Source organism: Macrotis lagotis, chromosome 5 (assembly GCF_037893015.1).
Source record: "Macrotis lagotis isolate mMagLag1 chromosome 5, bilby.v1.9.chrom.fasta, whole genome shotgun sequence".
Lineage (NCBI taxonomy): Eukaryota > Metazoa > Chordata > Mammalia > Peramelemorphia > Peramelidae > Macrotis > Macrotis lagotis.
Window position 1 is genome coordinate 233,195,487 of NC_133662.1, and position 72,089 is coordinate 233,267,575.

Sequence of the window (72,089 nt, forward strand, 5' to 3'; positions counted from 1 at the left end):
TCTTTGAGCCAAAGAAAGGGGTAGTCACTGGTTGGTTACAGAGGAATATTAGATTTGGATCCAGGAAGGCCTGGATTCAAATGATGCCTCCGGTTCTTACTCTACTCTAAGTAAGTTAATCTCTCCTTATTTGTCAAATGATGAGGTTGAGTTCTATGATTTGATGAAGTCCCTTTTAGCTCTAAATTTATGATCTTTAAGATTCTTTGAGGTGAATTATTTTCCTCTCCATCTCTTTATCACTTGTATCAGTTCTACTCCTTAGAAAGAGAACTAAACTTGAGGTTAGGAAATCTGGGTCAAATCTTGGCTGTGGAAATAAGGAAATTGTGCTAGAAATTCTCTACAATCCTTTTCAGATCTAAATTAATGATCTATGATCCTATAGACTAAATGAACCCAGATATGCCCTTTCTATTTCCCCCTTTTATTAATTTTAATATGTAGCTTGAGATGCCTCATATAAGATTCTGTAAGCTACCTCAGGCTTAAGAAATGCTTGAGTCAGTATCTATTCTAAACCATATCTTACTAGTACCAGTAGATGTTTCTATTTCCCCCAGACCCAGAGAATTCTCTTATCCCAGAGAATACAATATTTTAGGGGGAAAAGACATTTATTTAAACAACATAGCAAAATAACTAAAGAGGAACAAATTTGCATTTACATACATACCTTACTCTTCCCCCCAAAAAGTTCCCACTCTATAGGTCAGAGAAAATATTTATGAGAGATGGCGCACATATAGTCTTTACAGTAGAAATCACATCTAGACAGGAAACAGTTATGGAACAAGGGCGTCTCATTCATCTAAGTCTAGAGTTTAGTTAAATCCCTCCTATTAAATTGGTTATAGATTGAATTCTCTTTCTTTCCTTCCTTTCTTCCTCCCTCCCTCCCTCCCTCTCTCCCTCCCTCCTTTCCTTTCCCTTCCTTCCTTTCCTTCCTTCCTTCCTTCCTTCCTTCCTTCCTTCCTTCCTTCCTTCCTTCCTTCCTTCCTTCCTTCCTTCCTTCCTTCCTTCCTTCCTTCCCTTTCCTCTTTTTCTTCTCCTATCATGACCCGAGTTCTGTCTGTTATTTAATTTTTGGAACTTGGACCTGTATTTTAATTGATCTAAGGAAATATTTGATAAAGAATTTCCCTCTATCAATGTAGATAAGTACCTGCTCTGCAATTTATAGTCTTAGAAAGTTGTCTAGAGTGAAGAAATCAAAACTATGTATAGCCACATTGAAAAAATGCTCAAAATCACTATTGATTAGAGAATTACAAATTAAAACAATTCTGAGGTACCACTTCATACATATCAGATTGACTAAAATGACAGAAAAGAAAAATGATAAATGTTGGAGGGGATGTGAGAAAGTTGGTATATTCATGCACTATAGTTGGAATTGTGAACTGATCCAACCATTATTTGGAATTACACCCAAAGTTACAATTGTGTAAACTGTGCTAGGAATGTGTATACATACATTCTAAAGAGATCATGAAAAAAAGAAAAGGCCCCACATGCACAAAAATATTTATAGCAGTTCTTTTTGTGGTAGAAATTGAGGGAATACCCACTGAGTGGGGTATTCCTGAACAAATTGTGAATAATGAGCAGGATCATTTTAGAAAAACCTAGAAAGACTTAAATAAACTGATGTTAAGTAAAATGAGCAGAATCAGGAGATCAGTGTACATAGTAACAACAATGCTGTACATCAATCTACTGTGAATGACTTTGCTATTCTCAGCAATACAATACTCCAAGGCAATTTCAAAGAATTCATGTTGAAAAATACTATTCATTTTCAGAGAAAGAATTGAGAGAGTCTGGAGAGGACTTCCTGCCAAGATGGTAAAGAGAAGTCAGGCACTGTGCTAAGGTCTCCTGGCTTTCCCTCAGAACTAATATGAAATGAGCCTCTTAATAGAATTCAAATTCACAAAATCCAGAGAACAATGGAGAGGGACATCTATCAACAAGGTCTGTCTCAGGGGAACATGGGTGAGCTGGGGACAGAGAGGAGAGAGCCAGCTGCAGGAGCCATGGGGTGAAATCTGAACTAACCTCAGGACAGCCGTGGGAGCTTTGTAATTGGGCAGGAGAGCTCCAGCAAAGTTGGAGGGAGAGTTCCAGTGCAGCGGGCAGGAATGCTCCAGCATGGCTAGACTCAATCTGGCCAGCTCTGCTGGCCTGGAGGACCAGGTCCATGGGTCATATTTCCAGCCGAGTCCCCATGTTTCCAGTTGAGTGCCCCTCCATCCTTGTGAGAGAAAGGGAGTCTTCCCAGAACAAACACAGTAACAACCTTCCCCCCCCCCCCACCAGGTGTGGGTAGCAGATCTCTCTCAGGACTGAGTGAATAATAAGACTATCTATGTGGCCCAGCCCACATTGTTCAAGTATAATTCAGACCTTGCTCCCCACCACCACCCCAGGCCTTGGGAGTGGGCAACAAATCAAGGTTACAGACACTCCAGAGAAAGCTTCTAGTGCCCCCTAGTGGCCAGCCCACTTGTAGTTACTAAACCCAGTCCACAAAGCCTGTATGGTTTTCAAGACCAAAGGTCTGTGAACCAGCCCCTCTCCCAACACAAGATCCTAGGAAATGAAGAAAGGCCATTGAAAGGGGGGGGGGGGGTCCATTGAAAACTACCTCGAAGACAAAGACTCTAACTCAGAGAGAGCTGGGACTTCTGAGGAGAATATGAATTGATCTCCAGCCCAGAAAGACTTCTTAGAAGAGATCAGGAAGGAGTTTAAAAGCCAATTGGAAAAATTGGGAAAAGAAACCCAAGAGAAAATTAACATCTCACAATAAGAAAATAATTCTCTCAAAACTACCATTGGGCAAATGGAAAACTCCTTCAAAAATGAAATTAACCAATTGGAAAAGGAGTTGCAAAAGGTAAATGGGGAAAATTCTTCTCTAAAAAAAAGAAAAAATGGGGTGGCTAGCTAGTGCAGTGGATAGAGCACTAGCCTTGGAACCAGGAGTACTTGAGTTCAAATCCAGCCTCAGACACTTAATAATTACCTAGCCGTGTGGCCTTGGGCAAGCCACTTAACTCCATTGCCTTGCAAAAACTAAAAAAAAAAAGAACAAAAAAGAATGGATCTGTTGTCACGAGACAACAAGAATCTATTAGAAAAAAATAAAAAAAAAATCGAAGAAAACATAAAATACCTCATTGGCAAAACTACTGACCAAGAGAATAAATCCAGAGAGACAATTTAAGAATCACTGGGCTTCCTGAACACATTGAGTATAAAAATAGCCTAGATTCAATATTTCAAGATCTTTTGAAAGAAAATTGCCATGATATCATGGAACCAGAGAGCAAAATAGTTATTGAAAGAATACATTGACTTCTGGCCAAGATGGTGGAGAGACTTCTAGCCAAGATGGTGGAGAGAAGACAGGCACAGTTCTAAAGTCTCCTGATCTCTTCCCCATCTATAACATGAAACAAACCTCTTAAAAGAAATCTGACCCACAAAACCCAGAAAGAAAAGCCAGGAGAAAGAACATCTACCTCAGGATTTGTCTCCTGCAGCAGCTTTGGCTGAATTAGGCCAGGTGAGTCTGGGCTCAGAGGGAGGATTGGCCCCGGATTAGCCAGATTAACAGCTGAATTGGAACCGGGAGTTTGAGGGCTGGAGAGCTGGACCTGCTGGATCAGTGGTGGGGCTGGACAAAAGGGACTTGGGTCCGTGGGGAAGAAGAGGCACTGGTGTTGGTGCTGTCCCCCTGGAGCTTGGGGACCAGGCAGGGAAGAGAGTTCTGGTGCAGGAGAGCTGCAGACACCATCCCTGGGCTCCTCGGGTCTGAGAAACTCTGAGTCCATGCCTCCATTGCACAGAGGCCTCTTCCCAAACAAATACAAAATACTTCTGCCTCAGGCCCAGGTGTGTGAGCAGAAGAACCAGCCCAACTGAGGAATGACCTCAGGCCAGGGTAAAGCCCACCATTGATTGAAGGCAAAAGAATTCAATAGCTCCAACTCCTCCCTTCAAGCAAAGGGAGAAGGCCTTTCAACCAAGGTCACAGACACTCCAGAGAAAGCAACCAGCACCTCCTACTGGCTATCCAGAGAAACTGCACTCAGTAAAGCCTTCAGGATCCCAAGCTCAGGTGAACCAGCCCTCTCCCCCAACTCAAGGTCTTAGCATAATGAAGAAGGGTCAGGGGAAAGGTGGATCCATAGAAAAATTCCTGGAAGGGAAAGACCCCCAACTCAGAGAGACCTGGAACCTCTGAGGAGAATACAATCTGGTCTCCAGCACAGAAAGACTTCCTTGAAGAAATAAGGAAGGAGCTTAAAAATTTGGGAGAGACAATTAATACCTTGCAACAAGAAAACAAAACCTTAGAAAGTACAATTGGACAAACACAAAAGGAGACTAAATCTCTCAGATCATCAATTGGACAATTAAAAAATGAGAATAAATCTCTCAGATCATCAATTGGACCAATACAAAATGAGAATAAATCTCTCAGATCATCAATTGGACCAATACAAAATGAGAATAATTCTCTCAGATCCTCAAATGAGCAAATGCAAAAAGAAATTAATTCTCTCAAAACCTCAATTGGTCAAATGGAAAGCTCTTTCAAAAGTAGAATTGACCAATTGGAAAAGGAGTTGTAAAACGTTAATGAAGAAAACTCCTCCCCCCAAAAAGAATGGAGTCTACAAAAACTAATGACTCCATGAGACAGCAAGAGTCAGTTAAACAAAATAGAAAAATAGAAAAAATAGAAGCAAATGTAAAATACCTCATCAACAAAACCACTGACCTCGAGAATAGATCGAGAAGGGGCAACCTGAAAATTATAGGACTTCCTGAAAACATTGAAGAGAAAAAAGGCCTGGACTTAATATTACATGATCTAGTGATGGAAAACTGCCCTGATATCATGGAATCGGAGGGCAAAGTAGTTATTGAAAGAGTACATCGAACCCCACCAGAAAAAGATCCTAAAATGAAAACACCAAGGAATGTTGTGGCCAAACTCCAGAACTATCAGATAAAAGAGAAAATCCTGCAAGCAGCCAGAAAAAAACAATTTAAATATCAAGGAGCCACAGTAAGGATCACATAGGACCTGGCTGCATCAACTTTAAGGGATTGAAGGGCCTGGAATGAGATATTTCAAAGAGCAAGGGAGCTTGGAATGCAGCCAAGAATCTACTTTCCTGCAAAGCTGAGCCTTCTCTTCCAGGGAAAAAGATGGACATTTAACGAAATGGAAGAATTCCAAAAATTTCTGATGAAAAGACCAGAGCTAAACAGAAAATTTGGACATCAAACAGAAGGTTCAAGAGACACATGAAAAGGTAAAAAGAAGGGGAGGGGGCGGTAAAAGGAAAAAAAATGCAATCCAGTAAGTTGAAACTGGCTATATCCCAGCATGGGGGGGGGGGGGAGATTCTCCTAAATCTTGAGAAATGTAACTCTAACAGAGAGAATACACATAGCCAGAAATGATGGACATTCATGACCTATCCATGAGACTACTATCTAATGAGATTTAACTGGCCTTGACCTCACTTGGGAGAAAGACTCTAATAACTCTCAGGAATTTTGACTCTATTTGATAGAATATACTAAACTAGAAGGGACAGACACTCAGGATTTTCTATGACTTAGAATGATCTAAAAAAACCACTACCTCTCTAAAAAGGGGACAGGAAAAGAGACGGGAGGAGGGAGGGGATTGAATGGGGTAAATCTCATTACACTAAGAGGTACAAAAAACCTATGGTAATAGTGGGGAAGAAGGGAGCAGAGGAGAAACACCTGAATCTTCTTCTCATCAGACTTGGCTTAAAGTCAACCTACACATACTCAGTTAACTTATAAAACATCTAACCTTTTAAGTATTAAAAGGGGAAAAGGGGAGGGGGGATGGAGAAAGGGAAGGGGAGTGGGGGAAATAAGGGGAAATAACAAAAGGAAGAGAAGGGAAAAGGGAAAAAGGGAAAGGGGGAAGAAAGGGGAAGGTGTGATATAGGAGGGCAAACACACTGAAGGGGGTGGTATTCAGAAACAAAAGACTGGGGAATATAGATAAAAGGGTGGGAAAGGGGGAAAAACACAAACAGAGGGAAGATAGCATGGAGGGCAATAAAGAATTAGTAATCATAACCTTGAATGTGAATGGGATGAACTCTTCCTTAAAACATAAGCAAATAGCAGAGTGGATTAAAAACCAGAATCCTACAATATGCTGCTTACAAGAAACTCATTTGAAGCAGAGAGATACATATAGAGTAAAGGTAAAAGGTTGGAGCAAAATATATTTTGCTTCAGCTGAAGTTAAAAAAACAGGGGTAGCAATCCTTATCTCAGACAAAGCAGCAGCAAAAATAGATAGCGTTAAAAGAGATAAGGAAGGAAACTTTATCCCCCTAAAAGGTACCATAAACAATAAAGTCATTTCAATATTGAATATATATGCACTCAGTGGGACAGCACCCAAATTCTTAGAGGAGAAGCTGAAAGAACTACATGAAGACATAGACAGCAAAACTCTACTAGTGGGAGACCTCAACCTCCCGCTCTCAGATCTAGATAAATCAAATCATAAAACAAACAAGAAAGAAATTAGGGAGGTAAATAGATTGTTAGAAAAATTAGATATGGTAGACTTATGGAGGAAACTGAATGGGGATAGAAAGGAATATACCTTTTTCTCTGCAGTACATGGAACTTATACAAAAATTGACCATGTACTAGGACATAAAAACCCAATGATCAACTGCAGAAAGGCAGAAATAGTGAATACATCTTTCTCAGATCACAATGCAATAAAAGTCATATGCAATACTGGGCCAAGGAGATATAGACCCAGAACAAATTGGAAACTGAATAACCTCATTATAAAAAATGAGTGGACCAAAAAACAAATTATAGCAAGAATTAACCATTTTATCCTAGATAATGATAATAATGAAACAACATACCAAAACCTATGGGATTCATTCAAAGTGTCTCTCAGGGGATATGTTATAGCTCTAAATGCTTATATGAATAAATTGGAGAAAGAGGAAATCAATGAACTAAACATGCAACTAAAAAAATTAGAGAAAGAACAAATCAAAAATCCCCAATTAAATACCAAATTAGAAATTCTAGAAATTAAAGGAGAAATTAATAAAATTGAAAGCAAAAAAAACTATTGAATTAATAAATAAAACCAAAAGTTGGTATTATGAAAAAACCAATAAAATTGATAAACCTCTGGTCAATTTGATTAAAAAAAAGAAAGAAGGAAACCAAATTGCTAGTATCATAAATGAAAAAGGTGAACTCACCACCACTGAGGAGGAAATTAAAGTAATAATTCAAAATTATTTTGCCCAACTCTATGCCAATAAATTTGATCATCTAAGTGAAATGGATGAATATTTACAAAAACATAAGTTGCCCAGGTTAAATGAAGAAGAGATCAAATACCTAAACAACCCTATCTCAGAAAAAGAAATTCAACAAGCCATTATTGAACTTCCTAAAAAAAATCTCCAGGGCCTGATGGATTCACAAGTGAATTCTACCAAACATTTAAGGAACAATTGGTTCCAATCCTATATAAACTCTTTGGAAAAATAGGGAAAGGTGGAAGTCTGCCTAACTCTTTCTATGAAACCAATATGGTACTGTTACCTAAACCAGGAAGAGTTAAAACAGAGAGAGAAAATTATAGACCTATTTCCCTGATGAATATAGATGCAAAAATCCTAAATAAAATCTTAGCAAAATGACTACAACAAGTCCTCACTAGGATAATACATTATGATCAAGTAGGATTTATTCCAGGATTGCAGGGTCAGGGTTGGTTCAATATTAGGAAAACTGTTAGTATACTCAATTATATCAACAACAAACCTATCAGAAATCATATGATCATATCAATAGATGCTGAAAAAGCTTTTGACAAAATACAGCATCTATTCCTATTAAAAACACTAGAGAGTGTAGGAATAAATGGACTGTTCCTTAAAATAATTAGCAGTATCTATCTGAAACGATCAACAAGCATTATATTCAATGGGGAGAGGCTAGAGGCATTCCCAATAAGATCAGGATTGAAACAAATGTGACCATTATCACCACTACTATTCACTATTGTATTAGAAATGTTAGCATCAGCAATTAGAGAAGAAAAAGAAATTGAAGGAATTAAAATTGGGAAGGCAGAGACAAAACTCTCACTCTTTTTAGATGACATGATGGTCTACCTAGAGAATCCCAAGAAATCATCCAAAAAACTACTGGAAACAATTAGTAATTTTAGCAGAGTTACAGGTTATAAAATAAATTGTCATAAATCCTCAACTTTTCCATACATGTCTAGCAAGATATAACAGGAAGAGCTAGAAAGGGAAATCCCATTCAAAGCTACCTCAGACAGTATAAAATACTTGGGAGTCTATTTGCCGAGACAGACTCAGAATCTTTTTGAAAATAATTATAAAACACTTCTCACACAAAATAAATCAGATTTAAATAACTGGGCAAATATCAACTGCTCATGGATAGGTAGAGCTAATATAATAAAAAGTGATAATTCTACCAAAACTAAACTATCTGTTTAGTGCCCTACCAATCAAAATTCCAAAAAAATTACTTTTTTTTTTAGGTTTTTGCAAGGCAAATGGGGTTAAGTGGCTTGCCCAAGACCACACAGCTAGGTAATTATTAAGTGTCTGAGACTGGATTTAAACCCAGGTACTCCTGACTCCAAGGCCGGTGCTTTATCCACTATGCCACCTAGCCGCCCCCAAAATTACTTTAATGAATTAGAAAAAATTGTAAGTAAATTCATATGGAGAAATAAAAAGTCAAGAATTGCCAGGAGCTTAATGAAAAAAAGTGCAAAAGAAGGTGGCTTAACCCCACCTGATCTACAATTATATTATAAAGCATCAGTCATCAAAACTGTTTGGCATTGGCTAAGAAATAGAGTGGTGGACCAGTGGAATAGACTAGGTGTAAAAGCAGGAGATGATTATAGTAATCTACTGTTTGATAAACCCAAAGAGTCCGGCCATTGGGATAAAAATTCCCTCTTTGATAAAAATTGCTGGGATAATTGGAAGTTAGTATGGAAGAAACTTAGATTAGACCAACACCTCATGCCCTTTACCAAGATAAGATCCAAATTGTTACAGGACATAGACATAAAAACAATACTATAAGCAAATTAGAAGATCAAGAACTAGTCTACCTGTCAGGTCTATGGAAAGGGGAACAGTTTATGACTAAGGAGAGTTGGAGAACATCACCAAAAACCAAATAGATGATTTTGATTACATTAAATTAAAAAGCTTTTGCACAGATAAAACCAATGTTACCAAGATCAAAAGAAAAGTAGTACATTGGGAAACAATCTTTACAACTAATGATTCTGACAAAGGACTCATTTCTAAAATATACAGAGAACTGAGTCATATTTTTAAAACAAAAAGCCATTCCCCAATTGACAAATGGTCAAAGGATATGCAAAGGCAATTTACAGATGAGGAGATCAAAGTAATCCATAGCCATATGAAAAAATGCTCTAAATCATTAATTATTAGAGAAATGCAAATTAAAGCTTCTCTGAGGTACCACCTCACACCTCTCAGATTGGCCAGTATGACCAGGAAGGATAATGATCATTGTTGCAAGGGATGTGGGAAATCTGGGACACTATTACACTGTTGGTGGAGCTGTGAACTTATCCAACCCTTCTGGAGAGCTATTTGGAACTATGCCCAAAGGGCAACAAAAATGTGCATACCCTTTGACTCAGCAATATCACTACAGGGTCTATGCCCTGAAGAGATGAGGAAAAAGGGTAAAAACATTACTTGTACAAAAATATTTATGGCAGCCCTGTTTGTGGTGGCAAAGAATTGGAAATCCAGTAAATGTCCTTCAATTGGGTAATGGCTTAGCAAACTGTGGTATATGTATGTCATGGAACGCTATTGTCCTATTAGAAACCAGGAGGGATGGGATTTCAGGGAAACGTTGAGGGATTTGCCTGAACTGATGCTGAGTGAGATGAGCAGAACCAGAAAAACACTGTACACCCTAACAACAACATGGGAGTGATGTTCAACCTTGAAGGACTTGCTCATTCTATCAGTGCAACAATCGGGAACAATTTTGGGCTGTCTGCAAAGGAGAGTACCATCTGTATCCAGATAAGGAGCTGTGGAGTTTGAACAAAGTACAAGGACTATTCCCTTTAATTTAGGAAAAAAATCAGATATCTTATTGTCTGATCTTGTTACCTCTTAGACTTCTCTTCTCTTTAAGGATATGATTTCTCTCTCATCACACCCAATTTGGATCAAGGTACAACATGGAAACAAAGTAAAGACTGAGAGAGCCCTTTCTGTGGGGGTGGGGGTGGGGGGAGGGAAGCAAGATTGGGGGAAAATTGTAAAACTCAAATAATATCTTTAATAAAAATAAATTTAAAAAAGAATACATTGATCCCCTCCTAAAAGGAATCTCCAAATGAAAACACCAAGGAATGTTATGGCCAAATTTCAGAACTATCAGATAAACAAGCAGCCAGAAAGAAACAATTTAGATACCAAGGAGCCACAGTAAAGATTACACAGCACCTGGCATCAGCATTAAAGGGCTGAAGAGCCTGGAAAACAATATTCTGAAGAGCAAGGGAGCTTGGAATGCAGCCAAGAATTCACTGTCCTGCAAAACTAAGCCTTCCCTTCTAGAAGAAAAGATGAACATTTAATGAAATATGAGACTTCCAACTTTTCCTGATGAAAAGATCAGAGGTAAATAGAAAATTTGGACTTCAAACAGAAGACTCAAGAGACACATGAAAAGGTAAAAAAGGGAAAAGAAAAAAATTTCTATACAATAAGATGAAACTGGCTGTGTCCCCACCTGGGAGAAAGATTCTCATAACTCTTGAGAATTGTAACTCTATTAGAGAGAATATGCTTAGCCAGAAGTAATGGAAACTCATGACTTGTCTGTAACTCAGAATGATTTAAAAATGATATTTCCTAAAAAGGAGGGGGCAGTAAAGAAACAGGAGGATGGAGGAGATTGGATGGAGTAAATCACATTACATGAAGAGATACAAAGGATCTATTGTAATAGAAGGGAAGAAGGGAGGAGGTGAAAACCACCTGAATCTTCTTTCTCTCATCAGATCTGGCTCAAAGATAGATTAACACACACACACACACACACACACACACACACACACACACACACACACACACTCCGTTAAGATATTTATTAACCTTTCAAATAATAAAAGGGTAAAGGGGGAGGGGTAGGAAAAGGGGAACTAACAGAAGGAAGGGAAGGAAGAAGGGGCAAAGGGAAAGGGGAAAGATAGGTGGGGGTGGATATAAGAGGACAAGTACACTGAAGGAGTTGGTATTCAGAAGTAAAATACTGGGGAATATGGATAAAATTTAAAAAGAGGAAAAATACAAACAGGGAAGATAACATGGGTGGCAATAAAGAGTTAGTAATTATAACTCTCCCAGAAAAGGCAAGTGAATAGCAGAGTGGATTAAAAACCAGAATCCTACAAAATGCTGCAGAGAGCAAAGATAAAAGGTTGTAACAGAATATATTTTGCTTCAACCAAAGTGAAAAATAGATTTCATTAAAAGAGATAAGGAAGGAAACTATATCCTCTTAAAAGGTACCATAGACAATAAAGTAATTTCAATACCAAATACATATGCACCAAGTGGTATAGTATCCAAATTCTTAGAGGAGAAGCTGAATGAGCTATGGGAAGACATAGACAGCAAAACTCTACTGTGGGAGATCTCAACCTCTCTATGGTTAGATAAATCTAATCATAAAATAAACAAAAAGGAAGTTAAGGAGGTAAATAGAATGTTAGAAAACCTAGACATGATAGACCTTTGGAGAAGAATGAATGGAGATAGAAAGGAATATACGTTTTTTTCTGCAGTACATGGCACTTACACAAAAATTGACTATGTAAGTAGGGCATAAAAACCTTATAATCAAACGCAAAAAAGGCAGAAATAGTGAATACTTCTTTCTCAGATCATAATTCAATAAAAATCACATGCAATAAAGGGCCATGGGGAGACAGACCTAAAACTAATTGGAAACTAAATAACCTCATTTTAAAGAATGAGTGAATCAAACAAATTATAGAGAGAATTAATTTCATCCTTGGTAATGACAATAACGAGACAACATACCAAAACTTATGGGATATAGCCAAGGCATTAGGGGATATATTATATCTTCAACTGCTTACACGAATAAAATAGAAAAAGAGGAAATCAATGAACTAAGCATGCAACTAAAAAATTAGAGAAAGAACAAATCAAAAACCTTCAATTAAATACCAAATTAGAAATTCTAAAAATTAAAGGAGAAATTAATAAAATTGAAAGCAAGAAAACTATTGAACTAATTAATAAAACCAAGAGTTGGCTTTATGAAAAACCAATAAAACTGATAAACCTGTGGTTAACTTGATTAACTTTGATTAAATTTACTGAAAAAAAAGAAAGAAGCAAGCAAAATTACTAGCATCATAAATCAAAAAGTGAACTCACCCCCAGTGAAAGGGAAATTAAAATAATAATTTGGAATTATTTTGCCCAACTGTATGCCACTAAATTTGATAATCTAAGTGAAATGGATGAATATTTACAAAAATATAACTTGCCCAGATTAAATGAAGAGGAAATTAAATACCTAAATTACCCTGTCTCAGAAAAAAGAAATTCAACAAGCTATCATTGAACTCCCTAAGGAAAAATGTCCAGGGCCTGATGGATTCAGAAGTGAATTCTAGCAAGCATTTAAGGAACAATTGGTTCCAATTCTATATAATCTCTTTGGAAAAATAGGTGATGATGGAACTCTGTCTAACTCCTTCTATGACACCAAGTACTGATACCTAAACCAAGAAGAGTCAAAACAGGAAGAAAATTATAGACCAATTTCCCTAATGAATATGGATGCAAAAATCTTAAATAAAATCTTAGCAATGTAATAGTTTGGAAGTTAATACCAGGATAATACACTATGACTAAGCAGGATTTATCCCAGGAATGCAGGGTGGTTCAATATTAGGAAATTTTCTAGTATAATTGACTATATCAATAACAAACCTAACAGAAATCATGTGGTTATATCAATAGATGCTGAAAAAGCCTTTGACAAAATACAATACTTATTCCTACTAAAAACACTAGAGAGTGTAGGAATAAATGGATTGTTCCTTATAATGATTAGTAGTATCTATCTGAAACCATCAATAAGCATTATATGTAATGGGGATAAGCTAGAGGCTTTCCCAATAAGCTCAGGGGTGAAACAAGGATGCCCATTATCACTACTACTATTCAATATCGTATTAGAAATGTTAGCTTCTTAAAAACATCACTTGTACAAAAATATTCATAGCAGCCCTGTTTGTGGTGGCAAAGAATTGGAAATCAAGTACATGTCCTTCAGTTGGGGAATGGCTTAGCAAATTGTGGTATATATATGTCATGGAACACTATTGTTCTATTAGAAACCATAGGGATGGGAATTCAGGGAAGCCTGGGGGGATCTGCATGAATTGATGCTGAGTGAAATGAGCAGAACCATTGAACCTACTGCCTTCTGTGGGGGCATGGGGGAGAGAAGGGAGGGTAGAGGAAAGACTGTAAAATTCAAAACCTTACAGAAAATGATGGGTAGAAACTACTATTGTATATAATTGGAAAACAAATAAAATATTAATTTAAAAAAGAACTGATAGAGTCTGAATGTAGGTCAAAGAATACTTTTTTCACACTTTATTGTATTCATTTTTTGTCTGTTTTCTTTCACAATATGACTAATATTGAACTATGTTCTGCATGTTTGCACAGTTATAGCCTATAACAAGTTGCAGAGGAGAGGAAGGGAGGAGAGAATTTGGAATTCAAAAATTTTAAAAAGCAAATTTTAAAAATTGTTTTTATGGAATTGGGGAAAATACATTATTATTAAGAATATTAGAAAAAAAAGAAAGTTGTTGGGGGGGGGTACTGATAGGATAAGTGATTTACCCTGGAGTCACAAGCTAGTATGTGTCAAAGGCTATACTTGAACCCAGAACTCCCTGCTTCTGATATTGACTCTCCATATGCTATATCACAGCTACCTCTATTAGATATTTCATTAATCTGCATATAATGGTCCCCTATACATTCAGATTAATTTCTTTTCTTTGATATTTATGAGTTCCTATCTCATAAGGTTGTAAATAATCCTATTGGTGAACTTTAAAAATTTTTAGAAATATAGGGGCAGTTAGGTGCTGCAGTACATAGAGTACTGATCCTAGAGTCAGGAAGACCTGAGTTCAAGTGTGAACTCAAATGCTTATTGTCTGTGTGACCCTGGGCAAGTCACTTAAGCTCAATTGCCTTAAAAAAAAGAGCTATAGAAATATGAGGTATTTGCAAAGTCCTGTGCAATGGGTGATGTGCAATAGGCAAATTAGGGGTCTTCTAGTTAAATGATCTTTTAATTTCATTTTCACCTTAGACCTTTAAAGATCTTTAAATTGAGCAGGGATGTCTTTTTTTTCCCTTTTATTAAAGATTTTATTTGAGTTTTATAATTTTTCCCCCAATCTTACTTCTCCCCCCCCCACCGCCATGGAAAGCAATCTGTCACTCTTAACTTTGTTTCCATGTTGTATATTGATCCAAATTGAGTGTGATGAGAGAGAAATCATATCCTTAAGGAAGAAACAAAAAGTATAAGAGATAGTAAGATCAGACAATAAGATATCAGTTTTTTTTTCTAAATTAAAGGGAATAGTCCTTGAACTTTGTTCAAACTCCACTTCTTTTTATCTGGATACAGATGGTATTCTCCATTGCAGATGCCCCAAATTGTCCCTGATTGTTGCACTGATGGAATGAGCGAGTCCATCAAGGTTGATCATCACCCCCCATGTTGCTGTTAGTTTCTGGTTCTGCTCATCTTGCTCAGCATCAGTTCATATAAATCCTTCCAGGATTCCCTGAATTCCCATCTCTCCTGGTTTCTAATAGAACAATAGTGCTCCATGACATACATATACCACAGTTTGCTAAGCCATTCCCCAATGGAAGGACATTTACTTGATTTCCAATTCTTGAGCAGGGATGTCTTAAGGCACAAATTACTTTCTATAAAAGAGGTCCTATCTCTTTCTGTCACAAAACTCAAGTTTATACTAGGAAAAAATGACTTCAAAGCAACATTTAAGCTGGAATTAAAGAAACTGGAGAAGCAGAGGAGTAATAGAGAGCCAAATTCACAGAAAGAGCTATGTTCGAGTTTTGGGTCTGATATAGAGCAACTATGTGACCAAGGGCAATAACTTCATTGCCAGTTATTCAACTTTTCACACTATGAGGCAACTCTAAGAATATTCTGCACCCCAAATTTACTGATGCCGTTTCTAGATGCGGGCAAAAAAAAAGAAGGCATTTTGAAACTGAAGTGGTTATACTACCTGCCTTTGCTTTTGATTTCTCCACTATTTTTCAATCACTACTCAAATGAGACTTACAAGAAAATTAGAATATCATGGGCAGAGAGAGGTCTATAAGAATAATACTGATGGTGCAGTGGTATACTGCTTTACAATTTAAAAAGCACTTATACATATAATTCTTTGAAGCTTGCAGGCAGAGAAAGGAACAGAGGCTCAGAGAGACGTGATTTGCTCATATCTTGTAAGGCACAGAGCTTGGACAAGAACCCAGCTTTCCTGATTCTCAGTCTAGTGGTCTGTTTACTGTGTTAGTTCCCAAGGTCTCCTCTTTTCCCCAAAATGCGAATTTTCCCCTTCTCTAAAGATTTCCTCCTGGTGACCTTTTCTTTTTCTTTTCTCCCACTCTACTGGGCTGTGTTCCAATCTCTCCAATATTAAAGAAGTAAAGAAATTAAGAAATTAATGAGTTGCTGCATCCCAGTCTCTAACCCGTGAGTGCCAGCTGCAGAAATGGCTTAGAGGTGACAAGTGAAGATATGAGAACTGAAATTGGAAAAAGTAGACACAATGTCCACTGATTAGGGAGGAGAGTTGGGGGGATTGGGAAGTGGGACGTAGTTTTCTGAGCTCTTCTTTGACCAGATGTTTCTGCTCTGTGTGTGTGTGTGTGTGTGTGTGTGTGTGTGTGTGTGTGTGTGTATTATGAATTCCAGAGAAACAATCTCTCTTCTTCCTCCCTCCCCCTCCCCCTGTTAGAATAGGTTCATGGTGTGTTGGACTGATTTTTGTGCCCAAGAAGGCTGTTTGCTACTACTGTTATAACTGCACTGAAATTACTGGTATCCTCCTGGGTTAGATGAGAAGTGAAGTCTGGGACATAATGGAGGGACAGGCCCAACACAACCCCACCTTGTCCTGCTCTTCTTCACCATGGGGTAATGGATTGGCAATGATGCTTTGTTCTGTTATGTCTTTTCTGCAGTGGATCATAGATAGGATCGGAGGTCTAGAAATGGGGAAAAAACCTCAGACTATCTGACCTGACCCTCTCGTTTTACAATTGTGGAAACTGAGACCCAATGAAATCAAGTGTCCTGTCCAAGTTTACATAGACAACAGAGATGGGATTGATTGAGTCATAACTGCCAAGGCTCCTAGACATTACTCTCTGTGACCCAGTCTCTTGGACCAAAGTCAGAGACCTGGGTTTGAAGCCATAGGCATGTACTCTTACAGTCAAATCACATAACCAATCATTCAATGAATACATGTTAACACCTATTAAATACTAGGCTAGGTGGTACAAGGGCAGTTAGGAGACACAATGGAAAGGATACCAGGTTTAGAACCATGAAGGCTCATTTTCCTGAGTTCAAACCTGTTGTCTGTGTGATCTAGGTAAGTTACTTAGTCATGTTGGTCTCAATTTCCTTATCTGTCAAATGAGTTGGTGAAGGAAATGGCAAACCAATCCAGTATCTTTAACAAGAAAACCTCAAATGAGGTCACAAAGAGTGAACAAAGTCAACAAAAAATATAAAGAAAGATAAAAGATAATCCCTGTTCTAAGAGTTCAGTCTAATGGGAATGCCAACATGCAAACAATTATGTACAAATAAGTTATACATAGAATAAATTGGAAATAATCAACAAAGAAATGAATTGAAAAATTTCTATGGATCTCAGTTTCCTCATCTGTAAAATGGTAATGTTTGCCTTTCATTCTCAAAGGCCATGACATCAGGGAGATGATGCCATGACAAGCATGTGAATTAGATTTGAGTGAGGGGATATTATGCTAAGTCACCAGCCTCACTTTCTCCTCCAGAGTCATCTGGATCCAGTGGCCAGATATGAATCAGGACAATTGGATATGGCTCTAGAAGTGAGGCAATCAGGGTTAAGTGACTTGCCCAGGTTCACACAGCTAGTAAGTGTCAGTTGTTTGAGATCAGATTTGAACTCTGGTCCTCCTGACTGAAAGACTCTATCCACTGCACTACCCAACTACCCTCATCTGTAAAATGGGGAGTTGGAAGGGATCATAGAGTCAGGGGTTCTTAATCCTTTTTGTGCCATAGATAAATTTGGCAGTTTGGTAAAGCCACTAGACCCTTCTCAGAATAATGTCTTTAAGGGAAATACATAGGATTACCAATTGTATTATATATATATATATATATATATATATATATATATATATATATATATATATATATGTATATATAGTTACCAAAATATTACAGAAAACAAGTTCATGGCCCCCAGGTTAGAAACTTCTGATCCAACACCTCATTGTACAGAGAGGGGAAAGTCAATGTCTGAAAAGTTGGCCATCTTGACTAAAATTACACAGCAAATGAATGGGAAGCACTGATTCAAACCTAGGGCTTATGGCTCCACTTCAATGTCCTTTCTTCCACTAGGCTACACCATCTCTTGCATCTGCAGAGATGGCTCCATTTCCATCCCTTGCTTCCTTAAAACCCCTGGAGCTTCCAAGTCATGCCAGGATGATGACTAGGATCCTCAGAGAACAATGTCACTGCTGAATTTTATGTTACCTTTTTTTTTTCCATTTCAGGAGAGATCTCTGCCAATGGCTTTTACGATATTGATAAAAACCCTTTCCCCCCTTAGGTATTTTTATTTCATCTTTAAAGAATGTACAGTAAGTATGAGAATATCTAAATAAAACTCCTGTAGTAAATAATTTTAGGATTCCTTTCATTGGTGGAGAGAAGGACAAAAGGACATGGCAAGTCTGAGAAAGATGATATGGTTATTGCTGTCTTCATGGTGAAGAGCATGGCTGTCAACATTACCATCAACACTGAAGCAGCTGTGCTGTCATTTTCAACATCAGACTGTGAGTTCCTTTAGGGCAGGGACTGTCATTTGTCTTTCTTTATTTCTTCATAACTTAGCCTAACACATAGTAGGGACTTAAAAGTTTCTTTCTCCCTCCCTTCCTTTCCCTTCCACCTTCTTTCCCTCCCTCCTTTCCTTTCCCTTCCTTCCTTCCTTCCTTCCTTCCTTCCTTCCTTCCTTCTTTCCTTCCTTCCTTCCTTCCTTCCTTCCTTCCTTCCTTCCTTCCTTCCTTCCTTCCTTCCTTCCTTCCTTCCTTCTTTCCTTCCTTCCTCCCTCCCTCCCTCCCTCCCTCCTTTCCTCCCTGTCTTCTTCCTTTCCTTGCTTCCTCCCTCTCTGGCTTTCCATTTGGACCCTTATAAATGTTGAATGTTTGCTATGTCTGGGGATGTTTGGAATACGAAAACTGAACTGCCTTGCCCCTGTCTAACCCTAGAGGGCCCAAGTAAGTGAACTGTTGAAGTAGCTGGGGGAAGGGTATATTTGGGATGAAGACAGAGAGCCATGTGCTCAATACTCTGCAAAAAGATAGCAAGCACACCATGGAGGCTGAACTCAGGCTGTCCAGATGCTATTGGGGGAGGGGAGGCTGGGGAGGATGACAGAGAGGATGGCAGGGTCAGTGGTGACACATGTCCAGAGTGCTGGACTGGACAGAGAGGCGCCAACCACAAATGCTTTTAATGAAGCTGTCAGCTGGGCCATTGGGGCACTGGGAACCAACTAGGCAGAAAATCATTGAATTAAAGAGATAACGAGTCAGCAGCAGATGACAAGGCTGTGTGCAAGTGTTGAAGCAGAGGGGCTGATGGAGAGATGGGAAGGGATGGGCCAGGCAGACAGAGGTCCTATTCTACTATTCTAGCTATCCCTTGTAGCCCACTTAAGAGGGACCTGTCCAAGGTACTTGACTTCTTGTGTTGCCTATGGATCGTGCTTGTAAATGGTTCCCTGACTTGGGGGGTAGGGTGAAGACGGAGGAGAGGGCATCAAAAGGTGCATAGATTTAGAGCTGGAAGACATACTAAAGGTGATCTCAGTCTATTTATTACATTTTATAGATGAAATTGAGGCTCAGGGAGGCTTTGTTATGTGTCCGGAATCACACAAGGAATAACAGTGCTAAGGTTTGCCTTTCCACCCTACCTTAATGCCTCCTATTTGTTTCCCAGAACTTGTTATTGGTGAGGATAATGCCAGAATCTGCAAAACAGGGGTGGTTAATTTGTAATGTACATTCCTCCCTTGACCAGAATCTTGGACACTGAGCCTGGAGAGACAGAAGCCACCTTCAGTATAGTCTCCCTTTGTTGGTGCTTCTAAGTAGAAGCGGAGGGGGATGAGAGAATGAGGGTAAGGTGAGGAGAGGCAAAGAGGCTGAAATTCTGATTTCTCTCATGTTGATTGGTTGACAGAGATGGACCTAGAAAAAGGCAACACATTATTCAGGAGAGAGTACCTTCCTAGGAGTCAGAAGACTTGAATTATATTTTACTTCTACTGCTCTTTGTTGTTGTTTTGAGTCATTTCCAGTTACATTTGACTCTTTGTGACCCCATTTGGGGTTTTCTTGGCAAAGATACAGGAGTGGTTTTCCATTTCTTTCTCTAGTTGATTAAATAGATGAGGCAACAAAGGCAAGCGGGGTTAAGTGACTTACCCAGGGTCACACATCTACTAAGTGTCTAAGGTCAGATTTCAACTTGAACTTTGACTGCAGACTTGGCAGTCTGTGCATTATGATGACATCTAACTGCCCCAGTTTTTCTACTAATTTACTATTTAATCTTGGGTCAGTCATTTCCTCTTTCTATGTTTCAGTTTCTTCCCTTGTTAAATGAAGGACCAGGACCGTCAATTTCACTTTTTTGGATAGATGATTAGATCATTATTTTTATTATCAGATATTAAAATTGATATTCCTAAAATACTGGTCTGTCTGACCATGTTACTCCCTTGTTCAAGAAACATCAGTAGCTTCCTAATGTCTCCAAGATAAAACACAAATGCCTTTCTAAAAAATTTCAGTTTGGGGTGGCTAGGTGGTGTAGTGGATAAAGCACCCGCCCTGGAGTCAGGAGTACCTGGGTTCAAATCTGGTCTCAGACACTTCATAATTACCTAGCTATGTGGCCTTGGGCAAGCCACTTAACCCCGTTTGCCTTGCAAAAAAAAAAAACCTAAAAAAAATTTTCAGTTCTTCCCAACCTAATTTCAAATAGACATTTATTTCAGATTTATTTACATTGCTCTGTCTCATCCACTTTATATTTTGGACAAGAATCTACTTTTGTTCCAAGTACAAGGCAGTCTCACCTCTAGAACTTTGCCCAAGGACCTTTCTTGAAATGTTCTCTCTTTTTACCTCCCCTACTTAGAACCCCTACCTCCATTCAAAGCTCATCTCAGATGCTGCTTCCTGCCAGGAATCTTTCTTGATCTCTGAGCAATGAGTCCCCTTCCCATTTTCAGAAATTCCTTGGAATATCTTTTATATTAAACTGGGTACTAGTAGAATGTAAACTTCAGGGTAGAACCTCTGGGGATATGGTAGGTGATTAATAAATGCTTATTAAATGGAATTAGATCAAATTAAGTCTTTCTGAAGCTGGATAGAAAGTTAGATAAAAAAATGTCAAATTCATAAATGTCTCCAAGAAATAAGAAGGCTTTCTATGAGAAGCCCTTTAACAGCTGGTCAGACCATTGCGGAGAGGCTGGACCACAGGACAATCACCTTCTGGGGATTATTTGAATCACTCTTCTCTGAAAGAGGGAACATAGGGATGATTTTTCCACATTACCATCTCCCTCTACCAGGCTAGGTATATTCCCTATCACCCTGTGCAAAGGCAATTCTAGATCCCTCCATCCCTCCAACCACTGCCGTGGCCCTAGCCTCTGTTTCCTTCAGTGACACAGTACCAACCTTCTCCCAGCTCCTGCCTACTCTCCTTGCTGCAGTTTTGAATTTCCGGACTGGTGCATGTGATAGACATCCCTACTCCCCAGTTAATTTCCTGACTCCAACACTTGGTGAGAGACAGAGGCATAGAAAGTGTCGGCTATGAGCTCCGGTAGAGATGGTCAGATTACAGCATCTGCTCAGACTTCCTGTCTGTTCAGACTCATTTGCAACTGTTTTACTCCTCCCCATCATCTTTGAGCCTCCTGGGGGTGAGGACTGAGTTTAGGGAATCCATAATAAGACCTCAAAAGGAAAGTGATACTTAAGCCTTAAATCTGGGAGGATGGACTGGGAGCATCATAGGGAGAATCTCCAAATCTATGAAATCACTGAACTCCACTTCCAGAACATGCTACCAGAGGTCATTTGACCCACTCTCTCCCTCTGACCATTGCACACTCAATATAACCCAAACCATTTTTTTAAATCCCCATTTTTCATTTTTACATAATTATTTCCAGCTATAGCTCAGCATTCTCCTAGCCAGTGAGCCATTCTTTGTTACAAAAAATTTAACTGGAAAGTAGCAGAAAAAAAGCATCAAATCAAACATCACTCCTATATCTTGTGTTGTTTGTCATATTCTACACCCCTAGTCCTCCATCTCTGAAAAGAGGAAAGGGAGGGGACCTTCTCAGCTCTTTTCTATCATTTCTTTCAAAAAAGGTTTCTGGTCTGGGAATTCTTAAACTTTTCCTGAATACCTTTTCAATTCTTTCCCCAAGGCTTTCTTGATATAATTTGGGTTCATTGCCTCTATTTCATGGACAATAATTTTTCCAGTCTTTCATTTCAGTTTTCAGTCAAGGTGGGACATCTTTTTTTGTTTGTTGTTTTTTTTAATTAAAGATTTTATTTATTTTGAGTTTTACAATTTCCCTCCCAATCTTACTCCCCACCCCCATGGAAAGCAATCTGTCAGTCTTTGCATTGTTTCCATGTTGTACATTGATCCAAAGTGTGATGAGAGAGAAATCATATCCTTAAAGAAGAAACATAACGTATAAGAGATAGCAAGATCAGACAATAAGATATTAGTTTTTTTCTAAATTAAAGGGAATAGTCCTTGAACTTTGCTCAAACTCCATGATTCTTTATCTGGATACAGATGGTATTCTCCATTTCAGACAGCCCCAGGGTTTTTTGTTTTTTTTTTTTGATGGGACAATGGGGTTGTGACATGCCCACGATCACACAGCTATTAAATATCAAGTGTCTGAGGCTGGATTTGAACTCTGGTCTGCCTGTCTCCAGGGCAGGTGCTCTATTCACTGTGACACCTAGCTGACCCCAGGTGGGGCATATTAATAACTTGCTCAGCCATTCCCCAATAGATGGACATCCCTTCAATTTCCAATTATTTGCCACTACAAAAGAGCCACTATAAATATTTTTGAACATGTGAGACTTTCCCCTTTTTTATAATCTCTTTGAGACACAGACCCAGTTGTGGCATTGCTAAATTAAAGGGGATGCACATTTTTATTGCCCTTTAGTTGTAGTTTCAAATTACTTTTACTCTCTAGAAAGGTTGGATCAGTTCACAGCTCCACCAATTGTGCATTAGTGTTCCATGTTTTCCACATCTTCTCCAACAATGATCATTTTCCTTTGTTATCATCTTAACCAATCTGACAGTTATCTTAATTTGCATTTCTTTAATCAATAATGATTTGGAGTATTTTTTCATATCACTATTAATAGTTTTAATGTCTTTATCTGAAAACTCCCTGTTTATATCTTTTGATGATTTATCCATTAGAGAAAGATTTGCAATCTTATGAATTTTACTTGGTTCTCTATATTTTAGAAATGCAGGAGGAAAAATCCTGGATTTGGAGCCAAAGTTTTTGAGTCCAAATCCCACATTTTGTGTAATTCACTTCCCTTGGCAGCAATTTCATTTGTAAAGTGAAGTGTTTGGACTTCACAACCTCTAAGGTCTCTTTAATTCTAAAGTTTTGATCTCCTGCTGCTTCTCAGTCTTTACTGGAAACCTTTCCCAACTCCTCTTAATTTCTCTTAATAAGTACCTTCCCTTACTTCCTATTTATTAATTCTGTATATGCCTTGTATATATTTGTTTACGTGTTGTTTCTCCCATCAAATCATGAAGATGGAGACCATTTTTTTGCTTCTTTTTGTATCCTCAGCATTTAACATATATGTGTCTGACACATAGTATTTGTTTAATGAATATTTATCTATCAAATAAATGTTTATTCTTTGGACTGGTTGAATGGAGTCAAAGTTGTTTTCAGCTGTTTCTAATTTTCTTTTTCTTCTTAAACCTCCCCTCCCTCCCCCGGGAAAGTCACCAGTACTTTTCAGTTCTAACTCCCTTCCCACCATCAAACCCTGCTCTCAGATTCTCCTTGGGAAAGATTCTAGTAAACTCACTCACACTTGAGGCTAAATGGATGATAAAGCAGTCCCCCATCCAGGGGCACTTGGCATTTGAATAGAGGGAAATAATTTAAATCTCATACATTTTCTTTATAGTTTCAAAGGACTTGCCTAATTATCATTTGATTTGATTCTCCTCAAAACTTCTCCAGTGTTAGGTACATTTAGCCTTGGGTTGAAGTCTTGCCTATGAATGAATGGAAAAAGCACTGTGATCTCATCAGATCCTAGAGGTTCAAGTATTATCTTTATTTAGATGCTTCACAGATCTACCCAACCCTAACCTCTCTCCAGCCTCCTGTCTTGTAACTCTAGCGGTTTATTGGATATCTCAAACTAGATGTCTTGTAGACATTTAAACTCAACATGTCTGAACTGAACTTTTCCCTCTTCCAAACTTTTCATTAGTGTTAAGGGAATCTCCCAGTCACCTGGGTTCCCCAAGGGGCCATCCTTGACTCCTCACTTTGTCTCATCCTGTTACCAGGGTGTTACCGGCTTCTATCATTTCTTTCTTTATAATAATTCCCCTTTCTGGGTCCTTCTTTCCTCTGACATGGTCACTGTCCTAGAGCAGGCCCTCACCAATCAGGTACTGGTCGTGTCGGAGAAGATAGATACCTTCCCCACAGTGATTTCTCCCTACAGGAATGGCTGTGGAGGCTAGGTTGGAAGTTGGACTGGGGTCTGCAGGAGACTGCCATTTCTAAGCCTTTGGGGTTGGGGGCCCTGGGCCATCATACTCTCAGGGAAGGTGGAGGTGGAGGTAGTGCTGATAGTTTGACCATCTGATTATGATACACATTGACTGGGGAAATAATGAATTTAGACTCTAAGCACCCGAGTCAACTCTGGTCAAGTAGCATTACTTCCTACATTAATGAAAATACAGGTCTTCCCCCAAGCAAAATGCCCTGAATTTATTTAACTTTCCTGGGCCTCAGTTTCCTCATCTGTAAAATGGGCTAGCTGGTCCTTTTCAGCTCTGGATGTCACCCTACTAAACTGAGGCTCAGAATGGGGAAGGAGCTTGCCCAAGGTCACATAACTATTATGTGTTGCTGATAGGACTTGAACCCAGATTTCCTGACTCTCAGTTGAGGTTTCTTTCTTATCTCAAACTGCAAGGAGAAATTAAACCCTAAGAAGGTTCTCAGTCAGCAGCTTGGCTCTCTCAAGCATCTAATCTTTCAGTGTCACCTGGAGATGAGATAGGAAGGTAGCCAGACTGGGAAGGAATGAACACAGACACAGGCAGATTCTCTCCTCTCTGTTTCAGGAGGAGGGAGAAGGATGAGACCTCCCAGCTCCATCCCAACTCTTTCCTGCCTGCCACATAAAGGAACCCCTGGAAAGCTTGTGGCTCATTTTCTTGAAGACTGGTGTAGCATTGAGTTCTTAGGTGTGAAAGCAGTCTTTCAAATTGACTTCCAGCGCTGCCCTCAGTACATTACATAAATCCTCTCCCAGATCTGCTGAGAAAAGAGGCAATTAGGCCAGATACGGAGATCGAGAGGGAGAGACAGACAGTGCAGGGAAGAGGGGGCAGAGAGGGATGAGCTGCTCCTGGGGGTCACCAAGGAATTGCTCCTCTTGTAGAATCTGGGGAGGAAAGGAGGAAGGGAGGAAGGGAGGGAGAGAGGGGCAGGCAGGCGGACAGACTGACAGATGGAGAGACAGAGAGAAAGACAGAGACAGAAACAGAAACACAGAGACAGAGTCAGAGACAGGGAGACATGAGGGAAAGGGAGACAGAGAGAGAGAGAGAGAGAGAGAGAGAGAGAGAGAGAGAGAGAGACAGACAGACAGACAGACAGAGACAGAGACAGAGACAGAGGCAGAGAGAGACAGAGAGAGAGAGAGGCATAGAGAGACAGAGAGAGAGACAGAGAGAGAGAGACAGAGAGAGAGAGAGGCAGAGGCAGAGAGAGATAGAGAGAAAGAGAGGCAGAGAGAGACAAACAGAGAGAGGCAGAGAGAGAGAGAGAGAGAGAGAGAGAGAGAGACAGAGGCAGAGAGAGAGGCAGAGAGAGATAGAGAGAAAGAGAGGCAGAGAGAGACAGAGAGAGAGAGGCAGAGAGAGACAGAGAGGCAGAGAGAGACAGAGAGAGAGAGAGGCAGAGAGAGACAGAGAGAGAGAGGCAGAGGCAGAGAGAGATAGAGAGAAAGAGAGGCAGAGAAAGGCAGAGAGAGAGGCAGAGAGAGACAGAGAGAGAGAGGCAGAGAGAGACAGAGAGAGAGAGGCAGAGAGAGATAGAGAGAAAGAGAGGCAGAGAGAGACAGAGAGAGAGAGAGGCAGAGAGAGACAGAGAGAGAGAGGCAGAGAGAGACAGAGAGAGAGAGGCAGAGAGAGACAGAGAGAAAGAGAGGCAGAGAGAGACAGAGAGAGAGAGGCAGAGAGAGATAGAGAGAAAGAGAGGCAGAGAAAGGCAGAGAGAGAGGCAGAGAGAGACAGAGAGAGAGAGGCAGAGAGAGACAGAGAGAGAGAGGCAGAGAGAGATAGAGAGAAAGAGAGGCAGAGAGAGACAGAGAGAGAGAGGCAGAGAGAGACAGAGAGAGAGAGGCAGAGAGAGACAGAGAGAGAGAGGCAGAGAGAGATAGAGAGAGAGAAGCAGAGAGAGATAGAGAGAGAGAGAGAGGGGCAGAGAGAGACAGAGAGAGAGAGAGGCAGAGAGAGACAGAGTGAGAGAGAGAGAGAGAGATAGAGAGAGAGGCAGAGAGAGATAGAGAGAGAGAAGCAGAGAGAGATAGAGAGAGAGAGAGAGGCAGAGAGACAGAGACAGAGACAGAAAGATTGAGACACACATACAGATAGAGAGAGACAGAGAGAGACAGAGATAGAGAGACAGAGAGAGAGAGAGCCCTGAGCTTTCAGACCTGAAGACATGGGTTTATGTCCCAGCTCTCCCACTTACCTGCTATGGGACTTTATATAAGTCACCTAACCCTCTGTGTACCACAGCCTTCATATCCATAAAAATGAATTCTGGTATTCATAAATTTAGAGTGGAAAAGGATATCAGAGGCCATCTAGATCAACCTCACTTTGCAGATGAGGGATCTGAGCCACAGAGTTTAAGTGACTTGTCCAAGGACACACAGTTGAAAAAGAGAATATGAAGCCAGGTCCTCTGACTCCAAAAAAAAAAATCTCTTTCCATTGTTCTGAGCTGCTATTGCAATCTCTAAGGACAATTTGATTGAACAAGTATTTATTAATTGCTAATTATGTGGTAGATGCTGTGATACACAAAGGAATAAAAAAGATGCAAAAGAAGCTCTCACATTAAAGTGTGTGTGTGTGTGTGTGTGTGTGTGTGTTTGGGGGGGGCATTCAACAACCAAATACATATATGGAGCATAAGTACCCCTAAGATTTCCTTCTCCTAAGAGAACTTCCAGATGAAGAAACTCCTACCAATGCAGGTTGGCATCATGGCTTTAATAATCTTTTTGAGAGCAGCTAAGGAACAGGTCGCAACTTGCCCACATGCCAGAGACAGATCTTTCTGGCTTCAAGGTGAGGTCTTCATTAAGTATGGCAAATTGCCTCATACTTCAAGGGAAGTTGGAGAGGGAGAGGGGAACCATGAAAACTGGGAAGAGAAAAATCTATAAGAAAGACAAAGATTCTGAGAAAGAGGAGAGGAGAGAGAGTGCATTCCAGACATAGAATGCAAATACAAGGAAGGTTAAAATGGGAGTGTCCACTTTAAGGAAGGACTGGCACTTCAGTTTGGCTGCAAGATCAGTATTTGAAATAAGGCCAGGAGAGCAGGTGGGAGCCTGATTATGGAAAGCTTGAAATTCTTGCCAATTTGGGGTTTGGAGTTTGTATGGTTCTGGTTGGGAGTTGGAAAAGAGGATTAACTTTGGAATTCATAGTCAAAAAGTAATTTCTATTTAAATTATGTCACGAAGAAATGTAGGGATATTTCATGGATATTTCTAAGTAACTTTGACTTTCTCAGTTGTAAAACCAAAGTTACAGAGGGATCTTTCATGATGGCTAAGGGGAGAATTGAATTGTTTTTAATGTAAAAAAAAATGTTTAGGGAGGGCCCTATATCTAGAAAATTTCTTTCCCTGACTTGGAGACTAGAAAATATGATCCTACTTTTGCACTGGAATCATATAGACCCCTCAGAGGTCATCTTGAGCTCATCATCAACTTAATCTTGCAGGTAGGGAAACTGAGACTCAGAATGGAATTTATTTGCCCATGGTCACAATGACTACTTGGGAGAGCTGAGATTTAAAATAAGATTTAGATTTGGAATGAACTTGACATGTCTTCTAGTCTATTCGAATTCCCTTATTCTCAGGAAACTGAGACCCATTTGTCTAAGGTCAAAGATAGTAAAGGATACTGTGGGAATTCTAAGCCAGGCTCTCTGACTCCGAACTGGAGCTCTTTCTAGTGCAATATGCTACTTACTTGTGTCTTTTCTTGAACACAGGTTTTTAGGCTGTAAAATGAGGTTATGTCGGTTCCTTCTGGCGTTTGCCTCTGATTCTCTATTTCTTTCCCAGATGAATGTCAGCACAAAGCTAATGATGAGAAACTTGTCATCTTCCCTCTCTGAGTCAGAGCCCTTTATGTGTTCAACTCAACTCAATTCAATTAATATTAATTAAGCTCTCACGGTGTGCCATACATGCGTCCTCTCCTGCTAAGGATCATTGTGACAGTGGTTTTGGGAAGATAGAGAGGAATGATAGGCTCCATCTCTGGGCTGCAGACTGAATGAGGAAGTTTGTACTGACTAGAACTGAAATCCTGGGAAGAACATTCTGACTCTGTGTGTTGTTAGATGCTATCTGTGAGTAATTTTAGAATCTTATTCTGGAATAATGGGGCAGATGATGGGCCTGTTTCTTTCTTCTTTCTGGAAATCATTTCCAGAGACAGTATTCTGCAATAGGTCAATCATTTCCCCAGAATACTGATATGATGTTTGTCCTTCATTCTCTCTCTTTTTTAATTTTAGGTTTGGTTTTTTTTTTTTTAGGTTTTTGTAAGGCAATGGGGTTAAGTGGCTTGCTCAAGGCCACACAGCTAGGTAATTATTAAATGTCTGAGACCGAATTTGAACTCAGGTACTCTTGACTTCAGGGCAGGTGCTCCATCCACTGCACAACCTAGCCACCCCCATTATTATCCTTCTAATAAACGATGTTTACAACTTGTTTTCATCATTCTCATTCTTACCCCCGCCTCTTCCTGATTCACTGAGTGACCAAAACTTCTGGATCCCATTTCTGAAATATCTCTTAAATCTGTCCCTTTTTAATCTACTCATTTAGCAGAGACTTTAGCAGAGACTCAACAACACATCTCATCTGGAATATTTCTGTTGACTCCAAATTGGCTTTCTGGCTTCTCGACTATCCTCTCGATAATCCATTTTTCACACAGCTACCAAATTTTCTTTCTTTAGGAAGGGGTCTGGCCATGTCACTTCACTGCTCAAAAAATTTCAGTGGCTCTTCTGTGACTTTGAAAAAGCTATTTTACTTGGCATTTATAGTCTGGCCCCCATTTATCTTTCCAGGATCATTACTTATTTTTGTTGCTGTTCAATCATTTTTTCAGTTGTATCTAAAATGACCCCATTTGGTAGTCCTATATTGGAGTGATTTTCCATTTCCTTCTCCAGGTCATTGTACTGAAGAAGAAACCGAGGCAACCGAGGGTAACTGACTTCCCCATGATCACACAGTTAGTAAGTGCCTGAGATTGGATTTGAACTCAGGTCCTCCTGATTCCAGGGTTGGAGTGCCTCTAATTGTCCTTATTTCTCTAATACTAGCCATCATACACAATGATCCAGTTGTACATTCTGTGTTGTATGTGATATTCCATCTCTTTCCTCCGTGTCTTTGTTTAGGCTGTTAATGATCAGTTCCCATAGCAGGACAGTGAGTCTCTAATGTGAAGGCTTTAGGATTTATGAATATTTATTTGCGTCACCAGACTCATTACAGTCATGTGTATTGTAAATTGGAGTAACTAGTGAAAAGCATCAGGATTTACCCAAACCCCACTTTCTAATCCCACCGAATACATTCTTTGTTGATCAAAAATAGTTAAAATGGACAATAATTGTGTCTATTTTGATTTTCTACATTCATCCAGTTTTTCATAGGATCATCTCAGTCGGATGAACTCCCAGGATTCCTTGAGAATAACCCTATATTAGATGGTTGAAAAAACAAAGAAACAACAGGAATGTGTCCCCAACATTGAGGTTGGAGAGGGGCCTTTATGGGAACACTGCAGAGAAAATGGTGGCAATGACTTCAGGGAGAGGTCCTTCCCCTCCTGGGTGATTCTCAACTTTAAAACAATTTTAAATGTGAGCCTCTGGCAATGTTTTCAGAACCTTAGAGACACTAGGCCTCAGGCTAAATGAAAATCAGTCAACAGAAACAAATGAATCAAACTCTTTTATGTTTTGTCGCTCAATTTTGGTTTCTGTTTCTTTCTGTATTTTTCTGTCTCTGGGTCTTCATTTGTTTTCCCTCTGTCTCTGTCTCTCATTGTGTTTCTGTCTGATTTCCCTCTATCTCTGTCTCTGTCTTTTTTCCTGTGTCTGTTTTCTCTTTTTGTCTGTCTCCCTGACTCTTTCAGTCTTTATCTCTGTCTCTTTTGTCTCTGTCTCTCTATCTCTGTTTCTGTCTCTGTCTCTGTCTTTCTTCCTCTCTGTCTGTCCGTCTTTAGTTTCCATGGTACTCAGCTTTTGAGATGGCAATGAGAAGGAGGGTCCTACTGATCAATGACAGTTTCAGGAGACAGGATTTGTAGGGTTTCTGAGCCTGGGGATAGAGTTCATCAGAAGGATGACGTGAAGATGCTTGAAGGTTGGGGAGGGACATGAATAAACCAAGTTTAGGACAATTGCTTCAGTATATTGGTTGTGTTGGATAAATTTAGAAAGCACTTTCCACCCTCTTCTAGCCCACCTTTGAAGTGACCCAACCTAGGACCAAGGGAAGCTGGGTGGAGCAGTGGATAGAACTCCCAGTCTGGAGTTAAGGAGACTCTTCTTCCTGAATTAAATCTGGCTTAGATACTCACTAACCATATGACAGGGAGCACATCACTTAGCTCTGTTTGCCTCAGTTTCCTCATCCATAAAATGAGCCGGAGAAGGCAATGGCCAACCACTTTAGTAATTCTGCCAAGAAAATTCCAAATGGGGACATGAAGAGTCAAACATGACTGAAAAATGAATGAAAAGCCACCAGGACCAGGGTTGGTTGACAGGATGGGGTACAGGGAACTAGAGTCAGGAGGAACAGATTCATATCCTAGATTAATGTGTGACCCCGTATCAGGTCCTTTACATTGTTGAGTCTTGGGCTCTTTCTTTATATAATTAAAGATGACAATAACACCAACAGCAGTGGCAGCAAGAACGACAAAAATTACAACAAATATTTCATAGAACCGTGACAGAAAAACACTTTTAAGATTTACCTCAAAGCAGCATAGGAATGAGCATTATGGGACTGACAAAGCTTAGTTCGTTTTTCTATATCATTTCTTCACAGAAAGTTCTGGCCACCTACAGCCAGCTTTTTGCATCATAAATAAAGTATATTGTAGCAGGAAAAATACTGACAGCAAGAAGCAGCGTCGAAACAACAGCATTCACAATAGTCCCAGCAAGGTCAATGAGATCACACAAAGGAAGCTGAAGCCCTAGTCACTGAAGTACCCAGCACTAAACCTGGAGCAGAACGTGAGGAATATTCTTTCCTCTTCCAGACAGGGAGGTGGGGGCAGACCAGAGTGGAATACTATATACGTTGGCAGATGAGGTCATTATATCTTGTCTTCTCTAACTTTCTTTGTTATAAGAGAGAGTTTCATTACAAGTTAGGAAGGGGGAAAGGAAACGTTTCTGTAAAACAAAGTCATCCAAGTTAAGTTTTTGCAGTATGGAAAACAATACCCACCCTAACCATCACAATATAAGTAAATGGAAACGACGACCACAAAGTGAAGGCTGTACAATCATAGTGATGAAGCTTGACCAGAGAGTAGAGCTGAGAAAATATAGCTCCTCCTTTTTAATTTTTTGCTAAGGTGGGGGCCTATGAGTGCAGAGTATTACAGATACTATCAGATAAGGTTAATGCTTGGTTGATTTTGTTGAACTGATTTCCTCTCCATCCCATTTTCTTTCTAATTTTTTTTTTTATTATTCAAAATGACCAACTAGGCAAAAGATAGTTTAAAAATTACATTTTTAAATCATTAGTAAGACTTCTTTTTTTATGTTAGGGGTTTTTTTTTTTTTTTTTTTTGCAAGGCATTGGGGTTAAGTGGCTTGCCCAAGGCCACATAGCTAGGTAATTATAAGTGTCTGAGGCAGATCTGAACTCATATACTCCTGACTCCAGGGCTGGTGCTCTATCCACTGCACCACCTAGCCACCCAGTAAAACCTCTTTTTGTTTTTTAAGGTTTTTGTAAGGCAAATGGGGTTAAGTGGCTTGCCCAAGGCCACACAGCTAGGTAATCATTAAGTGTCTGAGGTTGGATTTGAACCCAGGTACTCCTAACTCCAAGGCCGGTGCTTTATCCACTACTCCACCTAGCCACTCCTGTAAAACCTCTTCTTAAAGAAAGCCTCAGCATCCACTCACAGCCCTGCTGCTCACTTGGTATGTGACTTTGAGCAGGTTCATCATTCTCTCTGGGTCTCAGTTTCCTCATTTGTAAAATGATAGGCAAAGATGAAAGACAATGTCAATAAGCCCTGCCATTTGTACAATGCTTTAAGACATGCAAAGAGTCATACATGCATTATCTCCCAGAGTCCTCATCAGATGAATTCCAAGGTCTCTCTTAGCTCTGATGTGTAGCAGTCTTGGATGAGCTGTCACCCAGGTGGGACCAGAGCTGGAGGTATTAAACCAGCGGTTGTGCTATAGGTGATCTTCTTCAGGGCAAAGAGTGAAGGGGAGGGAGAAGGTATAATATTTGCTTTGTAATTAATCAGACTGAGCTTCTCTTATCTATCAGGCCTCTCCAGGCTACTCCGAGGGATACAGTGATGAGTAAGACATGATCCTTGCCCTAAATTTGAGATGTTTGTATGAAAAGTATTACAGACCCTGAAATTGCTAATAGGGGAAGGCTCCTGTTACATGGGACTGAAGACTGGGATTGATTTCAGGTTAGAACACATTGTGGGACCCCAGGGAGATAGCTATGGGCCCCTATGTGACCATGGGTAGAGAGCTGAGCTAGAATCAGGAAGACCCAAGTTCAAATCCAGCCTCAGACATTTATGAGACCCCGGACATGTCACTTAACCCTGTTTGCCATAGTTTCCCCATCTGTAAAATAACCTGGAGAAGGAAATGGCCAACACTCTAGTATATTTGCCAAGGAAAAACCAAAATGGGGAAACAAAGAGTCAGACTCAACTGAAATGACAAAACAATAACCAAAGGCAGGTTACTTGCTCATTTTGAGTCTAACCTATAAAACAGGGAGGATTCACTTCCTCTCCATTCAATCAGTATAACTCCATCCCATTCTATTCAATAAACATTTACTAATTCTACATAGTTGGAATGTTGGACCTGATTAGGAAGACTTGAATTCAAACCCTGTATCAGACATTACTCACTGTGCAACCTTAAGCATATCACTTAATTTGTTTGCATCAGTGTCCTTAACTTTAAAATGGGGGTCATAATAACATCTACCTCTCAGGGTTGTTGTGAGAGGATCAAATGAGATAACATTAATAAAACACTCTGTAAACCTTAAAGCACCATATAAATATATAGTAATATTTATTAATGATAACATATAAATAATCTTACTAATTGCCCACTGTAGTGCTAGGCACTGAACTGCCTAGTTAGCTGAGGACACAAAGGCAAAAATAAATCAGACCTGCCCTCAGGAAGCTTAAATGACTGGCGGGGAGGGGAATAATACACATATTATAAAATGAATTGTTAAGTAACTTTTAGGAGAAGGGAGCCAGTCGTAGTGGGAATGGGTCAGGAGGTGGTACTTGAGGGGAGTTTTGAAGAGAGTTAGGGATTCTGTGAATCAGAGGAGAGGGCATTCCAGGAATAGGGGACAGCGTAGGTAAAGGCATGGGGCCAGGAAATGGAATGTCTGTACAAGGAACAGCCAGTAGATCCATTCTCTGTAAGATTGAATAAGGGAAGGAGAATAATGTACAATAATCTTGGTCATCTAGAGGGAGATAATGAAAGGCTCTAAGACTCCAACACAGCTTTGCATATTGAAGTTTTCATGTTAGATAAATTTGTAATCAAAGAGAAATTCACACTCCCCCAATTATATTTTAAGATTGAGGTGAGAGACACACACACATAGGCACATAGACACATATACACAGAGAGAGAATCAGGGATAGGGTGACACAGAGGGAGAAAGAAATAGAGAGTCAGAGAAGAGACAGAGACAGAGAGAGAGGGAGGAGAGAGAGAGAGAGAGAGAGAGAGAGAGAGAGAGAGAGAGATTGGAACTTCTTCAGCAGGGAGTCAAATCTGAGCTTTAGTAGTTTCATTTGGGCATCTATGCATCGGCATTTAGAGGTCATACTACTGACCTTTTGAGGACAGACAATCCTGTACACTATCTCATCCAACACGTTACTTATAGAAAGAGGACCTCTGGCTCAACTGAACCCTAGTCTGACCCTATGTGAGCTTTTGAAAAGTTCCTGTGACAAAATCCTGGAGATGGCGGTATCCCAAATTATGATGCTTTTAGGTATGAGACTGACCCTTTGAGAGTTCGCTGTCTACATTAGCAGCTCTCAGTATATTTAATCGGCCTTTTCTGAGGTTTTCAGTTTGGGGACCATCCAACAATTAGCCTCCCCAATGACCTCTTTTCCTGGAGATTATTGATCATTCTTCCTCTAACTCCAATCCATGTCTCAGTTTACCAGCATCACCTGCCATGCTCCGACTCAGACTGGTTTGGTGGGTCAAATTTGGATTTGGAACTTAATGAGACACTCATGGAGCCTCCAAAAGTGAACAGAATGAAGTTGATTTAGCTAAAGCAAACGAAGGATATTTATCAAATACACAGAATTGGTTCAGATGAACATAGCTACCCTGCCCCATATTCTCCATGCTGTTCTACTGATCAGAAGCCTGAGGGAACAGCAATGACTCCTCATACCTCTGTTTTATATGTATATTAGACTGAGCCTCAGTCTTCTGAATCCTTGACTCAAACACAGCTTCAATCCTTTTTAAGGTATTGATTTCAGGAAGACATGAGTTCAAATCCAACCTCAGACACTTAGTAACTGTGTGACTCCAGGTGAGACACTTATCTGCTATCTGCCTCAGTTTCCCCAATGCAAGAAATGGCAATAACACTACACTCACCTCCCAGGGTTGGTGTAAGGACCAAATGAATTCATATTTTGGAAGTACCGGACAGATAGTAGGCACTTCATAAATGTTCATACTCTTCTCTCCTCTCTAAGGAAAAACTGGTTTTATTTTTGGGGGTTGAATCTTATCATATATTCCTACCACAGATACCTTACCTTGTTTTCTGAAATCCAATGGGTTTGTAAGGCAAAAACTCCTTCAACTAAAAGCCCATCGTGCTTTGGGGTAGAGAGTTATCCTTATTGGGAGAATATCTCCAACATCATGACTCTTCTCAGACTCAGTTTCTTCATCTATAAAATGGGGATAATATTAATACCCTCCAGGAATGTGGTGAGGTTCAAATAAAATAAAACACTTTACAGATCTTAAAAGCATTATATAAATGCAAGTTATTGCATAACAACCTGGAGGCTTATTGTGTGAAGTAATACTACATAAACCTCCCATTATAAGCACTACACAAGTGAAAGACATGATGATAGTAATCATTATTATTTTGTCTTGGAGGTCTGTGTTTGAAGTGTATCATGGAAAGATGCCTCTCTGAGTGTGGGTTTTGTTTTGTTTTTTTTTGAAATGAGGCTAGCCTCTGGGAAAAGGTTACAGCTGCTACTGTTGGTCCTTCCAGGACCAGTGGAGCGGCAGAAGAGATGGTGGTAAAGGGATGGAGGTGTGCATATCTGGCAGCAGAGAATACAGCTGTCATAGTCAGCCATGTGGAGCAGCCAAGGTTTCTGTGATTGCCTGCAGTGTGTGCTGAGATACCCAGGGCAGCCCTAGGGCTGTATTAAGGTTGCTCACCCCCTCCTGAGAATGACTGAGCTCTTCCCTCCTCTCTCTGAGAAAGAAAAGCAGAAGAATAATGGAGGAATCAGGGCAATTTCTTGTCCACATCTCTTTTTCCATGATACAAAGAGGCAACGAGGAAAGGTTAGGATGGGACCCATAACAGGTATCTGAGAAGGCAATTGCTATGGGATTCTGGGGCAGTATCCTTCTCTGTGTATGGAGATGTGGGATTTTTATGACCATTTTTTCTGCTATGCTATTTGATTGTCTTTTGTTTCAAACCTGGAAACCTTCCCAATCAATCTATAAAAGGAACCTCATTTGGGGGCTTGGGAGCTGAGGCTTTGAGTGAAGCTGACCCTATACAAGTCTTAAACTTGGGATACCTGTTGGAGAGGTCCCGTGATTTTAGGGAGGGCTGGGGCTGCAGGCATTTTGTTGATATATCTATAACTACCTCTCTGAATTGATATTCCTTGCATTCTGTCTGGAAGAAATGTCTCCTGGGGAATGAAAGCTGTCTCCTCTCTAATACATAAATGGCATTGGAGAAGAGTCTCAGGTGTTACCCATACGCTATTTTCTGGCATGTATAGGAAAATATGGATGAGATGAGGTGTTATTTTGTTGTTGTTTAGTCATTTTTTAAGTTACGTATGATGTTTCATGATTCCATTTGGAGTTTTCTTGGTAAAGAAATTAGAGTTGTTTGCCTTTTCCTTCTCCAGCTCATTTTATAGATGAGGAAACTGAGACCCAGAGATATTGTGTCTTATCCAGAATCTCACAGATAATAGATGTTTGAGGCAGGATTTGAATTCCAGACTTTCTAACTCATAAATCCAGAACTCTATCCTCTACACAAAGAGGTCAAACTCAAAATGAAAAGGAGGTCACTGATCCCTACATAAGGATTCCTACCAATATATATTGACTTCTTCAGTTGTTTTTAGTCATTTTTGACTCAAGGTCCTCCATATGGGTTTTTTTGGGCAGAGATATTTGGTTTGCCATTTCCTTCTCCAGCTTATGTGCAGATGAAGAAACTAAGGCAGACAGGGTTAAGCGACTTACCCAGGGTCACACAGCTAGTGTCTGCATATTGACTTAGAAAACTACATATTAACACTATGTTTTATTGCATTTTTATTTATTTTGTTAAATATTTCCCAATTACATTTTAATCTAGTTCTGTGGGAGTATTGTAGCTATGTTTGACACTTCTGTCTTTACCTCACTCCCACAGAGTATTAGGGAACTTAATCACAGACTGGGGTGGGAATGAGGTAGAGGAAGCTTCTGACCTATTTACACTTTCCGGAGGTGGATCAGCCCCAGAGGCATGAGCCATTGGACACTTCCCTGCAGCCTGGCCTCCTGAGGAATGAATCTGCTCAGCTTGAAAGTGATCTTTTCCTTGAGGATGAGCTGTGTCACTTCACCTGGTTATATTTCTAGTTGTGTATTTTAGATAATTTTGGAGACAGCAAGGTATATTGCAAAGAATGCTGTATTTGGAGTTCAAATTCTGATTTTTGTCACATGTTAGCTGTGTGACCCAAGGTAAATCATTTCCTCACTCTGGATCCGACACAATTCATTGATATATAAAATGAAGCAGTTGATGAGATGACTTCGGAAAACTCTACAGTTGTTGTTCAGTTGTGCCTGCCTCTTCGTGACCCCATTTGAGGTTTTCTTGGCAAAGATAATGAAATGATTCGCCATGCCCTTCTCTGAGATTTTTAGATTAGAGCTAATCACAATTTTTGTAGCAAAGATAAAAACCCATTGATTGGTGAATGGTGAAACAAATTGTGGTAGAATAAATGCAATAGATGTATTAGAATGTAAATATAATAGAATATTATTATGCTTTATGATTAGTGTTTAAGTCAATATGCGGACACTAGCTGATGCCTAATCCAGGCATAGTCCCCCACGGTACAACACACAAGGGACTTGTGGTGAGGGGGCAACAGATGAGTTGGTGAATATTAAGAATCCAGAGAATCTTGAGAAGACTTGTATGAATTGATGCAAAGTGAAGTTAGCAAAACCAGGAAAATAATCCAAACAATGGTGAAAACAGTACTTCTGACTTGGTGTTCCAGTTCTCTGTCTTGGGCCCTGATTGGTGAGAGTTCACCATATCTAGTTACACTAACATTATTTGGTAATTGTCTTCACATATTTAAAGACTTGTCATAGGGAAGAAAGATTAAAAACTACTCACATAAAAAAAGAAAAAAAAAACTACTCACATACATGAATCCTGAGCCTACTTCCCCTCACTGAACTTCTTCCTTAGATCAACCAGAATTTATTATATGACTTCATGTTGTAGTGAGAGTAAAAGTAATTTATTAATCAATCCAATAAACAGCAAGCATGAATTAAGCACCTACCGTTTTCTAGGCACTATGCCCAATACTGGAGATTCAAAGATTAAAAATAAAATTAGTTTCCTACCTTCAAAGGAACTCAAATTCCATTAGAGGAGTCATGTACAGAAATAAACATATACACAAATAAATACATAAATAGATAATTCTTTGGTGGGAAGGCATTAGCAGTGAATTTACTTGAAATAGAAATCATGGTGATATTGAGAAAACCCCATAAAAGAAACGGTATGAAATATAGCAAAAGCAAGCAATGTCCCAAGCTCCTCCTCTCACATTTGCTCCTGGCTCCTAGTTCTCAGGGAAGTAGGTCTAGGAGAATTTGGTCTCAGGTGGAATGATTAGACTGGGCACATTCTTAATATTTGGGAATGGGGAAGGTGTGGCAAGACTTACCACATTTTATCCCCACCGCCATCTTCTCTCAACGTTGGATCTTGAACTTGATGTCTCTACAATGGTCTTTCATCATCTTGAAGTCCTGCAGTTAGGTATGGGATGCTACCCAGGAAATCTCGATTAGTAGCAGTAGCTGCAAAGATAGTTCAGAGACATTAGTGGGTTATAGCTAGACAATACTTCTTACAGAGAGCAGATGAATGGTGCAATGGATAGGAGGCTCATCTTCATGAGTTCAAATCTGGCCTCAGACATTTACTAGCGATATGGCCCTGGGCAAGTGAACTTAATCCTCTTTGCCTCAGTTTTCTAATCTATGAAGTGAGCTAGAGAAGGAAATGCAAAACTATTCCATTATTTTTGCCAAGAAAACCCCAAATGATAGCACAAAGAGTCAGACACGATTGAAATGACTGAACAACTTACTCATCCACATATATTTTTTCCCACAAACACATGAGTGTTATGTTGTAAATAACACAGAACTACGACTGAAGGGTTGAATTCATTTGCTCCCCAAACATTTTTAAACACCTCTTGTCTACAAGGAAGGTGATGAACATGGAGGGTATAAGAATGAAAAATAACACAATCTTTCTCCTCAAGGAGTCAAGTTCTACTGATTTTTAAAAAACGGTTTGTACATATATAATTCAACGTAGGGTAGGGTCAGAACAAAAGAGAGGACTCAATAGGAATCTAGAAAAAATTGAAGGAGTTGGGGGTGGGGGTGGGAATCACGGGAGGTTACATGGAGGAGGTGGTACCTGAGATGAGCCTTGAAGAAAGGATTCAGGAAGGGTAGAATAAGGAACCACTGAAGGTTTAGGAATAGTCCAGATCCAATCTCTGCCTCAATTAGCTGTGCACTCTTAGACAAATGATTCTTCCTCTCTGTGTCTCACTTTCCATGCCTACAAAAAGAAGGCAGAAGATCTCTGTTTTAATGACTGCCATGCTGATTTCGTTATCACTCACACTCACACTTATAATACATTCACGCTTATACACACTTACAATATACTCCCTCATATACATACTCACACTTACATATGCTCACTTATCCGTACATCCACAACACACTCACACTGAAACTCACACTTATATTCACACTTACACATACATTTAAACACTCACACTTACAAATACACAGATTCATATATAAACACATACCCAAAAAAGGTCTGTCTTCATTACTTTCCTCAGCCGCTTCCAGCCTCTTCTCTTCTCCCCTCCAGTTCTGAGGCTCCCTCAACAGTTCTCAGCCCAGTCCCCCCCCCCCCCCCATGTCAAAGCTTTATTTAATCTCCATTAGCTAAGTTATTTCCGGCATAAAATTAAAAGTGTGACCAAAGTTTAATTATTCTAATTCAATTTGGCCTTAATGCTGCGCATGCAGTGGGCTGGGGGCTAGGCCCACCTGGGGCTAGGGAGGAGCAGCTCACCGTGATTTAATGTATCTTAATGACTTGCCATTTTCTTTGCATCTTCCTCCCACTCAGACTGACATTCCTGGAAGCAACTTGGGGGGAGGGAGCTGGCGAAGGAGAAGAAGAGAAAAGGAAATGGGAAGCCATCTCTGAGAGGAGAGGGAATTTGCCTTATTTTCTGAAGGGGGCAGAAGAGGAAAACAACAGGGAGAGAAGAAAGATGGATGAGTGTGGGTAGGGCACCAAACTGGGTCTTGCAGAGAATCCCTGGCTGGTTCCTCCTTATAGAACAGCAGGGAGGGATGGCTTCCCTGGGGAAGGGACTCTTTTCTTATTGGAATTTGCTAATTAAATTTCTGTTTATTCTCCTTGGGGAGAAAGAGAGAGATTGTTAGAGGCAGTTTGGCATAATGGATCCAGAACTGGCCTTGGAGTCAAGGAGATCTCAGTTAAAGAAGAATTAAAAACATTATTCATCCCTACCCCTTGGGTCCTTTTTGAAACTTTTTGCTTAGTTGTTTGGTTCCCCTCCTCCTCTCTGGCTGCCATCCCTCTGACCTTCTGCTTATGAATGTGGGTATTTCAGCTTCAGGCCCCCTAGGTGACTTGGCACTCAAGAACACTCTTGGAGTCAGAAAACTTGACTTCAAATCCTGCCTCAGATACCTACTAGCTTTTGTTAGACATATCAATCAACCTCAATGAGCCTCAGTTTCCCTTGTATTACAGTAAAGGAGTTGGGCATCATGATCTCTAAAGTCCCGTCCAGCTCCAAATTTATGATCCAGTGATCATATAAATCTGAATGAGCCCTTGTGAACTAGGGAGGAGGAAGATTCAATATGGAGTGTTCAGAGAAGATCAACCCCTCTGGTGTGAGGGCTGCTGAGCCCCTTTGGAGGCTGCTCACCCACCTGTGGTGTCCGTTTCCACCTAACACTCACCTGTGGCTCCAAGAAGCTTTAGCATGTGCAGTGGCCTCCCACTGATAAAACATCTCAACAGACAGGCTAAATTACATGAAGAGTAACTGATGGATGGGTACATGAGTCTCCTCCAAATCTATAGGGGATGTCTACCCCAAGGATATGAAGATTTCCCCTGGTGGAATGCACAAATGAGAACAATTTGCTGCAACAGCCATGAAGATAGCTGAAGCAGGAAGCCCGGATGGATCCCTTAGAGCTTGGTCAGATATGGTCATCCACTGCATCCTAGACCATTACCAGTCATTTTGAGGGGTTTTTTTTTTTGGTTTTTTTTTTGTCACTGGACTTTGATGACTCTGGAAGAGAGAGTGAGGTTGGTAACTTTGGGCAACTCTGACATTTAAATTCTAATTCAAATGCAAGTGAAGAAAACACCCTGTGGTATAACTGATCCTTTTTGAAGGCAAAGAATCCTTTCAGATGCAATACCTCATACCTATTAGATTAGCTAACATATCAGAAAAGGGAGATGACAAATGCTGGAGGAGATATGGGAAAATTGGGAAACTAATGTGCTGTTGGTAGAGTTGTGAACTGATCTAACCATTCTGCATTTGGGATTATGCCTAAGGGGCTATAAAACTATTATCCTTTGACTTAGCAATATCACTGCTAGGTTTGTACCCCAAAGACATCAAAGAAGGAAAAGTACCCATATGTACAAAAATATTTATAGCAGTTCTTTCAGTGGTAGCAAAGAATGAGAAATTGGGAGATGCCCATCAATTGGAAAATGACTTAGCAAGTTGTGGTATTTGTTTGTGATGGAATACTATTGTGCTAGAAGAAAGGACAAATAGGATGGTTTAAAAAAATCTCAGATGACTTATATGAACTGATGCAAAGTTTAGTGAACAGAACCAGGAGAACATTGAACATTGTAGCTACTCTGATGGCTATGATGATCTGAGACAATTCTGAAGGACTCACAGTGAGAAATGCTATCCACCCCTAGATAAAGATCTAATGAAGTTTGAGTGCAGATTGAGACATATTCTTCTCACTTTATTTTTCTTGTTTTTTGACAACATGGCAAATATGGGAATTGTTTTGCATAATTTCACATACATATCATATATTATTTCTCTTCTAACTTCCTCTGCCTGTTTATCTCATTTCCCTCTCTCCCATCACCCTGGAAATGCCAGGAAAGAGCAACATGCCTCCTGCCTCCTAATGCCAAGGTTTTGCAAGGGCTGGTCTGTGCTTAGAGGTCAAAATGTATTCGTTTGGATTAGCAAGATTCATTTAATTTTCCTTTGTATTTCCATTACCTGGCACTGTGACTAGGACCTAGTAGGCACTTTGAAAATGATAGTTGATTGATTTGATGATTGCTTCAATCTCTTCTAAAAATTAAATTTGTATTCTTATTGAAAAATTTAACAATTGTCTACACATAACCTTATAGAAAAAAAGGAGTAAGAGAGAATTGTACATGAAATGTTTGTTTCTGTTACATGCAGTTTTGTTTGTATATAAATATAAATATATACATATATAATATACATATAAATTATGCAGGGATAGGAACTGATTTCAAGGCCAACTAGAATAGAGTGTTCAGAGCTGGACCAGAGGTTACTGACTCCTCTTCTCTGACTTTCTGAGCTATCAAATTGGGGATGGGCTTGGTATAATGGGGGCTGGGAGGACTTGGGTGGAAGGCTAAACCACCTGGTTTCCGATCAGAGCCAGTAATTTCAGTTTTATCATTTGTAAATTGGAGACAATATTTACCTCATTAAGTTCTAGGGAGAAGGGCACTAGAGGGAAACCTTGACTCTTGAGTTAGAGGACTTGAATTTGGAGGCCTGGGGATGAAGAATGGTGGTAGCATAGAGGGAGATGAAGGGATAGGCCAAGGAACACGCCTACTGTACTCCCGGTTACTGTGCTGCTTAAGGAACTGGGGGAGATGTGGGGCATTTGTAGATGAGGGGAAGTGGACCACAAAGATGGGGCTGTATGGGATTGGGAAAAGCAAGTGTTGTAGACTGTATTGGTGCCATTAGTGGGTTTTAAATTTCAATACTCTGAAACACAATGTTGATAACCCCCACCCTGATTCTGTCTCTATTTCCAGCATAGAACATTTTAGGAAAATGAATGATTGGGGGTATTATCTGTGACATGAGAGAGGTTGAAAAGAAAGGGAATTGGGTTTGTTCTTAATCCAATTTGGAGAAAGCTACCACAGATGGTTTGTTTGCCTATTTGTCACCTGACTTATTCATCCATCCGTCCATCCATTCATCCATTCATCTATTCTGTCTCCATCATTTTAATAGGGCAATAAGGTTTAAGTGGCACATTAGCAGCCAGTGCTTCTCAGGTCATAAATCAGAGTCGAAAGCTAATGGCACAAGGAAGGGATCAGATCATCTCTGGGATGAAAGACGAATGACACAATCTTTACCCCCTTGGCAAGTTGGGTGTGGCCCAGGGGCTTGGTCTCTGGCAGTGGGGGGGGGTAGATGGTCTCTCATGTGATAGGGAATGAAAATAGTCACCACTCTAAGGGAGGCTCCAGGAGAGTTAAAAGGCAGGGGCATGGCATGATTCTGGACAAAAACTGGTCAAATGAGAATTATCATAGCATGGCACAAATGCACTGGGTTTGAAAGCTGGTGGACTCTGCTGCTTCCTATCTCTACCTCCTTGGGCCTCAGTTTTCCATCTGCAAAATAATGACATACATCTCAGATTCCTTATGTCTCTGCCTCTACATCCATATAACATGGAATAAATATTAGTCATTTTTCAGAACCAAATCAAGACCCATGTTTACTAGCTCAATGACATTGGGAAAGTAACTTGATCTTTCAGTTTTATCATCTGTAAAATGGAGTCAATATTTAATCTCAACAAGTTTTAGGGAGGAGGGCACGAGAGGGGGGGGAAATATTGGTTCTTGTATTAGAGGATTTGAGTTCAAATCCTACCTTTGGTCCTGTGTGACCTTGGTTATTGTTGATGATTCACTGAGAATGTCCAACTCTTTTTGATTCCATGTGAGGTTTTCCTGGCAAAGATACTGGATGGTTTTTCCGTTTCCTTCTCTAGCCCATTTTAAAGGTGAGAAACCTGAGGTTAAATAACTTGCCTAGGATATCATAGCCAGTAAGTGTCTGAGTCTGGATTTGATCTCAGGTCTTCCTTGAAATTAGTCTGTATCCCTGCAAAATTTCCATATTTTTTTTGAAAAACAAAACTGCATATTTTGCTCTTCTTTCTATAAGGTATGCTTGTTGACAATTGTTAAATTTTCAATTACAGTGAAAATTTAATTTTTAAAAGGGTTTACTGGGGCAGCTAGGTGGTCCAGCGGACTGAGCACTGACTCTGGAGTCAGGAGGACCCAAGTTCAAATTCAGCTCAGACACTTAGTAATTACCTAGCTGTGTGACCTTGGGAGAGTCACTTAACCCCATTGCCTTGCAAAAACAAAAGAAAATAAAACAAAGTCATTGGGGTACTGGGTAATAATCTCAGTTACTGTTAATGTCTAGCTGTGTGACTACCATCAAGGTCAAAGGGTAAGTAGGTGGTGCAGTAGATAGCATTCTGGTCCTAGAGGCAGAGGACTCTGAGTTCAAATCCAGCCCACACTTCCCACCAGGTTCCACTCCTCTGACTTCATTAACATGCTGTGGTACTTCTCCCCTTTACCTTTTTCAGTTGTCTTCCCCATTAGACTTTAAGCTTCTTATGGGCAGGGACTGCTTTTTTTTTTCCTCATTAGTATCCCCAGAACTTATCCCAGAGCCTGACCCATTGTGAGTCCTTAATAAAGGCCTGTTTATTGATTGATCAATTGACTATAATGTGATCTGAAGCCAGATTTTTAAAATTTCATTGTCTTATCTTTTTGGCCTAACTTGAGGAAGGAGGGGTAGGAAATATGGAAACCTAAGTCTGATAAAGGAAAATAAAAATGCTAATCAGAGCTTGCCTTCCCTGTATTTGCATGTTTAATGTGTTAGCTCTTATGACCCCTCCTCCCACTGAGAGATGTTAGAGACATGGCCATGTGCAGGGTAATGAAGGAAAGTTGTGATATTTGGGTGCATATGGGTGATTGCCTAAGTTTGACCATAGTGGGTCACGAATTGGGGGATTGATCAAATGGGGGCAGAGGGTCAGCACTGGTTCCATTGTGGCAATTATTCTTCCAACTGACTTGACCCCTGATGCTCCCACCTAACCCCACCACCATAGGGAAAGCAATTTCTTTTCAGGTCAGACTTATTTGATCATAGCCAGGGATCTCAGGCTGAGACTGATGGATTCAGTTGTCCAGCTAATCTTGTCTATGCTCAAAGTCCTTTCTTAATGATGACTTTTGGGAACCATTTTTCTCTTCATCCTGCCGTTGCCCTTTGGCCCTGACTTAGAAGTCAGCATATTAAATTTCCCAAGGCTGATTTTTGTCTTTGTTTCTAGAACCTTTGCAGTTGATTAAGCAGGACTTGATAATTGGGGGCTAGTGTCTTATGTCATGACCTCAGAGAAGGACAGTGTGATTCATTGGTTAGAGACAGACAAATTTAGCAGAATGGATCGTGCAAGGTTCCTGAATAGGGTAGAGAGGAAAGAATGCCAATTTGGGAAATCAGAGACTCAGTTTCCTTAATTCTTGCCTTTTCTGACAATCAGCTGTGTCACCTCATTTTCACTTTCCAGAAATAAGAGAGATCCCTGGAGGCTGGTCTTTTCAGGGAAGGCTGGTAGATTTGGATGAATGGGACTGGTAGATTTGGATAGGTGAAGAAGAGGCAGAGATCACTATTTATTATTTAATTCAATAAGAAATGATTAGGGTCCTACTATGTTCAAGGCACTATTCTGGGTGCCTAGGATTCAAAGACAAAAAGGAAAGTCTCTGCCCTCAGGAAGCTTACATTCTAATGGGGGGGGCGGATACAACATGTATAAAGATGAAGAAATATGAGTTCACACTAAGTACTTTGGGGGGAATGGGGTGATTGGAAAATCTGTTGTAATAGATGGCATTTGAGTTAAGCCTTGAAGGAGGCTGGAGAATATGAAAAGCAGGAGTGAGGATGAGGTAATTCTAGGCACGAAAATCAACTGAAGCAAAGGCATAGAGGGGAAGAGGTGTGGGATTGAGTGTTGTGTATGGAAAAAAAGATACAAACCCACTGACTTTAATAAATTAACTATGGTCTCTATGCTGATGACTTTCACATCTACATGCCTAGCCATCCCTCTCCTGAGCTTCAGTGCCCCCCTTCACCAGGTATCCTGGACAGCTCCCCCAAATGTCATATAAACATCTCAAACTCAACGTATCCCAAACAGAACTCATTATACTCTGCCTCCTCCTCCTAAACTCCCTATTTTTCATTGATAGCATTGCCATCTTTCCAACTGCTTAGGTTGGTAGTCTCAGAGTCATCTTTTTCTTCACTTTTTCCCATTTCTCATATTCAGTGAGTTCTCAGTCTTGTCAACTTTCTTTGTGACTCTACCTTTTATACCTTTTATATCTATCCCCTTCTTTCCAATCACATAGACACCACCCAATCTTCTACCCTCATCACCTATCACTTGGACTATTGAAATAACTTCCCAATAAGTCTCCACAGATCTCTAGACATCAACTGTTCTCTCTTTTCCAAAATATCCCCAAATTTCTTGCCAAACAGATCCTCCTAAGGTACAGGGCTGACCATATAACTCCCATACTCAAGAACCTTCAATAATACCCTATTGCTTCTAAAAGAAAATGCAGACAGACTCCTCTATATGGCATTTACAGTCCTTCACAGTATAGTTTTATTCAGTCTTTCCAGGATAATTACACATCACTCCACACTAAATACATTTGACATACTTGACGTTCCCCATTCATAAAGGTAGGGACCACCATCTGTTCCGTGTGTTTTGTATTATACAATTATATAAACCTCAGAGAACTGGAATAAGGTGCTCTGAGAACTTCTTGGAAGAAAGGATCATTTCTGACTACTTGGGGATGCAGGAAAGTGATAAAGAAAAGAGAAGGTTCAATGGAAGGAAGGGAATTGAGATTGGCTTTAAAGGAAAGGAAGATTATTTTTTTGTCAGAGATCAGAAGTCAGTGAATTGTAGGGATAGAGGATGCCATGAACAAAGGCAGAGAAATGAAAAACTGGCATATATTTGGTCACCGTGATAGTCTAACTGGTTAAATTTTATGAATAAAAGTATTGTGAAATAGGACTGGAAAAGTAGGGTGGGGTTATATTTCAGAAGGCCTTGAATGCCAAGCTAGAGAGTGAATTTATTCAGCAGGTAATTGGGAGGCACTGAAGCTTTTTTTTTTTTTTTTTTTTTTGAGCAGGGAAATAACATAGTCAGATTTGGTGTTTAGTGAGGCTAATTTGGCATGTTTGTAGTATGGGCTGGAAGTGATTAAAATGCAAATTCTGTGTTGCATTAGGAAAGAAGTGAGAGAGATTTAGAAACTTTCCCAAGCATTGAAATCTTTGCATGAAGATCAGGAAGTGGGGGACCTGATTATGAATGGCTTTTTAGAGGGAGGACTAGGAGAGGACTGCATTTCCCCCACCTGACAGTACTGATTCCATCCTTCAGAACAGGTTTTGTTTGGTATAGTGAGACTTGCTACTGAAAAACCTGAGCATTGTGGATCATGGATCATCCAAGTTAGGAATGCTGAGATGCAGAAGGGCTAATGTCAAACAGGTGCCTCTACTAAGCTAGGCACCAATATGGTGAGGCTCAGGAAGCGGGAAGCCACCAGGCTGTCTAAGGAGGGGGAAAATGGCCTATATAAGAAACAGAGTGGGTAAAAGTTTCTACCACAGTGAGCAGTGGGTGGACACCACACTTCCAACCTGGTTGAGATAGGGAGATACAGTCTCAAAACAGAGAAAGACAGAGAGAGAGAGACAGAGAGAGAGAGAGACAGAGAGAGAGAGAGAGAGAGAGAGAGAGACAGAGAGAGAGAGAGAGAGACAGAGAGAGACAGAGAGAGACAGAGAGAGACAGAGAGAGAGACAGAGAGAGAGACAGAGAGAGAGACAGAGACAGAAGAACCAGCTTGGTACACAGGGGACTCTTTTATTAGGATAAATGACAGTGAATATTCCTGGCCCTTTTTTGCCCTCCATTCCTAGGTAACGGCAAGGCTTACCCATTCTCCCCTTCTAAAGGCTTTTCTTAGTCCCCTTTCCTAATGTGATTGCTGGTCTAGGAGATCCCAGCACTAAGACAAGTCTATTACAGAGAAGGAATCTCACCTCTAATATGGCTCAAGAAGGGAGTGCTGCCCACATGCCTACTAGCTTCTCAGAGACCAGGTTGGATGACAGCTGCACAAAGTACAGTCCCCTAGGCTGGACTCACCTCCCCCTCCTTGTCTTCCCCCTTTCCCTCCACCTCTTCCACATTAAGTGGGTAAGTAATGAGAATGGCTAGAAATTGAATTTTATGAAAAAGTAATCTGCAGCTTAAAGAACAAGGGAGGGGAGGGATGTGATGAGATGGAGGAGACCATTTCAAGGGCCATCAGAGGGAATAAAAGAACATGGGAGCTGACAAGGAGAGCCAGGTAGGAGAGTCATTAAATTAGGGAGGCCAAGACGGCAGCAGGTTTTCTCCTCTAACCCTACCCCCTCCCCTTTTCTTCTCTTCTTTCCTTCCTTCCTCCCTCTTGTTTTTCATCTCTTTTATGGGTATTTTGTTTTTGTGTTATCTGGCTGGAGGAGAAGGGAAGAAGAAAAAAGGGAGGGAAGGAAATGAGGAGATGGCAGCAGGGGGGGAAAGACATCCTCAACAGGAGGATGAATTACTCAGCTGGTAATTCAGAAAACACTGTAATCTGGAATTAATGTGGAATGGAACTGGCTGATAGATACTGTGGGATAAGGACAAAGGATGGAGGGAATTGATAAAATACTTGTAAACACTGACTTGGTTTGTGTGCTTTTCATTTTCTAACAGACTCAGTCAACACCCAACACCCTCAAGACCATAGGAACACTTGTTTGATTTCACTTATCCATCTTTCTATCTACTCATGGGTCCATGCACTCCATAGACAATTTTTGAGGATATTGCCTTTGATACTGAGGGCACGTTCTCAGAAGGGGAAGTCATTCAAAGAGCTTGATGTGCAGGGGAAGCAGACAAAAACAGAAAGTGACCAATGTCATAAGGCAGTTGCAGGCCGATCACTGGTGGCCTAGAGAAGGAAGTTCCTGCATTGGTTTGTGGATCATGGAAGGTTTCTCCTTTAAAAAAGAAAGAACAATGAATATGGAGTCAGAGATGCTGGGTTTCCTCCATAGAATGAGAGATTTTCCTCATCTGCAAAATAGAGAAATTATGTCTTCTTTGGCAAGGTTTCTGAAAAGCTTAAATGAGATGATGGACATGTGTTCAAAATGCTTTGTAACTCTAAAGCACTAATAAATGTGACATCTCATTATTCTAGCCCCAGTGAAGAGCAGGTTCCAATAATCCACTCAGCCTTGGTTTTCCCTTCTGTGAAATGAGGCACCATGGGATTCCTTGCAATGCTAGATCCTTAAGTCTATGAATTTCTGCTTATTTGTGAGATTAGAGGAAGAAGACTATGGCCCTGGATGTGATCCTGGGTCTTCAGTACACTTAGACCATCCCTCATGAACACAAATACCTTTACATATACATCTCACACAAATCCCCACCTGCCTCCCAAATGTTCTCATCTCCTGCTAGCTCCATCCTGATACACACCTTCCCTCTGCCTCACATGTCTCCCCATGTGCCCCTCTTTACCTCCACCCCCATGCCTCACACAAGTCTCCCCACATGGCCCCCACCTCCTTTTTCAAATAGTTAAGTGGAGCTCGGCTTGAGCTCGTTGGGCGAGGCTGCCCGATGATGAGTTTCCCAGCAGGGGAAGGGTTTTCTTCCCAGAGACAAAGAGCAAAGCATCAACATTAAATCTTCCAGATTGTCCTTGCTTAGAAACAAGAATGAGCACCCGGCAGAAATCTATGGGAAAGCAGCCGTGGAGGGCAGAGCAAAAGCAAACGAAAGGCCCAGGGGGTTAAATGCTGGCAGATGTGATGCTAGAGATGATGGGATGGGGGGAGGGAGAAGACCAAGCTGACCATTAATAGTCAGATGCAGAACACTCTGGCAGAACCACAGTGCCAGGGGAAGGGAAGGAGGCCAGGGGCTGGACATAGAAAGACAAGCCTTGCCAGGAGGGAGACTAGAGATTTATCTGCCGAGTTCCAGTGAATGCCCTCCTTGCCCATTGGGGGCTAATAAAACTCAAAGCCTTGGGCTGCTCAGCCTTGGGAAGAAAATCTTTCTCGGTGTGCTAGGTGGCACGTTGGCCCTGGAGTCAGGAGGACCTGAGTTCAAATTCTGCCTCAGACATTTAATTCCCTAGTTGTGTGACCTTGGGTAAGTCACTTAACCCCATTGCCTTGCAAAAAAGGCAAAAAAAAAAGAACTAATCTTTCTCTTCATGTGGGTGAGAAGACCCTTGCTAATGTGGCAGACCAACTATCCTGAAAACTGTGGCCCCAGGTTTCATAGGAAACAGTTATAAGAAGCCCAATTAAAGAGTTGCTTTAGGTAAGGCTAAAGGGAGGTTGCCAAAAGGACTTTTTCATCTTCCTCTTGGGGTTGCCGAGAGGTTCCAATGAGATATTGTAGTAGTATCTGGCACATACTATTGCTTATTCCCTTCCCTGTCTAGCCAGGAGGTGCTTTGGATAGAGAGCCCTGAGCTTGGAGTCAGGAAGACCTGACCTCAAATTCAGCCTCAGACACTTACTAGTGATGTGACCCTGGGCAAGTCACTTAACTCTGTTTGCCTTAGTTTTCTCCTTTGTAAAAAATGAGCTGGAGAAGGAAATGGGGAAACCATTTTGCCAAGAAAACACCAAATGGGGATATGAAGAGTCAGATATGACTGAAAGGATGGAATCTCAATTCTCTTCCCTTGCCTTCCTAAAGCAATTTGGTGCCCAGGTCAAACCTAGACACTAGTTAGATGACATTGGGACTAGTTGATCCTCAAAGCTGTGTTGTCTTCTCCAAGCAGATTAAAGGTATTTTTTGGAGATGTCTGTGTTCTGCAGCTTGGTGGAACAGCGGGAAGAGAGATGGATTCATTATTAGGGGACCTGGCTTCCAATCTCAGATCTGCAACTTCCTACCTCTATGACCTTGGCTAAATGACCCCACTCTAGGCCTCAGTTTCTTCATGTGTAAAATGAAGGGGGACAGTAGATGACTTCTGAGATCTTTTCCAGCCTGTGATATTCTAATTCCTCTAAGTGCTAGTAAAGCATTTTGGGGAGAAACCTCCCAAGGACCTCTGCCTTGAGGGCTCTAAAGAAGAAAAGGATTATGTCCACATTGAAGAAGGGAAATTCTGGGAGAAATGGAGTAGCCTGGTGGCAACAGTAAGGGCTGTCCTCAATGCTTTGGGGGACTGGCTAGTAAAGGTTAAATAAGGGAGCTAGATAGAAGGAAAGTCTCAGTTGGGGGTTAGCAACTGGGAGAACTGGTCTCCTTTCTCCCTTTGATCCATTTTCATTATAGACCCTGGTCATGCAATATGTAAAGAACCTGACTTATTGGGGAAGATAGACTCTGTCTCCATCTCCAATTGCAGGATGCCAAGATCTCTTTAGCTGGGCTCTTTGGGGCGGGGGGGGGGGGGCGGGGATAGCCGAGTCAGGAAGACCCAAGATCAAATCTTGCTTCATATTCTTCCTGTACTTCCTTGAGTAATTCACTAAAAAAAAAAAAACCCACCTCTTTGTGCCTCAGTTTCCTCTTCTGTAAAAGGGGTGAGACTTGATGGTCTCTAATATCCTTTCCAGTTTTAATTTCTGATCCCATGGTGGTTTCTTCTGTGTTTGGAAGACAGCTGAACTTCATGTCAGGGAGGTCCTAGGTCTAATCCTACCTCTGATATTTATAGTTTTGTGACCATCAGCAGATCACTTCATCTTGATGATCCACAGTTTCCTTATTTGAAAAATGTCATACTAGACTACAGATAAGTTTAAACCAGGGAAGTAAGCTCCTATTTGTCTTATTTTTTCTACTCAAACTCCTTAGCCGGCTCCTCATCCAAATAATGTCCCTGACAGTAGGTCTTCCTCCAAGTTCCACTTCTTCCTTTATCTCACTCTCACTTTGGTATCTTTATCAGTTTCCATGGATCGCACTATCATCTCAATGAAGGTCATTCCCAGATCCACATATGTAGTCTCATTTTCTCTTCCAAACCTTAATTCCAGATCACCCAAGCAATGATTACTTCAAAATGGATGTCAACATTTCTAAAAGCAAACTCGAGGTCTTTTCCCTAAACCTTCCCCTCTTTTAAGCTTTCTGTCAAAGTCTTCATCATCCTAATAGTGCCTAGGTTCAAATCTTTTTTTTCATTCAATTTTTTCTTTCATTTGAATCTTCTTGTACGTAATAATCAACATGGAAATGTTTCACATAATTGCAAATATATAATTGCTTACTGTTTTAGGGAGGGAAGGCAGGGAGGATGACCTATCCCAATCCACACTAACTTTCTAAACAACAGGTTCAAAGCCTAACATTATCCTGGACTCTTGACCTTCCCTTATTCCATCTCCAGTTGCCAAATTTAGCCATTTCTACCTTCAAAGTATCTCTCTGACTGACAAATTTTCTCCACTCACAAAATCAGTATCTCAGTTCTAGCCTTCATCACCGATTGCCAGATTATTTCCACAGTCTCTTGAGATCTCCTTGCCTCAAGTTTCTCGCCATTTCAGTTCATTCGACATGCTGCTGCCAAAGGAATTTTCTTTTAAGCCAAGATGTGACTACACGACTCTTCTCCCCTATCATTTCCAGGGACTTCCTATTGCCTTTAGAATCAAATCGAAATTCCTCTGTTTAGCTCTGAAAGCCCTACACATTCTGGTCCTCAATTTCTTTGGAGTCTCATTGGATGTTATTCCTTCTGCAATGTGTAATGCAGCCAAACTGGCCTTTCTGTTTGTTTCTCCATTTTCCATCACAATGTCTTATGTACTAACCAGTCGGAATGCCCAGAAACCATTTCTTCTTTATTTATTCTGTCTCAGAGATTACCTCCCTTTCTTTAAGGCCCATCTCAGGCATCACTTTCTTTTCCGCATCCCTCAAGTGCTGGTGCCTTCCTTTCCAAAATAAGTTGGATTTAAGCACTTTGATACATACATACATATATATATATATATGATATGCACATAATGTATATCATATATAATGTATATATCATATTTATGAAAGATCTGAGTTCAAATTTTCAAATTTGGTCTTAAATACTAGCTGTATTACCCTTTGCAAGTCACCTAATCCTTTTTGCCTTGGTTTCCTTATCTGCAAAATGAGCTGGAGAAGGAAATGCTAAGTCATTCCAATATCTTTGCCAAGAAAACCTCAAGTGGGGTCACAAACAGTCAGACACGACTGACTGAACAACAGCATTAACTGTCAGGATGAGAGGTGATAAGACTTGAGCTAAGGTGGTTATTGAGCAGGTAAAGACAAGCCAGTCCTTCGAGAAGATGGTCATGGAAGAGGATGTCGAATAGATAAGATTGGGTGACTGATTAAACGAGGTAGGGATGAGGGAATGTGAAGAGCAGGGGATGGCTAGGGACACGATGTTTTAAACCCGGGTGGATGGCATCATCCTCAGAAGAAACAGAGAAGTGAGGAAAAAAGGATAGGGGGGAAGGATGATGAGTTCTGTTTCTGAATGTGTTGAATTGGAGATCCATAGGAAATATCCCCTAGGCAGTTGGTGAGAGAGGGTGGTCTAAAGCTAAGAAGAGATAGCTAAAGGATGAATGACTAGAAATGAAGCCTTCCCAGAGACCATCACAGTTGGGTTAATGCTTTCTCTTTCCCCAAATTATCTTTGATTTACTTATCTGAACACATGATTTATCCCCAATAATAAAAATAGCTAGCATTTATTTAGCACATTGTGAGACAGTTGGCATATGCTAAAGCAACCCTCCCAACAGTTCTGAGAGGTGGATGATTTTATTTTCTTCCCCATTTTACAGACAAGGAAATGGAGGCTGAGAGTGGTTCAATGACTTACCTAAGGTCACACACTAATAAGACTCTGAAGCAGAATTTAGATTCAGGTCTTTGGGACTCCAGGTGCAACATTTCTCCTCTGTGCTACCTAGCTATATCTGTTAGTAGAATGTAAACTCTCCAGGGTAGTAATTTTGTTGTTTGTTGTTTAAATCTTTATATCTTCTAGAACAGTGTTTTGAACATAACTCTCCTCATAGATGTTTGTTGAGTGGAAAAGAATTGGATGATCCTCAAGTCTTTTAAAGCACCAGCTGGCCCTGAATCCCGGGTGGGTGGGAAATGAGGGACGGGAATTTAGAGGCCTAGGGTCGCCTTGTAGACTATTCATTGCCCGTGTGACTTTAGGCCAATCACCTTCCCTTTTCCAACCTCAATTTCCATCTCAGTAAAAGAAGATTGCTGTTTTTCAGTCCTTCCTGACCCTGCTTGGCAAAGATCCTGGGATGGTTTGCCAATTCCTTCTCCAGATCATTTTACAGTTGAGGAAACTGAGGCAACCTGGGTTAACTGACTTGACCAGGGCCACACAGTTAGCCAGTGTTTAAAGCTGGATTTGAATTCCGTCCTTCCTGACTCCAGGACCAGTACTGTACATACGGCCCCACCTAGGGCCAGGAGACTTCTAAAACCCCTTTCCATTCGGCTCCGTGACAGAACGGAGATCAGACTTGTTCTCCATTAGTCTAGAGAGCTCTTGTGGGAGGGCACCACTGCCTCTTGGGGGGCTTCTGCTCTTAGAGGGGAGGGTCACCCCAGGACGAGAAGACTTTAAAGGGAATTGGAGGGGAGGAAGCCAGGGAGGAATGAAAGGGTGGAGGAAGGAGTAGGCCCTGGAAGGACAGAATGAATGGAGGGAGGAGGGAAGGGAAGAAGAGAGGAAGGAGTGAAAGAGAGAAGGAAAGAGAGGAATGACAGGATGAATGGAGGGAGGAGGGAAGGAAAGAGAGAAGGAAGGAGAGGAATGACAGGATGAATGGAGGGAGGAGGGAAGGAAAGAGAGAAGGAAGGAGAGGAATGACAGGATGAATGGAGGGAGGAGGGAAGGAAAGAGAGAAGGAAGGAGAGGAACGACAGGATGAACGGAGGAGCATCCACTGCAGGCTTCCTGCGGGCCCGGCACTATTTCGGGGTAACAGCGGGGCCCAGAGCCTGCTGTCCCTCCCGGCCCCGCTCCTGCCTGCACGGCGCAAGTTCCCAAACCTCTGGGGCTCAGGCCCGGGAGCCAAGGGAAAGTGGCCCCGCCCCGCCCCGCCCCGCCCCGCCCCGGCCGCCCCGCCCCCCGCGGAGCAGCGCCCCCCCCCCCCCCCCCCCGCTCGGCCCGGCCCGCGGCGGCGGCGGCGGCGGCGGCGGCGGCGCAATTTACGGCGCTCTTAGTGGCTTCATTACGCCGCCGGCCCGTCTGTCACCGGCCGCACGAGGAGTGATGCGCGGCCGTTACGGGCCTAATGGGGGCCGTAAAGTCCAGGGCTTTAGCCGTGAACTAGCCGCGCGGCGCGCCCCGCCCCGCCCCGCCCCGCCCCGCCCCGGGCACGCCCCGCCCCCCGCCCAGGACCGCCATAGGGCCCGCCCCGCCCCGCCCCGGGCCCGCCCCGCCCCCCGCCCAGGACACGCCCCCGCCCCCCGCCCCGCCCCCAGCCCCGCTGCTCCTCGCGGGGCCGCCCTTATGGGAGGGGCGAGGGGTGGGGGAGGGAAAGAATGAATGAATGAAGGAATGAATGAGGGAATGGAGGAAGGAAGGGAGGAAGGGAGGAAGAAGAAAGGAGGAGGAAAGAAAGAAAGAAAGAAAGAAAGAAAGAAAGAAAGAAAGAAAGAAAGAAAGAAAGAAAGAAAGAAAGAAAGAAAGAAAGAAAGAAAGAAGAAAGTGGGATAAACTCTGAGATTTCTTCAGTAGAATATTATAGATAGGGGTGCAGCGGATAGAGCCCCGGCCCTGGAGTCAGGAGGACCTGGGTTCAAATGCAACCTCAGACACTTAATAATGACCTAGCCGCGTGGCCTTGGGCAAGTCACTTAAAAAAAGAAGAGAAGAAAAGAATATTATAGATTAGAAAATAGTTGAATTATGTGCCCCTCCTCCCTTGACAAAGCAACCTCTGGGATATTGGGGCCGAAGGGTTATTCTGGTTTCGGTCTGAATTACAAGCTCTTTTTCTTAGATCACTTTACAGGTCTAGATTGTGAAGACCACCTTCCTCATTAACGAGGGCGGGTCAGTGTGTGTGTGTGTGTGTGGGGGGGGGGATCAAGTTAGGATAAATGTGGTTCTTGGGTCTTTTGCTTTGGCCTCAATCCCTGTAACTGATTGTGGCCTGTTCCTCAAGAAACAATAAAACTTTCTCTTCATACCTTGAGAGATCTCTGAAATTTATTTAAGTGGCATTTGTCCCACACAGAAGGAAGGGAGGAAAAGTGCTTTCCAAGGGCCACAGTTAGCCATACAGCTAGATGGATGCACTGCATAGAGCCCTGGCCTTGGAATCAGGAAAATGGGAGTTCGAATCTAGCCTCCAACACTTACTAGCTGTGTGACCTTGGGCAGGTCACTTAACCCTGACTGCCTCGAATCCAGGGCCATCTCCAGGCATCCTGATCCATTTCTGGCCACTGGACCAGATGGGTTCTGGAGGAGAGAGTGAGCTGGTGACATAGCACAGTACCCCTCCCCCAATCCAATTCCACATGCTTGTCATGGCATCACCTCCCCGATGTCTTGGTCTTCTTCGAGAATGAAGGACAAAGACAAACCAAGGCAAGCAAGCAAGATAGCCCTCACCCTCAAAGGGCTTCCAATCTACCGGGGAAGGGAGAGCCAGCTTGGAAGGAATGTTTCGTAAAGAAAATTCAGACGAGAGGTTAAGTGGCTGAAGAATGATAACCATTTTCGCAGAGGTAGAGCTGGAAGGGGGTGGGGTGGGTAGTGGGCACGGAAGGAGATGAGCTGGAAATGCCCCCCCAGGCCCTAGGAATGTGGCTGGGTGTGTGAGTTAGGAAGAAAGCCATGGGATTTTTTTTTTAATGTCATTGTTCTGTTTTATGCCATTTGCCATGCAGCTCCGGACAGATTAGCAAACAGCATGGGTAGCTGCCCTGGACAAGATTTGAGCATTTTTACCTTTGAGTTGGAAAAATCGGGCTCCGCTAATCCGATCTGTCCCTTCCCATGCCCCCCCCCCCATTTCTGTCCTAGGGAGGGGGGATGGGCCTTGAGTCTTATAGGATCAATTCAGTTAGCATTTATTAGTTGCCATCTATATGCTAGATACTATATAAAAGGCTGAAGACACAAATGCAAGAGAGTTCTTTCTCTTAGTGGGGACAAGGGAATGTAGACACTTAAACCTCAGGCACTGTGGAAAGAACACTATCTCCGGTGACATGGGACCTGGGTTCAAACCCCACCGCCATTATTATTGATGGAGCTTTGCACAAGTATTCTTCTTGTACAAGATGAGGGGGTTCAGCAAAAGTCTCAGTTCCAGCTGCATAATTCTGTGAAGCTGGGAAATAACCACAGTGGAAAATAATTTGAGGTGAGGGAAAGAACTCACCCACCTAAGGGGATCGGGAGAAACCTGCTCTTTGGAGAGGATAACCTGAAAACAAACACAGCTAGTATTCGAGCAGGCTCAGGTGGAAAGGAAATCCATTTTAGGCATGGGCACAACCTCTAAAAAAAAGGCCTATCGGCAGGAGATGGAGTGTGGAGTACAGGGAACAGCAAATAACCCGTTTTGACTGGAATATGGAGTATGTGAGAGGCAGTAATGTGAAAAGCTTCTGCAGAGGTAGGCTAGAGGCAGACGGTGAAGGGCTTTAAATGCCAAGATGAGGAGTGGGTATCTTATCCCGGAGTCATTAGGGAGCTGGGGAAGCTTCTGGAGCAGGAGAGTGATAGAGTCAGACCTGTGCTGGAAGATTAGTTTGTCAGCTTATTCAGAGGATGGATTAGGAGAGGGGAGACACTGGAAGGGGTGGGGCTATTTCAATAAACCAGGCAAGAACCGATAAGAGACTTCACCGCTTGGCAGGGCACGGGGACTAGGAACCCTTTGGATCAGCAGATCTTAGAGCCTGGAGACCCACCGGGCCGACTCCCTCAGTTTTCCATGTGGAGCCGCAGAAAGGAGGAAATTGACTATAACACAGCTGTTGACGTGTCACAAAAATAACCATCTTTGGGCCACGAAGGGTAGGGATTTTTTGAAAAATGAAAAATAAAACTAAAAAGAAGTATTTATGAAAAGGGTCCCTTCTTTGTGCATTCCTATCCACTATGCCCCAAGGGACTGTCTTTTTTGGATTGGGGGAATGTCATACAGGTAGAAGATTTTCAGGGGGATAAAGGAGAGGGATAAGCATGTATATATATGTGCCAGGCTTTACGAATATCATTTCATGTGATCCTCACTGTAATCCTGTGAGGCGGGTGCTATTATTATCTCTTTGTTACAGTTGAGTCAACTGAGACAAGCAATTTAAATGACTTGGCCAGGGTCACACAGCTTGTAAGTGTTTGAGGTTATATTTGAACTCAGGTCTTCCTGACTATATTTCTCCAACTCATTCCATATTTCTTTGCCAAATTTTCTGATCTTTGAGAATCTGAGGGACAGTCAGAAGGCTGTATTTGCAGTTTGAGTTTCCAGAAAGCCTTATTAGATCAGAAGCCAAAGAACCAGAGGATCAACGGAGGGAAAGAGTTGGAAGTTGGGACTGAAGAAGATATTAGAACTAAGTCGTTGACTCCAGGGACCTCCTTCCTATTCAGGGACCTCAGGCATGGACCTGAGTTCAAATCCTGATTTAGATACTTACTGCATGACCCTAGACAAGTCACTTATCCCTGTTTGCCTCAGTTTTCTCATCTATAAAATGAGCTAGAGAAGGAAATGTCAACTACTCTGGTATCCCAAGAGTCCCACATCACTAATAGATAAAATCAACAACATTCTGGTGGGAGAGAGTTTGAAGTCATTTAGGGGAGACAATCCCTGACCTTTTCAGTCTGGTGGAAGAGATCCAGTCTCTGACTCCAGGGAACTCCCATTCTGACAGAGGTATCCTCCCCTTCCTCTGATTCTCATCTCAGGGTCAAGCACAGGACTGTAATCTTAAAGACAAGCAAAAACAGATTGTTCCAAAGTGTGAAGCCCTGACATTGAAGCCACAGGTGAGTTTTTGAGATTTACACTATTGTTTCTGGTTCTGCATTATTACCCAAGCCATCAACCTCAGAAAGAAAATGAGGAAGTTCCCAACGTCACTGCTATGGAGTTGGTCCTGCTGGACAAGAAGGAGCCCCCTCAGAACAGTGCTGTTACGCTCTAATCACCCTCATCCTGTTTGGACTCATTGGTCATTGAAAAAACCCAGCATGGTTGTCCAAATGGGTAACAGAATGCCACTGGGACTTGCTGTCTCACTGTGCCTTACTACAAAGATGTCAGTCAGGTTTGGGGAGGAAAGTCAACTGAAATTACAGACTATCAGAGATGATGATGATGATGATGACGATGATGATATTGTCCTTTATTCTCAAAGAAAACCACATCAGGGAGGTGATGTCATAAATTGTATTCGAGTGAGGGGGGCGCTATGCTAAGTCACCAGCCTCACTTTCTCCTCTGGAGTCACCTGGGTCTGATGGCCAGCTATGAATCAGGACTGGAGATGGCTCTGGATACGAGGCAATCAAGATTAACTGACTTGCCCAAAGCCACACCTGTAGTTAGTTCAAGTGTCTGAGCTGAATTTGAATTCAGGTCCTCCTGACTCCAAGGTCAGTGCTCTATCCACTGTACCACCTAGCTGCCCCTATCAGAAAGAATGAGGGCTTAGAGATCATTTAGTTCAATTCCCTAATTTTACAGGTGAAGAAACTGAGACTCAGAAAAGTGAAGGTATTCACACACACACACACACACACACACACACACACACACACACACACGAGGAACTTATTGGCAAAGCAGGGCCAGACTCGTAAGTAGGAATTGTCGGAAAATTCTTTCTGTTGTAGGAATAGGCAGAAGACAGTCTGCCCTGGAGAGGTGTGCCCTGCACTGGTAGACAGAGGAAGAATGATAATGGGTGAAGTGCTTAGAGTACAGGGTCTGGACTCAGGAAGACCTGAATTCAAATCCGACCTCAGACCCAAGTTATATACCCATGGCAAGTCAGTTTACCCTGTTACCTCAGTTTTCTCATTTGTAAAATGAACTGGAGAAGGAAATGGCAAACTACTCTAATGGCTTTGCCAAGACATCTCCAAATGGGATCATGAGGAGTTGGACAAATAGCATCATGGTGCTATTTTGAGGAGCAAGCCAACCAGAGGTCTGTTGAGGGGGGGTGATGAGTTTCCCCGGTGTTGGCGCCCTGGGACAATGTTCTGATTCCTCGACTTGAATTATAATCCTGGTGTCACAATTAGAACCCAGGACTTTTGATATCCAGGTTAGAGATCTATCAGCACCTACTGACCAGTTCTAAGACCCCCAAAGTTCAGGGATGAATTGCCAACTTAGGAGACTATGAGTTTGTATTCAAGGTTTCTCAGTCCCTCCATATTTATGATTCTGATCCAGATCACTTGCTTTTATATCCTTGTCCCCCTCCTATTTTGGAATCCCTGTTTTACTTATACAAAGGATCCTGAAGGAAAAAGAAAAGAATGTTACTAGAGTGTCAGTCAGTGATTCAAATGGAAACAGGGTCACAAAATTGTATGAGAGAATCCCTGTGGGTGCATATTGATTCAGAAAACTACATATTGACATTATGTTTTATTGTATTTTTATTTATTTTAAAAATATTTCCCAATTATATTTGCATTTGATTCTGCCCCACTGGGGAATGTGGTGGGCTACATTCCAGACTTCATGTTGGCTTGGATTTGATCTGTACTTTACAAGACTATGCATGTCATTGCTTCCTTTCTTTGTCTACACAATTAGAGTTGACTGGGTGACCTTTGGGTGCCTTTAGACTATGAATCTCTGACACTGTGATTTCAGGGTCCAATCTAAAGTCTTCAGGGGCAGTTTTGGAGCTAGGCAGGGTAGCCTTGCCAGCAGGGTGGGATACCTTCGCATCCCCAGGAGTCTGGGATGTGGAACAGAGAATGTCCCCTGGGTTCATAATTCTCTGCTGCTGCCTTCCCTCCCCTGAGAGTACACAAGCAGACTTGGCAAAGTAGGTCCCTATTGCTGCCTTAGGGGGGCACTAGAAGACCCAGGTCCTATTCCTGGATCCTTCTCTGACTTTCTGTGCAATCTTTGGCTCAGAGAAGAGACATAAAAGGAGAAGATGCAGTGGAAAGCAAGAAGAACCTGGAATCAGTGTTCAAATCCCATCTCAGGTACTTACTAGCTTTGAATTCACAGACAAAAAATCATTTGTAGTCTCAGCTTTTCATCTGTAAAATGGGAATACTTTTTTTTACTCCCCTCTTAGGTTGTGAAGAAAAACCCTTTTAAACCTCAAAGCACCCAGTGAGTATATTATTATTGTTAATAGTGTTGGACTTGAAAAATTTGGAACATTCTTATAGCTAGAATGGGGATTAAGTCTTTTCCTTCAGTCAACACAGCTCTGACAGATAGCCATCTAGTCTCTGCTTGAACACTTCCAATGCGAGGCAGATCATTACCTCTTAAAGTGGACTTTTCTGCTGTTGAACAGCTCAGATTGTTAGGCAGTTCTTTTTTCTATATAGTCCAAATCTGCCCTCTTGTAACTATCGATCCTGGGTTGGTGCATTATGACCCAGAGAAGGGGACTGGAGATGGGCTTTGATCTGAGAGCCTGGGCTCTGTGTGCCTTTGCCTTCTCTTCCTTGCTCATTGATATTCCTGCTGAGGCAGGGGAGGTGGTCCTGGTGGTGGGGTGGCGAGGGGAGGGAATGACATAGGTGCATCAGCTCTGAAATGCTTCATTATCTGGAGCTCAGCTCCGGGGGCTGGACTGTATATCAGCAGAGGCATAGCCGTCTTCTTGCAAAATGGGGGAGATAATTGCATCTCCTTTGTGTCTCTGAAGGAAGAAATATGGGGTGGGGGGGACTGGGGAGAAGGTAGCATCATCACCAGGGTGCTTGGAAGGAGAAGTTAGTTTCACAGCTGCTTCTCTTCTTCTTAGCCCAAGCCCATTTTAACTCTTCCTATACTTTTATTAAGAGTTTTATTATTAAATTTATTATTATTATTAAAATTAAATTTATTATTAGTTTTTTATTTTATTAAGAGTTTTATTAACTCTTTAATACTGCACTCATTAGCTATGAAGAGATTGGGAGAGTGCCCAGTCCTGGTTCCTCTCTCGGTCCCCCAATTGCTGACTCTCATCACTGGACCAAGCCACCGCCTTCATCGTCAACAGCCAAACTCATTTTCCAAATGAACCTAATCACTTCATCCTCCTTCACAGTTCCATTCTGCAGTTCCCACTAATTAATGATTGCAAATTGTGAAGTAACTAATTGTGCAGTGTTGTTATTATATTGAGACTATTAAATGGACTCAATTCAGAATGGGTGAGGGTTGGGGGATGGGTCATTTGTCTGGGAATTAGAAAACTCATTAGGGAGAAGGCTAGTCATGTCTACCTAAGTATTTATACTTGTATATTATGTAAATGGAAGTATAATATACAGTATATAATATAAATGCATAATTATATAAATGATGTATATAGAGTTATACAAGTATATATAAATTATACAAATGTATAATTACATACAATATAAAAATGCAGGTATTATATATGGATTTAGGCTTATAGATGTATATTTGGGTGTGTATGTATGTGTGTGTGTGTGTGTGTGTGTGTGTGTGTGTGTGTGTGTGTATAGGATAGACCCGGTTTAAGATTAGTCCTTGAGACGGTTTAAAAAAAATACCTCCTTCTCTTCTAGGAAGCAGCAGACTATACATATGGATTAAGGTATACATTATCAGACTCAGTGGCTTTATTTATTAGTTGGTTTTATTCTTTTCTTTTTTACTCTTTGTGGCAAGAAGTGGTTCTTGGGGGGAAGGGAGCAGAGAGGGATAACTATTCAGAGAGGAAAAAGTGATGGGAAACTAAAAAGTATCAATATGAAATTATCATCGATAACATTTAGATTCTGCAAAGCCATCTCTGTATATTATCTCACTTGATCCTTACAACCACCCAGTGAAATAGATAGTGAGGGTAGGGATTGTCTTTTGCCCATTTTTGTATTCCCAGTGATTAGCACAGTATGTAGTAGGTATTTAATAGATATTTATTGATTGATGATGAATAAGAAAATTGAGGGATTTCCAAAATTAAGAGACTTGCCCAAAGTCACACAATTATTAAGCATTTGAACTAGGATTCAAACCTAGGATATTCTGATTCCAAATCCTTTCCTCAGTTCACTATAACATACTATATTTTTTGCTTTATTAAAAAAAGATAAAAAAGTCAAGACTTGTAATTAGAATTTTTGTCTCCCTAGTTTTTTCCTCTCCTTAAGGTTGTCTGTTCTTTCCTTAGGCTATGTGGTTCAGTGGATAGAACTATGGACTTGCAGTCTGGAAAACCTGGGTCCAAATCTGGTCTTGGACACTTATTAGTTGTGTGATCCTAGGCACAGTTTACCTTAGTTTCCTCATCTGTGAAATGAAGATAATAATAGTATTGATCTGTTGGGATTGTTTTGAGAATAAAATGAGGTAATATTTATAAAGCACTTTGCAAACTTAAGTGCCATATAAATGGTAGATATTTTTATTATTTATTGGTCATTTATCTCCTTTTTCTACCAGACTCCCTTCTCTATTATTCCCTGTCCCCTTCTCTGACATCTTCCTCCCCCTTCCCAGTATGGAAATAGCCATAATTGGACCAATCCAGCTTCCTAGATGACTGTTCTCTCTGTTGTCTTAGGGGTGGGAAAGATCTGTCTCATTTGAAACTTACTTGCTCTTCCCACTTGGGTACCTGAGTGAACATAATCCACTAGGGACTTGATAGGTGTGGGCTTCTATAATGGTGAATTCCTCCTAATTTTGCATCTTCCTTAATCATTTTTCCCCTTTAAAACCCTTATTGACATATTTTGATTTGCCATTACATTTGCTTCCAAATTTATTCCATCCCCCTGTAATGCAGAACAACAACAAAAAAAGAAACATAGCTAGTTCTGGGAACCAATCAAGACGTGGTAGTCTCAGTAATGTTCCACTCTTGTAGCCTTCACCTCTGTGAAGAAGGATGGGAATTGTGTTTCCCTTATCTCTTCTTTGGAGCCAAGCTTGGTCTCTTTAATTACATAATGAGCAGGTTTGATTTTGATTCTTTGTTCTTTGAATTTCCATTCTTTGGTCCTTGGCATTTATACTTTGGTGATGTCAGTCCCAGCTCCAGTGGGGAGGGAGGCAGTCATTGTGCTGGCCTTTGGAGGTGTCAGTCCAGTCCTATTGGAAAGAGTCTGAGTGACTGCACTAGTTTAGAGACTTGTTTAAAAGGAGAAGGGTCAGCAGGCCTTTCTAATGTTCTTCCTTTGTCGTTCCTGCCTCCTGATCTTTTGGGTATATCTAGTTGAGTCACACAGCCATCCCTTGGACATGACAAATAAAAGGCTTATTGGTTGCAGGTTGACCAGCTTTTCTTATTTTTATTTGAAGTCACTCTTGTCCTGGCAACAAATTCTGGCTCTCTTTGCCCTTCAAAGAAGCAGGAGGTGTGGATACTAGGCAAGGAGAGAAGATGAATTGGGCTGGGGCTATCAGCCTTATTGGTTATGGGGTGAGAAGGGATAGATTGATTAGAAGTCCTGAGAATACAGTCATTGGGAGGGGGTGATCACGCTCGGCGAAAACTCAGTAGCTGGGGCAGAGGCAGTGACCCCCTGGGTCAGAAGGTCAGGAAAGGAGGATGTGGCTTCACCATCTAGGGCGAAAAATGACCTGAGGTACTCACTTATCATCAGCAGGTAAGCTTCTTCCTTCCTTCCATCCTTCTACCATCACCAAGGCAACCACATCTTCCTCCTCTTTCTTCCAGATTCAACCCTCAGGCTGCACATGGGCTTTTTAAAGCCTTAGCATGTCAAAATTGAAAGAGATGCCCCCCCTCATTTTTTCCAATCCTCCCCCCTTGACTGTTTCTTATCTCCTACAATACATGTACCCATTGCTTTTCCTGGTCATTTTGCTTTCCCAAATAGTCCAGTCTTTGATATTCATGTTAGCTAGTCTTGACTTGGACAAAAATTGTACCACAGCATTGACTGGGAAGGTGGGAACATAGAATAATTTTTCTTGGGCTCTGAAGACCCTAGGGATGCCATGATTAGATTAGTCTCTTGGAGAACACTAAGAATGTTGGCTCCCTTTAACTGGACCCTGAGATAGAGGTATGGACCAAATGATTGCAGATCATCTCTCTATCACTATTATTCCATTATTGGATATGATTGAGTTAATATTGGATAGTGGAAAGAACTTTGGATTTGCACCCTGACTTGGGTTGAGTCTCAATTCTGAAACTTATCAGCTGCACAAGCTTGGGCAAATTGCCCATCTTCTCTGAGCCTCAATCTTTCTATCTGTAAAATGGATCTATATTCCATAGACTACTATGGTTTGTTGTGAAAAAAAGTGTTTTGAAAACAAAGTGTGATGTGAGACAATATTTGTAAAGGTGTCTATGCAATGCCACATAAATAGATATGATTATGATTATAATTGATACAAGAATCATAGCTTCATAGATCAAAGGGCTGGTGTGGTAAGCTCCTCCTTTCCCTAAGCATCCTTCAGTTACTTTTCCCAATTCTGTTTTTCTATGTCCCTTACTCAGATCAACCTAATACCTAGCTGAATACTTTCCATTTTTCTCACCAAATGCAAAAATCTCAGCTCAGCTTCCCTGACAGTCTATCTCCAGATACACCCGCTGTCTCCTGCAAGGGAGGATTTTAATAATTCCTTCTGGGCCTCAAACCAACTCGATTTCTAAATTCCCCCAAATTTACTCTCCTGAAGCTTAATACTCATACACCCTCACCTGCAAATCTATTTCTGCCTGTGATGACTCAAACCTTTCATACTTGACCAAGAATGGGGGTGGGGGAAAGAGAGAGAAATCAAAAAAGAAAGGAAGAAAACTAGGAAAGTGAGGAATGAAGAAGGGAAGGAAGGAGGGAGGGAGAGAAAGGATGGAAGAATAGAAGGGAAGGAAGAAGGAAAGGATGGAAGAGAAGGAAGAGACTAAAATGTGAGTTAAACATCTGGAAGAATTTTCTGATAGTATAGGCAGCCAAGGAGGTGGAATCTTTTAGGAGATCATTAGATTATAAGTAGTAAGATAGAGGATGGACTGAAATTGGATTTGGGGGTAGTGGTGGAGTATCTATTGAAGACTCTGACAAATTAAGGCCATAGATTGGTGGGATGAGATGACCATCATGTTGCTGGGGGATAAGAGAGTGTGGTGTAATGACTAAATCAATAGACTTAGGGACAAAAAGAACAGAATTGGAGTCCTAACTCAGACTCTTATTAGTTATGTGATACTGAATGAGTCATTCAAATTCCATCTGCTTCAGTTTCTTCATCTGTAAAATGGGCAAAATAATAGCAAACATTTTATGAGAATGTTGGGAAGCCCTAAGGAGACAATAACTACAAAGTTTTTTGTTAGCCTTACAGGGTGATGGAAAGTGTGGACTATTAGGGGAACATCTTGGTGGAGTGGAAAGAACACTAAACTTGGGGTAATGGAATTTGAGTCCAAATCTGAGCCTTGTTACTAGTTGTGTCATCTTGAGCAAGTCACTTAACCATTCTGCACCTCATCTTCAGAATAAGGCTTACTGATTCAACTTCCTTACTTTGTAGATGAGGAAATTGAGACACATAAGGATTAAGTGATTCTCTCAAGACCAGACAGACAATATATATATCTGAATTAGTATTTGGACTCAGCTCCTCTGACACCAAATCTGGCATTTTTCCAAGGTACCATGACTTCTGGGTTTTCTCCATCTCTATGATCCTAGAATATGTGACTCATACATAGGATTTGTGTTGAACATTACTACTTCTTTTCCCTGAGGAAGGGCAAATAGTTTCCCTCTGTGATCATTGAAAAGAGGCTCTAATTCTCCTGGGGCCAGTGCTGACCACTATCTTTCAATCATGCTAAAAGTCTCTGACCCTGTAACTCAACCTCTGAAATGTATTTAAATAGCCATTACCCTGATTTGAGCTTCTTATTCAGGAAAAAATGAAACTAAGCACTATTCTCCATTAGGAAGCTCTTCCTGATCTTATTGTGTCATAAGAAATATTGAATATGATAAAGATCAGGAAGAAGAGAAAGAATTTTTATGGTATCAAGTGATGACAAATGAAGGAAACAAAACCAGAGAGAATACGGTGATGGAAACAAAGTCAATGAAAAGATGATCAGAATGGAAAGCAACTAAATATTTATGCTCAAATATGGTCCCAAAGAGGAAATATGAGAAAAGACTTCCTCCTCCCTCTTCTTTTCAGAGGTAGGGAATTATGGAGAAATTTTGGGATGTATTTTTCAGTTTTGCTGAACTTATTTTTTTTTTCAGTTTTTGCAAGGCAATGGGGTTAAGTGGCTTGCTCAAGGCCACACAGCTAGGTAATTATTAAATGTCTGAGGCCGGATTTGAACTCAGGTACTACTGACTCCAAGGCCAGTGCTCTATCCACTGTGCCACCTAGCCTCCCCTGAACTTAATTTTTTTAATAAAAGAAAGATTTTATTTATTTTTAATTTTACAATGTTTCCCTCAATCTTGCTTCCCTCTCCCAACCCATCACAGAAGGCATTCTGTTAGTCTTTACATGGTTTCCATGGTATACATTGATCTAAGCTGAATGTGATGAGAGAGAAATCATATCCTTAAAGAAGAAAAATAAAGTATAAGAGATAGCAAAATTACATAATAAGTTATTTTTTAAAAATTAAAGGTAATAGTCTTTGGTCTTTGTTCAAACTCCACAGTTCTTTCTCTGGATACAGATGGTATTCTCCATTGCAGATACCCCAAAATTGTCCCTGATTGTTGCACTGATGGATTGAGCAAGTCCATCAAGGCTGATCATCACTCCCGTGTTGCTGTTAAGGTATACAATGTCCTTCTGGTTCTGCTCATCTAGTCACTTTTCATCAGTTCATGCAATTCCTTCTAGCCTTTCCTGAATTCTCATCCCCCCAGATTCTAATAGAACCATAGTGTTCCATTCCATACATATACCACAGTTTATTAAACCATTCCCCAATTGAAGGGCATTCATTTAATTTCCAATTCTTTGCCATCACAAACAGGGTTGCTATGAATATTTTTGTACAAGTGGTGTTTTTACCCCTTTTCATCATCTCTTTGGGGTATAAAGCCAGTAGTGGTATTGTTGGATCAAAAGGTACACACATTGGGTGGCTAGGTGGCGCAGTGGATAGAGCACCGGCCTTGGAGTCAGGAGTACCTGGGTTCAAATCCGGTCTCAGACATTTACTAATTACCTAGCTGTGTGGCCTTGGGCAAGCCACTTAACCCTGTTTGCCTTGCAAAAAAAAAGGTATGTACATTTTTGCTGTCCTTTGGGCATAATTCCAAATTGCTCTCCAGAAAGGTTGGATGAGTTCACAGTTCCACCAACAATGTCAATTAGTGCCCCAGATTTCCACATCCCTTCCAACATTGATCATTATCCTTTCTAGTCATATTGGTCAGCCTGAGAGGTGTGAGGTGGTACCTCAGAGATGCTTTAATTTGCATTTCTCTAATAATTAGTGATTTAGAGCAATTTTTCATATGACTATGGATCGCTTTGATTTCCTCATCTGTAAATTGGCTTTGCATAGCCTTTGACCATTTGTCAATTGGGGAATAGCTTGTTGTTTTGAAAATTTTACTCAGTTTTCTGTATATTTTAAAAATGAGTCATTTGTCAGAAATACTAGTTGTAAAAATTGTTTCCCAATTTACTACATTTCTTTTGATCTTAGTTACAGTGGTTTTGTCTGTGCAAAAGCTTTTTAATTTAATGTAATCAAAATGGTCAAATTTGGTTTTTTTTTTTTTTTTTTGGATTTTGCAAGGCAAATGGGGTTAAGTGGCTTACCCAAGGCCACACAGCTAGGTAACTATTAAGTGTCTGAGACCGGATTTGAACCCAGGTACTCCTGCCTCCAAGGCCGATGCTCTATCCACTATGCCACCTAGCTGCCCCTTCTAATTTGTTTTTAATGATGATCTCCATCTCTGCCTTGGTCATAAACTGCTTCCCTTTCTATAGATCTGACAGGTAAACTAGTCCTTGATCTCCTAGTTTGCTTACAATATTTTTTTTATGTCTAAATTCTGTATATATTTCGATCTTACCTTGGTAAAGGGTGTGAGGTGTTGGTCTAATCCAAATTTCTTCCATACTAACTTCCAATTTTCCCAACAGTTTTTATTGAAGAGAGAGTTTTTAATTCAATAGCTGGAGTCTTTGGGTTTATCAAACAGCAGATTACTATAATCATTTCCTGCTACTGCACCTAGTCTATTCCACTGGTCCACCACTCTATTTCTTAGCCAATACCAGAGAGTTTTGATGACTGATGCTTTATAATATAATTTTAGATCTGGTGGGGTTGTCACCTTCTTTTGCCCTTTCCCCCCCCATTAAATCCCTGGAAACTCTCGACTTTTTATTTCTCCATATGAATTCACTTACAAATTTTTTTCTAACTCGTTAATTTTTTGGAACTTTGATCGGTAGGCCACTAAACAAGTAATTTAATTTTGGCAGAATTGTCATTTTTTATTATATTAACTCAGCCTATCCATGAACTGTTGATATTTGCCCAGTTATTTAAATCTGATTTTATTTGTATGAGAAGTGTTTTGTAAACTGTTTTCAAAAAAGTTTCTGAGTCTGCCTTGGCAGGTAGACAGCCAGGTGTTTTATATTGTCTAAAGATACTTTGGGATTTCTCTTTCTAACTCTTCCTGCTATATCTTGTTAGTCATATATAGAAATGTTGAGGATTTATGAGGGTTTATTTTATATCCTGAGACTTTGCTAAAGTTGTTAATTATTTCTAGTAGGTTTTTAGAAGACTTTTTGGGGGGATTCTTTAGGTATACCATTATGTCATCTGCAAAGAGAGAGAGTTTTGTCTCCTCCTTCCCAATTCTAATTCCTTCAATTTCTTTTTCTTCTCTTATTGCTGAAACTAATATTTCTAATACCATATTGAACAGTCGTGGTGATAATGGGCATCCTTGTTTCACCCCTGATCTTACTGGGAATGCCTCTAGCCTATTCCCACTGCATATAATGCTTGTCGATGGTTTCAGATAGATATTGCTTATTAATCTAAGGAACAAACTATTCATTCCTATGCTTTCTAGTGTTTTTAGTAGGAATGGGTGCTGTATTTTGTCAAAAGCTTTTTCAGCATCTATTGATATAATCATGCTGAAAATTATTTTTTAAAAAATATTATAAAAGGGCAGCTAGGTGGCGCAGTGGATAGAGCACTGGTCTTGGAGTCAGGAGTACCTGAGTTCAAATCTGACCTCAGACATTTAATAGTTGCCTAGCTGTGTGGCCTTGGGCAAGCCACTTAACCCCATTTGCCTTGCAAAAAACTAAAAGAAAATTATAAAGGATGATTCGAGAGGAGAAACAAAAGAATACAATGGAAAATGTAGGTATCAAAGAAAAAATATTAATACTATACTCTGTTTTAGGGACAAATCTGCCATCAAATTATTTAATTTAATATTGTTGTCAATTCAACATTCTCTTTTTGTTTTTTTTTTAATTTTTGCAAAGCAATGGGATTAAGTGACTTTTCCAAGATCACACATACCCAGAACTAATTTACATATTAAGTGTCTGAGATCAGATTGTGACTCAGGGCTCTTGACTCAGGACTCTAGCCATTAACTACCTAGTCAAGCTGCCCCCAACATTCTCTCTTAAAGAATGTCCAAACTGGCATAGTTAAGTTTCCTTGGATCTCGCTCTGCTCTATAATCTGAGCTAAATTTACAGAAATCTTGAATGAAAAAGAATTTACAACATGCTGAAATACAATTTGGGGTGAACTTTCCAGAATAATAATCATTTAAATGGCAACTATAATTACTTGATTCCTTCCGTGACCACTCCCCTCAAAGACTGAAAGGACTTTTCTCTCTGTGACCAATATTTTAATCTTTGAATGGGAAAGAGAACACTGTCTTTAGGTAGGTTCTGGTACCAATCACTTCAGGGGATGGGGAAGGCAATGATCTTCGTTAGACCAGAGTTTAGTTTTCATCCTCAGTTCTTTTCTGTGTACCTCAAGCTTGGTTCTTGACCTTTTATACATTTTTCTTGAAGGGAAAAATCTGGAAAAAAATTTAGGCAAGAGAAAAATATTTTTTATTATTTTCAGTTGAATGAAAAAGTTTTAAACTATGCTTACAAGTAGGTGATGTAAAAACAAAAAGAAATAAAGATGTATTTTTTTAAAGAGAAAACTCTAGCTCAGTCAGTGTAATAGAAAATACTTAGGAGTAGAATGAAGGGAGAGAAGGCTGGAATTGCATAAGGTCCTTCTCTCCCCACTCCCTTCAAAAAAAAAAAAAGGGCAGGTGAATGTAGAGTTTTAGCATGATGCTTGCATACTATGGAAAAAATCTGCAAGGTCCTTTTTTTAGGAGAGGAGACAGAGAGATGGGGGAGTGAGACAGCAGGAGGAAATCAGAGTCTTGACATCCCAAGTT